At 48.0% G+C, this 71,824-nt stretch overlaps 1 protein-coding gene across 2 annotated transcripts; it reads left to right on the top strand.

Moving 5' to 3' along the window:
• Positions 1-15,955: 15,955 nt before the first annotated feature.
• On the top strand, positions 15,956-42,643 carry GPR20 (G protein-coupled receptor 20). Of its 2 annotated transcripts, none has more exons than XM_075024408.1 (2): positions 15,956-16,020; positions 41,305-42,643. In XM_075024408.1, exon 2 carries the CDS (start codon positions 41,326-41,328, stop codon positions 42,385-42,387), a length of 1,062 nt encoding a protein of 353 aa, XP_074880509.1. In that variant the 5' UTR covers positions 15,956-16,020; positions 41,305-41,325; the 3' UTR covers positions 42,388-42,643. The 2 variants fall into 2 exon arrangements, with proteins under 2 accessions (XP_074880509.1, XP_074880508.1); XM_075024407.1 differs by lacking the exon at positions 15,956-16,020 and adding an exon at positions 29,066-29,358.
• Positions 42,644-71,824: the final 29,181 nt, after the last annotated feature.

Here is a 71,824-nt window from a genome sequence, read left to right as displayed (position 1 = left end):
GTGATGAAGCAAAATACACTGAGGGTTGCTAAATATGTAAAACTAACATGCAACTCAGAAGACCTTTAATGCTCAAGTATTGGAGGCAGGGAGAGTACTTGGAGGAAAAATTTCACGCATGTTTACTCTGTACTTATACAGTGTATGTACGTACAGACAATAAAGCTTCAATTCCCCTGTAAGCACAGAGGAGACATCCAGGCACCCTGAGTTGGGTAGCACACAGCAATTTGATAATGCCCCTGCTCCTGTCATTTTAATCAGATGAAAACAAAGGCTGTGCAAAATTGCCCAGTCACTGGTCAGGGACAGTTCATTCCTTCTGTCGATTCCCAGTTCTGACAAGTCCTTCTCCAGTAACGAAAGGATGAGCGAAGGGAAAATCCCCATCCACTGGCATCACCGTTTCCCTGGAGGTGCTGTCAGGAAACAGCAGATTGACCGGAGGTGACTGTGTATGTCCCAGGATGCAACGACCAGCCTTGCTTTGCCACAGGTTAAGTTCCCCAAGGTGTGCATGTGATAAGGTGCCTCCTTGGTGTTTCATCACAAAACAAACATCCAGCATCCCTGGATGTCCCTGGTGCTGCTCTGAGCCAGGATAATGGACTAGAGACTGCAGAGGTCCATTCTGACCTGAATTATCCCATCACCCTATAAGCCAGTGTTTATTTGCAGCTGTGGTTGAATTCCTCCGTTGCTTCCTTTGCAGTGGATCAGTCCAGACCTGCAGGGTTAAACCCACAGCAATGCAACACTGTTTTGGTGTGACCAAACCACAACCACACCCCGTAAGCTTGTGTTTAATAAGTTCACACAAGCACAGAATCATAGAATAGTTTGGGTTGGAAGGGACCTTTAAGGTCATCTAGTCCAACCCCCGTGCAATGAGCAGGGACATCTTCAACTAGATCAGGTTGCTCAGAGCCCCGTCCAACCTGACCTTGAATGTTGCCAGGGATGGGGCATCTACCAGCTCTCTGGGCAACCTGTGCCAGTGTTTCACCACCCTCATCATAAAAAATTTCTTCCTTGTATCTAGTCTAAATCTACCCTCTTTTAGTTTAAAACAATTACCAATTGTCCCATCACAACAGACCCAAAAGTTTGTGCCCATCTTTCTTATAAGCCCCCTTTAAGTACTGAAAGGCGGCAATAAGGTCTCCCCAGAGCCTTCTCTTCTCCAGGCTAAACAACCCCAACTCTCTCAGCCTTTCTTCATAGGAGAGGTGCTCCATCCCTCTGATCATTTTTGTGAACCTCTTCTGGACCCGCTCCAACAGGTCCATGTCTTTCCTGTGCTGAGCACTCCAGAGCTGGATGCAGTACTCCAGGTGGGATCTCACCAGAGCAGAGTAGAGGGGGAGAATCCCCTCCCTCAACCTGCTGGCCACGCTTCTTTTGATGCAGCCCCAGGATACTGTTGGCTTTCTGGGCTGTGAGCACACATTGCTGGCTCACGTCCAGCTTTTCATCCACCAGTATCCCCAAGCCCCTCTCCACAGGGCTGCTCTCAATCCCTTCATCCCCCAGCCTGTATTGATACTGGAGGTTGCCCTGACCCAGGTGCAGGACCTTGCATTTGGTCTCGTTGAACATCATGAGGTTCACACGGGCCCGCCTCTCAAGCTTGTCCAGGTCCCTCTGGATGGCATCCCACCCCTCATGCGTGTCAACCACACCACTCAGCTTGGTGTCATCTGCAAACTTGCTGAGGGTGCACTCGATCCCACTGTCTATGTCTGATGAAGATGCTAGACAGTACTGGTCCCAATACAGACCCCTGAAGGATACCACTTGTTACCAGTCTCCATCCAGACATTGAGCCATTGACCACTACTCTCTGGATACAGCCATCCAACCAATTCCTCACCTACCGAATAGTCCATTCATCAAATCTATATCTCTCCAATTTAGAGAGAATGATGTTGTGGGGGACTGTGTCAAAGGCCTTACAGAAGTCCAGATAGATGACGTCCATAGCTCTTCCCTTGTCCACTGATGTAGTCACTCCATTGTAGAAGGCCACTAGGTTGGTCAGGCAGGACTTCCCTTGGTGAAGCCATGCTGGCTGTCTCAAATCACCTCCCTGTCCTCCATGTGCCTTAGCATAGCTTCTAGGAGGATCTGTTCCATGATCTTCCCAGGCACAGATGTGAGGCTGACAGGTTGGTAGTTCCCAGGGTCCTCCTTTCTACCCTTTTTAAGAATAGAGCAATGTTTCCCTTTTTCCAGTCACCAAGGACTTCACCTGACTGCCGTGACTCTTCAAATATCACGGAGAGTGGCTTGGCAACTACATCAGCCAGCTTCTTCAGGACTCTGGGATGCATCTCATCTGGTCCCATAGACTTATGCATATTCAAGTTCCTCAGGCGGTCACAAACCTGATCTTCTCTGACAGTGGGAGGGACTTTGCCCCCCTGGTCCCTGCCTTGCGGTCCATCCAAGTTAACTGTATAGATCACATTCAGGGATGCTCCTGTGTAATTTACTGGTGCAGGCATAGCCTGTGCATCCTCTCAGCCACAGCCATGGTGGGACAGGTGAAGCCAAAACAGCACCAAGGCTGAGCTCCAGTGACATCGAGGTGTTGGACAAGGTGAGTTCAGCTGTGACTTACGAAAGTTCCTTATCGCCTATAGCTGTTTGGACGTGGGTGGAGAAGATAACATCTTCCACCTGATCCAACCCTGTTGCTGATGCTCGCTAGCATCAAGGATCACTCAGCACTGATTAAACACTCAGTCTCCCCCTGAGCGTGTCTTTCTTCTGCTCCATGCCCTCAAGTTCAGTCCTGCCTCAGGGGAATTGCAGCACAACTTGGCTTTAACCAAAATAAACTGTTCTGGCACAAGTTGCTGTTTTTCAAGATATAGCTTTAAAATAATAAGGAGCAATTTTCCCCTTTCCTTGCTTTTACAGGCAGCATGGGCTTCATTGTGAAAGCTTCAAAGATTGTCACCTACAACACCAAAATGACCCCAGAGTACTCTATTTATTTTCTCATGAGAGGCAATTCTGTAACCGATGGAGATTTGTAAGTTGAAAACAGACAAGATTTTCCATGGCTTGTAAACTTGTGGAAAAATCAGAGGGACAAAGACAGCTCGGGGCTTCGAAGCTGTAAATCAACACTCAGCCCATCTGATTTTAAGTGCTTTAGACCTTATATCAATATTGTTCTTGCATCAGGGGGGTAGAAAGAGGGACTCATCTACCCCAACAGCAGGAGAAATCTTTTGGAAACAACAACAAAACCACAGGCCTGGGTAATCCCTGTTAATAAAAACAAAGCTGCAGCTCAGATTGTATGTACAAGCTGGAATCAGGCAAATTTATTCCCGTGGTGCTGTGAGACCAAAGAGATATCAAAGTGGTCACAGAAGTATTTTGGAAGGTCCCCAAGTGCATCCTTTTGTCATCTTCTCTTTTCTTTTTTAATTTGAAGGAATCGAGCCCCAAGTACTATAATCCATCTTGGATCTCCCACTCTGTTCCTCCTGTTATTTTAACTTTAGGCATAGCAGTCCTTTGAAAAAGTGCCCCGTTCCCACTGCCTGGGAGCTATGGGAAAAAGCTATCTTGGTCCTATCAGGAATGTGCCTCGCCTCTGCCCTGCGGTTGTGCTGCCTTCGGAGAAACTGGTGTCACAAAGCACCGCGGAAGGACAGGCCACGGCGTTCCCTTGGAAGAGCTGGAGAAATGGGGAGACAAGTGGATCAGGCTGTTCTGTCCCTTTGCTTCTCAGAGTTGGAGGAAAGTTGGAGAGACCTGGTGGGGGGGGCGTGGGGGGGCAGCCCTGCTTCTTAGGGATGGGAATGTTTTAGAGAGGTGGAAAGTTTAGGACAACATGCAGCAGGGCTTTGGAAAACCCATGCCCTGTGAGCAGCTGGAGGCCAAGTGAGATGCTGGAGATCATCTCACACAGTGCTAGGAGCCTGCACGTTTGCAACTGAATCAAGATCTTTCTGGCTGGTCTCTGCTAACTAGTTCTCCGTAGGGTATAATGGGAGCTCAGACACCTAGGACACGTGGATACATGGACATGGAGACTCCTACATGTCTGGGTCTCCATCCAGACCTGAATGCCACCCTGGAGCTGGTGAGATTAATTCCCACCCACACGGCCAAAGGGTTTCATGGTTATGGGGACCATGGAAATTACACAGCAAGGGTTGAGTGGGGAAGAGCAGGTTTTGTAGCTTGGGTTTGCTGCAGGACCGACCTCACACAGTTCCTGGAAAGTTGGTCTTTAAAGCTGAAGGTTCAATCCCTTTGAAGGTGGAAGAGCTTAAGCAAGAAAAGAGAAGTCCAATGAGCAAGTACTGACCCATGATGTGAGCATCTAGTGCTTGCCTTCCAGTCAGGAGGGGTGTTAAGCTGGAGGATATACATGCTGAAAAGATACAGCTGGCATTCCCCAAATAGACCCCCTACCCATGGAAAACTAGAGCATCCTGCCCCAGATTCCCTGACAGAGCTACAAGGAGTGACCAGGAGGGACATGTTGAGACATCAGGACACCCAGTCTCAGAGGACGAGTCTGTGCATTAGTTCAGTCTTTGCAAACAGGGCCGAAACCTGCTTGCCATGCCAAAACCACTGTCTCCCTTTATTCATGCTACTGCCTTCCGTCCCACAGCCTCTGCAGGCTCCAACCATTGCCCATACAAAAGTATCTCATGCCAGGGTGTCTGAGAGGTCCATCTGGGGATGGAAGATTTGGTCCCCCAGGAGCTAGAGGTCCATCCCCTTCTGAACCAATCCATCAGGCAATATTCCCAAGGGTATCTCAAATACCACTAAATGCCCCTGTTTAGGCAACTGGTGCCTGGCCATGCCTGACCAGCTTCTCATACACCCAAACCCAGCATCTCCATCTGATTTGCAGGTTCAGCTTGCAACATCTGGTTGTTCAGAGTCCAGAAATGGGCAGGTCTTTCTTCCCTTGGTGTCCATAGCAGAATTCTTACTGACCTCAGAGGAGAGGGCCAGAAGTCACAGCCCTCAGTGGTGGAGAATGCACAGACAAGTGATGAGGAGGGAAATCACAGAGAACAGCTTATCCAAAGCTCTCCCAAGACACTGTCATGGCCCCCTTCACCTCATCCTTGTCCTCAAGCACATAGACCCTCATCCATGAGTGAAACTGTCAGGGACATTAGACTTGGCACCTGATATGCCTCCCCCAGATACCTTCAGCTGTGCAAAACATGGTTGGCTCCAGTCTGGAAACACGAGCCACTCTGAGAAGAGCTCTTCCCCCATTAGCTGTGATTGAATAGAGCTGGTTAATCAATCCTTTCACAAGGGTGCTAGGCCAGCTGCCAAGCCTGCCTGTGGGGAAACCATCCAAACCTGACTCATCCTCAAGCGATTCAGATTGTTCTCTTTAGTACTTTGGAAAAGGTTATCAGTTGTCTTCCTTCAGGGCAGAGCAGGATGGATGGATGGGGGGAGAAGGCAACACGCACACTTGGCCTCCTTCAGAGAAGAGGACTTTATCTGTGGAAGGCAGATAGAGATGTGTGATTTGGGACCGGCTAGTCACTTGCTCTCCACAGAAACTCATTTTCCACGCGTGAAATGAATGGCTTTGCATTTCTCTTTAGTATCTGACTGCCTCAGGAGATGACTTCAGGCTACCCAAGCACCCCGACTCTACTGCACAGGGACCCTGTTAAAAAGCAAAGCAAGTGGTGAGTCAAGCATTTGGTATGCACTCTGCAGTAAATGCATTGGCCAGAGCACAAAACCCAGTCAAAGAAACAGTGTGCCCAGTGCAAGTGCAGCCTAGAGCTGGGAATGTCACACTCTCCACAGACACCCCCAAGATCATGCTAGTTTCTAGGCTCTGGAGAAATCTGGGTGAGAACTCCTTATCTCTGCTGAACCACCAAAGCCAGGAGAGGAGACAATAAGCATCAAGCCACAGGTAGTCACTGCTCCCTTCCATCCTCTCTTGGAGCAAGCAGGATCCTCATCTGCACACTCTCAGATGGGTAGGATGTCCCTCACCGGTCATGCAGCCATGTCAGTGTATCTTCTGCTAATGTTAGGACTGGTAAATAACTATAGGGACCCTGTAGGAGGGAGAGGGGAAGAGCAGCAGGGGTAGCTGGAAAGGACTAGGGAGAGCTGGTTCTGCAGCAAACGCACCCAGCACCACCAGGTTCCACATTTGGTTATCCCTCTAGACTGTCTCCTCTTCAACTGAGCACACATTTGCCCTTGCAGGCACCCCGGGGAAGGTTGTACCTCAATCCCTCCTTTCTTTTGTCCCTGTTCAAAAGGCGATCCAGTAGCTGCTCAGGTTCTGTGCATCCAGCATTTGGTCTTTCCAGCCTGGTTTCAGGTGAAGGTTCTCCAGAGATTTTCCTTCCTCTGAATAACTTCAGCCTTGCTCTGCCACGTGCACATCCTCCTGCCCAGGACTGGCAGAAGATGCCTCACAATTACCATGTATCCTGTCCACTGCAGGCTGGCTAACTCTTCAGAAGAACAGAAATTGCACATCAAAAACAAACTGGCTGTAGTCTCTGCCCTTCAGGAGGGAAGGTGAGTTTAGATAGAGCCCACATCGATGTGGTTCTACCTAGCAAGCTATTACATGACAGTCCATCCACATCCCCAGACACATGTCCACCTCTTGGGTGGAAGATGCATCTCTTCAGGTGGTCATGTCTTGAGGAGCTGCCAGGAAGGCAGCTGCTTGAAGAGGACCTGCTGGTTCGCGTGCCAGATGCATTTACTAAACTATCATAGGCAGGGTTCGCAGGTGTAGTTATAGCACTTTTAAGACCAAGAATATCTTGGAAGATTTAGGAGTCCTTTTGACTGAGTAATGAACTGAAACTAAGAACAAAGCAGATCAGAACATCACTTGCAAATACAGGCTCTTCCCGAATAATGGGGTGTCAGAATAATCCTAATTAGATCAAACACATAAACAGCAGGTCATAGCAAATATAATCTAAAAGGGAGGTCATGCTTATGTCATCATGTCCCACACAAAGTGCTCAGAAGTAACCTTGGAAGACCTCAAAACCGGAGGCCATTTCCGATAACAGCACAGAGCGGCCGCACAACCCAAATTTGTTCATCAACACTTGATATGGCTTTGCCTCAGAGCTGTGCTGGCAGCCAAAGATAATGAACATCACTTTCCCGTTAATCTGTGGCCCACACAGCAATTGGGTGCATGGAAGCAAAATGTTTCTGAGATCTAAAACAGGATATCTTCTTTCCCCTGTTTTTACATCCACTGTCCTTTGCCAAAAGCTCGTAAAGCCATCAATAGGAACAAATCAATAACAGGCCTATAATCACTTCCAGGAATGAAATGTGTGCCGGTTTCTAGTAAACTCCTAAAGGAAAGACCTTGGCCTCATTGCTCAAGTACACAGAAAGGCTTCGTAGAGTGCAAATTAACAAGCTATAAAATATACCAATGAACTAGCTAGTCCTTAAACATTTTACTGCTTCCTTTTGTGTTAGTACGTCTTCTTGATGGGCTTGAGGCTGAAGGCAGTTTGATGGATACCACCAGTTATGTAAGTAGATGGAGGGAGCTTGACACTTTCTCTTTAGCGCAGATCCACCAAGATGACACAACACAGCCCCTCCAACAGGCTGGTGCAACAGTGCAGATGGTGATGTTAGAGGCCAAGTGCACATCAGAAAAGAAGCATTTTCTGAGCTCAGAAGAGTAATGAGTCATCAGAGTGTGTCCTTACCGACAACTGACTGAGTGTAGCACTGCGGTCATCTCCAACCAACGCTAAGTCCATGCTGTTTCAGTAAGGACTAGTCCTGCTTCACCCACCATGACCTTCCTAGCACACATGAGCTCCCACGCTCCTTTCGTGCAGAAAGGCTTGTCAGGGAACTGGTCCAGCATGGGATTAAGCAATGTTTCATTTTTCCAAGACCCTTTCACATCACTTCTCTGAGTCAGTTCCCAGGAAACGACTCCAGCATTTGCCTGGTGCAGATAGGGCAGGAGAAATGCGCGGCTGCATGGGAGGGGAGGGTGCAATGGATGCAGAGCTCTGACAAAAGCTGTGGAAACCAACAGTGCCTCATCCTCAGGCATGACTCCTGCTCACCCATAGATGACAGAGGCAATTTCAGAGAGGGCAGATGTTTGTCACCACCCTCTGCAAGGTGTTCCCACACAGCAGCCTCTGGTGGCAACCTGCCCCATCCATTTCACTGCAAGGTCCTGCAGCTCAGCTCAAAAGCCAGCAAAAGTGGGTTCTGCCAGGTTTTCTCTGGAGGATGTGGCCTCCAGCCTGGAGAACAGTCACCTGAGAGCGGTAACTTTGGCACTACTACCAGAACCTTTTGACCTTCTCTGTTCATATCTTTGCTTGCTCCATGCCAGAGCAGACACGAAAAAGATTTACATTAGCATCCTCTTTTAGGCTCCTTTGCCTCATCGGAGGAAATGATGCGTGATTCAGAATCAGGCTCAAAAGTTAATTTGTCTCTAGGAACGTATCACTTGCACATACCACATAGCATGTTAATGGCTTGGCATATTCATACAAGACCTTGAGAGACCATTTTTAAATTGTAGTTCAGGGACAGCTCAGAAAGCTTCCTTTCCAAGGCAGGTTGCTGCCACCCCCTGATCTGGGTGTAAACAAGGTCACTCAGTAGATACACATATCCCTGCTCATGGGAGGAGGAGCACTTGGCCGTGAGTGACCTGATGCTTATGCAGAAGATGAATCAAAATCATTTGAGCTCCAGCTCAGGTTTTGGTTGGTTGTTTTTTTCACAAATTGTTTTGGGAAACTCTTTTACCCAAAATTACTATTCTGGAGAAGCCAAGGAAAAGCTACTACATCTCATGTCCTGTGACACATAAAAGTCCTGTGACAGCTCCTCTATTCATGTCACAGTGTATGACACACTCCCTACCATAATTCCTTTTTAATGTCCTGCCTAGAAGCCAAAGGACCCAAAGGCAAAACTCCCACCGATTTCATCAGGAGTAGAATTAGCTACAAAAGATTAACTTCTTTGATTAGATTATTAATGTTCAAATTGTTTACATTGTTACTCATCAACAAGGCGAGATGCCTAGCAGTCTACTACCAGCAGGCTGACTTTGGCCCAATAAAGTCCTGGCTATTCCTCCATTGGCTGTACTACTTTACATAAAACAAATGCGTTATTTTCTTTCCAAACAGCTCAGCTCATTCCAGCCACAAATCTTTGAGTTCACAATACCCTTAGAGCAAACTGGCCAAGAGACAGTGAGGACACACTTAATGAGATCAGGGCAGGCAGCGCTTGAGTCAGTGAAGCTGGAAATTAAAGGGAAGAGCTATTTTTCCCCCCCCGCTTTTCTGCTCTGGGATAGATAAATCCCTGTAATGTCGAAGTTCTTGTATTACCAGAGATGGTCAACACTGACTACATACCCACAGATGAAATGCGTTTTACCTGTCAAACTCACTTTAAGTAGCCACGGTGCAAGTACATAAATGGCCAGCTTTGCATCAAACTGGTGTTCCATGGTAAACAGCTTATGCTAACTCTTGTCAAGGTTGGGAAGAGCTCTGCACACCAGCCCGACTGATGCTACGCTGTAGGGCACCCGTCGCATTGCACTGCGAGGACGAGAGCAGGTGGTTCCCTCAAGAACCTGACCTCCTCCATCAAAGGTTAAACCATGGAAAATTCCCAAGCACCAGATGATCTGCCATTTGCAAATCAGGCAGTTAGTTATGTGTGTCCTCCTCTGACCAATTGAACTAGGATTTATATGAGTTGTCCTGTTGACTAATGGAAAGTTAAGTCTTAAGGGCTCTGAAGATTGGGCCACTGAGCCTTAAAATTGCTGTGCTTTGCCAGTTTGTCTGAGACACTTTGGGCAGTACAGGACATTGTTGTTGGGGTTTTATTTTTATTTTTAATCTTAATTTTAGCCAGAATGGAAGAGCAAGACGATGGAAGAAATGTAGTAAGGGTATTTGAAATGGGCATGGAATTTTACACAGGACAGAGCTCCCAGAAATAGCTCCAAAACAGACTGCTTTAAAAAATTTAAAATAACAGATTTTATTGGTGTTAGAAGGGTGATTTCTCAGGGCTCTGTTTACTGTGGCAAGCCTAGAAGGGAGGGAACATGTATTCCTACACAACAGAAAGCAGGAGACATGCCATTACACAACCAGACAGCACATGAGACCAGGCTGCTCCACCATATATGCTGTTTAGATAGTGGCATTGAAGTCCTGTATGTTCACATAGCAAAATGCTTTTGTAGATGTAAAGACTCCTAGAGATTTGCTCAGATCACAGGCTTATTGCTTTGAGGAGAGGAAGGGTAAAGATGCAGATCGGTTGCAATCTGCTTCTTCATTTGTCACTGAGAAAGGGAAAAAAATATCCAAGTAACTGCTGCCACATCTTCATTTTGTAAGTAAACTCACCGGATATGGTTTCGCGTTTCCCTGGGTCTGGTCTGATACCTAAATTTCTGCAAAATGGGAAAGAAGGGAAAGGAAAAGCTTAGCAAAATGAGCCTAGCCTGAGTTCCCACCATCCTCACACTGAAGCCCCTTTCACAGAGGTGTGTGAGCACCAAAGCAAGGAAAACGCAGCCTCTGAAAGCAACCTTCAGCTCAGGCGAAAGTGCACTGGGAGAAATAATAACCCCTGGTAGGGCCCCAAATGAACTATTATGTCTTTATGAGCCATTGTTTCCCTTATTGATGGACCAGCACTCATTCACAAAAAGCTGCTTTTGCAAGGCAAGAGGAAAAAAACACATTTGAAAACACAGAACTAAGGCCCCGCGTGGTTAGGGCACCATGGGGCCGTTGTCAGAACCCAGCTGTTATTTACCCTGGGCAGCTGCATGGACAGTGGTGAAAGATCTTCATAGACAAATCCACTCGCTGCCTCTTTCGGTCCCTTACGCCTGTAAACTTTGCTGTGGAGTTTTCCCTATAGGGCTCATGTTTGGGGCAGCATTTCAGCTAAAGGACCTCTAGCAGTTTCTCTTGCCTTCCCTCCTGCCAACAGACACCCCACCAATCGCACAGATAAGGCATTACTTAAGGGCATAAACGAAGGTGAAAGAGTCTGAAATCTGACCGGTTTCATCCCTCAGTTGATCAGTTGGCCAAATGACAAGACCACTGGCCACCCGGCTTGGGAGAGGGTGCTGGAGCTCAATTTGGTTGTGCACTTGGCGGCACTTTGAGCCATCGGAGTTGTCCTTCGGCACTCAGTTAAGGCATGTGGCAGCCCATGCAATTAAAGAATAGCAAGCAGAGGCCAAGTTAGCACCCCTAAAATGGCATCCGCGTGTGGACAACAGACTCGAGGCCCTCCTGGCTTGTGACTGAGTCTCTGCCTAGACTACCCAACTGTATTGACTAGATATCCAGCAACTGGAGCAGGAATCTGGACACCCAGAGGACAGGAAAACACCAACACTTTGGATTCTTCGCAACAGACTGAATCCAGCTGTCTGTGCTATGACAGGGTCAGATATCTAGTGATGTCTGAGATGCTTTAGTAAATCCTACACTCCTCGCAGGGCTGGGAGACAAGACACAGGTCCTACTTGGAGACCTGTGAGCTCAGTGGCTATGCTTCAGCATCTCAAGTGGGACTAGACACCTTCATACAGACAGCTTGAGTCCAGCCCCAAGCTTTTCTTCTCTGTTTCCTCCTCTAAGCCAAGCCATGCAGATCTGTACCATGAAATGCACTTACATGCAGAGGTCATGGTGCCAGGCAGAGCTAGCTGCAGGTGTGCAGTCAGGGGAACCAGACATGAGGACATGACCACATGGTCCTGTGTACCACAACTGGTTCTGATGCCGTTGCATCCCACAGCCCAGCCTGGCTCTGCAGAAGAACACAGCAGGCTGGCTGGGAAAGAGATGTCTTTTGCAAATGCTACTGTAGAAAAGGTCTCCCACCATTCTCACAAGGAGTCTGAGAGTGTTGTGTCCTCCTGTGCTGGGAAAAAGGGATTTTTCTGACAGCATGAAGTGCTGAACCCTTGTTGAACTCCACCTCTGCATGTTTGCTTTTGGAGAGTCCTCTGCTGTTTCTGGAGTGGTGCAGATTTGCCTGCCTGCGGAGATGGTTTGGAAGCAGCTGTTGGAGGAGAGAGGTCCCACTCTGCTCTTGCTCTCCCCAGGATACCTTGGATGTTCGTGTCTTCAAAGCACGGAGCCATGCTCCGGCAGCCTCCCAGCACCACTTTCACTCCCAGCACCTGGAACCGCAGGGAATATTTTCTTCCACCCTAGAAAGCTCCTCAGATATGTGCCAAGCTAAAATCTACACTGTCCCAGCTGGTCTGTGCTCCTCTACAGAGTGTGGGCTTGGAAAGCCAGTGCATCAGCTCACCTCAGTACCTAAAAAGGCTCCCCAGCAGCTTGAAGCCTTATGAGTCTGACACTGCCTGGGGTCCCTGGCCTGGGAGAAGGGGGAAGCTGGGGAAAGGAGCTTCTCACTTGGAGACATGAGCAGCTGAATACACACCAGGACACCCTAAAGGCAAGGAGCAGCCAAGTCTACCCTGCAGGGACTGGAGAGCTGCCGCTCATCCTTGAAGAAGAAAACATCCCGCAGGCTGCAGCCACCCAGCAGAGGATCTATGGGACCCCATTGTCATGGAGGGTTTGAGAGCCTACAGCCTCCCTAGCTCCCACCTCAAGTCTAGATGTCTAAAACTGTGGTCCTAAACCTCTTGTCCACCAGCTACACTGGAGCCTGAAGTCCGTGGTGTATCTAGGGGGTTTTTGCCAGTTTTTCACTGGGAGCCTGAAGATGCCTGCTCGAGCCTAGAAATACGTGTATTTTGAGATCTGGTCTGCTCATCAGACCCATGTCACCATTAAGCCTTGCTGAGATGAGTGGCAGTTCAGCCCAGGAGGCACCTCAGCACAACCAGCCCTACATAAGAGCAACCAAAGGCTAAAGACCTATTTATTCAGATTCTTTTATCCAATAGCTCGGAAACTTACTCAAAATAGCGAGAGAATTCTTCTTCTCACTGCAAATCTCTCAGTTAAAGTCCCTCCTGCACACTGGGGGGTTCAAATCCACATCACCTGATTCCCAGTTACCAAGTTAAAATATCCAGGGATGAGGGCCAAGTATTCACCTCCGTAGAAGATCTTCCAGTTTCCACTAGGACTTCATGTACAGACTGGGCACATTGTTGTGCAGCTGCATAGCCAGGGTCATGGAAGAGATGCCATGACTGTCCCTGCTCTAATGAACATCAAGATGTTTCCAAAAAATCAGACCCTGAATATACTTCTCCGGAGTTAACAGAGCAAGGACTGCAATGCAGGTCACCAGCAAGAGCCTCCTATCTATGAGGCGTGACAGACAAGAGACCCCAAATCTCTGCCATCCTTGGGTGTTATCACCATCCACCCATCAAGGACTGTCTAGGCTCTTCATTCAAATTGAAAGCTCTGAATAAGTGGCTTTTAAGTCCCTTCAGCCAGGTGTAGTCTGTGTAGTGGTTAGTAGACCTCATTCCCCAGACATTTCTAAGAGCCCTAGCCAGGATATGCCACAATTCCCTTTCAATCCAACACCCTCATGATCATAAGATGTCCCTGAACAATGCTTCACACCCTCCAAAAGCTGTGAAATACCATAAAAATTCCTGCCAGGTAAAGGAAGAGTTAATATTCCTGCTACCTGGGAGGTTATCACTAAAATTGTACTCCTGCCCAGGAATGATGGCTTATGGGCACAGCTCCACTGTGACGGTTTCTTCAGAACTAGTTGGTCTGCCTTCTTCTCTTCAGGAGGTCCATTTGTAGTAAAAATCTATAAATAGTCCAATGCATTGGGAGAAGTGAAAAAGGGCCACTGCTGGGTCATTTAATGTATAGACAAATACATGTTCACTTCATCTGCCATGTAAACCTTAACTGTTCAAGTTTATCATTCACTGCCAAAAATGCTATTACAGCAGCTTGAGATTTCAAAGACAGTTTTATTCCTGTTTCTGACTGACCTTTGGATGTATTTCTCAACTCGGAAAAAGAAAAAAAAATTTATGTGCTCTGAAATGGAGCTTAGAAGGTTTAACGCATTTCTAAGTATAGACATGGTGATTTACAAGGACCTCTTTTTCTGGTTTTTATAAGACTCTGTCTTTCCTCAACCATGAACAATGTATTGGTTCTGACAAGGACACCAGGAATCTTTGAAACTTCAGCATTATTTATGATGGAGAGTGTGAGATCCAATGGCCAAGAAACTGGACTTATTACTTAGCTCTGCCATGGACATGCTGAACAACCTAAGAGCTTTCCCTTCCTGTGTCTCTTCTCTGTAGTGATGGTACACTGGGGTCAAAAACTGTTTTCTCACTACTGGTTTTCAAATAAACTGATACAGGTGGTACCGGATGATGCTTCCTTGTCAATAATCCCTGCTCCCTGCAAGGTTTTATTACTACAGGTTCCAAGGGTCAACCAACCCAATTACATCAATGTCACCAGGTGGCTGGGGCTGTTTATGAGTGCTGGTGCCTGGATTCATACAGACTAATCTCAATACTTGCTCCTAAGAGCTGACAATGAATGGTTTGCATCAAGGTATCATACACATGGTCTAATAACAGATGACAGACCAGTTGTGTGAAGAGGTGGACAAATGCATCACAGAAAGGTGATCCACGACCCAGAAAGAGCACATGTTTAATCGCAGTTGTGCAACAGCACTGGGACAAGCTCCATATTTGCCCTTACGAGGCTCTAAGATCCGAGTGCTCAAGCGTTTGCATCACACTACCTAAGTGAATGAGTACTCATGCACCTAATACAAAACTATCAGTATTTAGGGCATGAAAGCCTTACGTTGGAATTCCTGGAAGTTGTTTGGCCATGCAAAGAAATCTGGCTTTGCTCCCAGCCAGAAAGAAGCCCTAAACATAGGTGTGATTAAACTGCTGTGAATAATTCAGCATTAACGATCGCACTTGCAAGTTCCACTTTCTGACAGTGTTCTCCAAATCCCTCACAAGCATCAGCCCTTTACACGTCCCAGAAATGTGCCCATGCACATGTCCGCTGCTCAGTGAGTGCACAGGACTGGGGGATGGATGTGCACACCATGCAGCAAAAATCCCAGGATAAAGTCCGAGCCTTACCCTGACAGAGCAGGATCTCACAGGAGACAAGTACTTTCCAATTTTACAAGGGTCTAGGGAGAGGCGAGTTATTCATGAATCCGAATGCTGGATGCTGTAAGCCTGTAAAAGGCTGATCTATATGCATAGAAAGGCATATTCAGGTACACACTTATCTACAAGTGCATGGCTCGTGGAGCCCGTGTCTTTAAGGCCAACCTTTGAGATGGTAAAAGCAACTCAAATTGGCATCTCCCTGTTCCCTTGGAGGCAGACTCTGGCTCTGGCCTGGGCACAGAGGCGGCACAACTGGGCAGCTGTGTCCATGTGGCATCGTGTAGGGGCAATAGACCTCCCTTGGTCCCTCAACATGCCCTCTCCCGTTGAGCCAGCACCCAGGTACAAACAGCCGCCAGAGGTGGGGGAAGGCAGGGCTCGTGCTCCCCTTCAGGGTGCTGGAGCAAGTGGGAAAGCAGCTCTCTGTGCCGATGTGAGGGTCAGGCCTCCAGCGTACCCATATCCAGGTGATGATCTACACCCAGGGTCAATGCGGGCTCCATAAGCACCCTTTTTTTCAGCATTAGCCACTAAAACCTCCCACCGCTGGCTGCCCACGTCACAAAAACTCATCTCCAGCACATCCTCACTGCTCTCCCTTTCCGACCCCTCCCCTCCAACCTGAAGACATCCTTTTACCAAAACGAGCTGCGGAGGCTCGAAAAGGCACTGACGTCAATGTAAAAGTAAACCAAAGAGGTCTGGTTCCTGTATCATCACTGCGCCGGGCTGAGCGCTGGGGAGCGAGCGCACGGTCGCTCAGTCGAGGAATCTGGGAGCAAGCTCAGGGATCAGCAGCTGAGCTTTCTCATTCGGGCTGTGTGAGTACCGGCTGCGGCATGCTTCGGGCTGGGAGCGAGGGGGGAGAGGGAGGGAGATTCACCAGCTGCAGGTCAGGAAGGCAGCGTGCTCCGGTCCCAGCTGAGCTAAGAGTTTGGAGACACGCGGATGGGGATGGGAGTCCTCGCAAGCCAGGTCGAGAGCGAAGCACGTGGGTTTGGATGCGGTTCGGCTCCACGTGGGTGGGAAGAGCGCTGGAGAGGAAAGTCTCCTACACCAGGTGCTGCAGGGGTAGAGGAGGGTCAGGGAGTTTAGGGCTGGTGCAAACGCCTCGTCGAGGGAAATGTGGGGGTTTCTGGATGCTGAACTGATCCATTCGCCTGCCAAAGTGCGTTTGTGCTGGTCCATTATCTCAGTGACGTGCATGTGAGGACACACAAATGTCTATACATAAAAAGCAGGCTCTGGGAAGAGCCATCTGAGGGATTCTGCATGAAAACTTGAGTATTTCTGGTATAACTCCATATACTGACTACCTCTGTCAAGTCAAGCTACATATACATATATGCAACCTGCAAGTGTCCCTGTATATAGATGCAGAGCTAGACACAAGGCTTTTAGACTTAGACCATGAAAAAGTGGTCTGAGAGGGCTCAAAATTAACTTTATAATACAGATTTAGGAAGCAGAAAACTTTCCCCAGGGAAACAGTATGGAAATGTCCTTACTTTGGGTGCTGTGTGGATGGGGGAAGAGGCTGGGCCAGAGCTGGGGTGGCTGAGAGGGATGAATGGCCCCACTAGGTCCACTGGCAAGTCGCTGCCAATTGAGATGTGTCTGGCCGCAGTACATCATCTAGAGAGCATTTCCTGTCATTTACACAAACTATACTCAGTGGCAGTGTGATGAATTGGCAATGCGGCTCTTAGGACTCATTTCAGCTGTGTTTTGGTAACATGAGGCACCTTCTCTTCAAACATTTCTCACATGCCAGGGCCAATTTGTCTTCTTCAGCAAAAAGCCAGTCCTTTTCCTGAAATGGCAGCTCCTTCAGCAAAGCTAAAACTCCCCCATTCAGAAATAAAAGAGAGCAGGCATACAAGTTTAATCCCTATTACGTGTGCGTGACAATCCCAATTGAAAACCGCCGGGGCAAATGCCTCTGTCACCCATGATTAGATGCAATGCTGCATCTCAGCTCACTCTGTAAATCCCTTCCTGGGCAGGGAAAAGCTGGGCAGCCACAGAAAAAAGGAGGCAGAAATGCCCATCACCTCCATGTTATAGCATCTACCAGCACAAGTGAGGGCAGAAGCCTGCCTTTGGTGGAAGCCTCTTTACTGAGAAACTTTTCTATCTCATTTGTGCATAGAAATCTTTGCCAACCCACAATTAGAAAGAAAATCTCCTTCTTCCCCCCTCCTTTCTTAAAAGGACACATGGCAACTTAACAACGCAACTGAGCAGCTACTTTATTAATCAATCGATTTCAGCACATTTTGTTTCACTCTGCTCGAGCCTCCTTCTCCATATCCCCAGTGCATTGAGATAAAACACAGACAGGGATCCATTTCTTCCCTCCCCACAGACTGTAAAGGTGCCAAAAGCACCCTACAAGTCTTCCTTCCCCTGTTTTGAAGAAGGAGGCAAAGGCCAAGGAAGGAATTGTACATGAAACATCTCTCACAGCACGTTCTCCCGGAGGCAGAGCAAGCAGAATGGGGGAGGCTGCTGAACAGAGCAATAAATCCCACCATGCGCACGTACAACACCACCGCAGCTCTGCTCCCCCTTACGTGTATCGTGCCCTGGGGATGATGTGGTTCCCGTAGGGATGTGGACCGTCCTGCCCCTATTTCCCCTTTTCTGGGGGGAAGACCAAACCCTGCACTCCAAGTTGTCAGAAGGGCTGTGGGATTTTGGCTGTCCGTATTTTAATGGGCTGGAGACACGTAAACAGGGGTGTTTAGCAGGCAGGTGCTCAGCACATTCGGGGAAACCTCACCCTTTAAGGAGATGTGAGTCCTGACATCTAAAAACGGAGACATCCAAATTCCTGAGCCCTTTTTAAAGTGGGAGCCAAAAATCCCGCGTGGGAGTAACACTCTTAACAAAAACACAAAGTGCACATTGTTTGGACTTTCCTTTACACCATGGACTGTTATAGCAGGTTTCTATAAATGCCAAGTTGCTAGGTTTAGGGGGAGGTGAGACAATATATTACCTAAATGTGCACGTTAGCAAACCTCCTGTGAGATCTAAGGTTAAGTCTACAGCCTGCTCTGAGGAATATCTGCTGCTTCTTATGAAGCCCATCTGTAAATATTGTAAAGACCCTGCCATCCCTTCTTGCTCTCTCTTTCACCTCTCCTCCAGTTTTTATACTTGCATTTTAATTTGTAGCTTTTAGCTGTAGATTTCGCTCCCACACAAAACAATTGATTATGGATAGCTGAGCAAATCCTATTGACAACTTAGCAGAGAAACAAGTACCATCCAGAAAGTCCTAGAGAGGCATGGCAGAGTCCAGCTAAGCATGACAAAGTCCAGAGACAGAAGTAGTCGTGCTGAGGTGAAGGGTGAATTGGGGGAATAGAAAAGTGAGGCCCAGGGCCAGAGAAAAGTGGATCAGTAAAGCTGTGGGGGTCAGATGGGACTGCGACACCCAAAGAAATGATGTCACCCATCAGGATGACACTAACCAGGGATGCTGCTGTTCAATCTCAGTGTGATATTTACCGGGATCGATACGCCATTAGTGTGTAGACACAGAGGAACTGAATTCTTTATTACCTCTTATGCATAAGCCATAAAAGATGTGCATCTCATCTATCACGGCCTGAAAAGCACCACTACAGCCATTATCACACAACAGAAAGGATGACTGCTTCCACATTGGTGCAAAAAGATTTACTGTCAAATGTCCCCTCCTCTTCAGGGGTCTGGCCACCTTCTCTACAAATACCTGCCAAAAAGATGGGGCTCTGGGAAATGTCCCTAAGGCTAACAAATGTGGGGTATGGCTCCTGGTGTGGTGGTCCAGTAGACAGCTTCCCATCTTTGCATGCACTGAGGTTGTCAGCCCTTTCTATGGGACACATGGAGAGATGGATTTGGGTCTCTTTGGGGAGCTGCCCCATAGTGAAGCTATCACAAGTAGGCTTTGGCCTCATGTATGAGGTTGAGGATGCTGTGGAGGTTTGCCAAAATTCTGTTTCATCCAGAGCTCCAAACAGCTGCAAAGACCAACGTAGCTCGTTCACCACAGGTAGGCATTAGCAAGGTGAAATAGCACTGAGCTCTGAGCACGGGGACCCACACAGAGACCACGGTAGGCATTCGTAACCCACGAGGGTCCTCTCAGAGTGACAAACCCAGGATGTGGTGAAGTGGGTACCTGGGAACAGCAGCGGAGGACATGGAAGCAAGCTCAGCAGGGCAACCAGCTTCTTGTATGACATAAAGGGGTTTTCTAGCATTCATGCGTGGAGGACAGGAGATTGCTGGTGGATGGCTTGCGTGGCAGAGTGGTGGGCACAGATCTCCACTGCACAAAGCCACTATTGTGCAACCAGCCTCTGCACTCAGTGGGGTGTATGAGCACCATCTTGCTGGTCTTCCCACTTTCCAGGAGCCGGCTAACAGGCAGTGTGAACTGAACACATCGAGCATGCCTTCCCCCATAATCAGCACAGCCTGATTTGTCATTACCCATCTCAGCAGGGAGGCCAATGCATTAGCAGGCTTATTAGCAGGACATTTGGCCAGGTGAAATTTCATCATCATCCTGAGGATCCTTTTCTGGCAGGACGGAGAGAGAAAGGTGGGTTGTCATGCCAGGTTTCACCTGCTTGGCACTCACAGATTTGCAGTTCCCCAGCAGCCAGACTGACTCCTTTTGCCTTGGTTGAATATGCCAAGCAATACATCTCTGAGAAAAATCCAGGCTGCCAAGCCACGTTATGCTGTCTGCAGCTACCAATTATGCGGATAAATTGATTGTCATTAGAGTGATGAAGGAGCTCAACAAATAAACTTTCAGGAACAAGGCAGCCCATTTTTCACACACCAGCCTCAAGGCTTCCTGCTGCTTTGATCAAACACACAGGAAATTTTCTCCGGGCTGCGGTGGTGTTAGAGACACAGACTTGTGACGGCTGGAGCAAGCCAGTGAGGGACAGAGGTTTATAATACACCTATAACTCCATGTTTGTACACTGTTGTGCAAGGCAGGTTAAGCAGATTCTTTCTGAAGGGGTCCAGGGCTGAGCTGCGCAGCAGGGTTGCACAGGGCAGGGTTGCACAAGGTACAGCCCAGGGAAATATGCTGCCCCCAAGTTATCCCTTCTCCCACCACCCACAAAGGGGTTTGGCAATGTTGGGAGTAGTGAATATGCATTTCCCACCTGTGTCTCAGCAGCGCAGCTTCAGGTCAGCAGCACAGAGATGGTTGTCACACCCCACTGTCACATGAAGCCACCATAAAGTTCAGTCCGACTGGCAGCCACCTCGGAGGATACCCAGGACTGAAATAGCAAGGGGCAGACATCAGGAATCAGAGTCACTGGTGGGAGAGGGAAAGGAAGGGGAATCGTGATGCCGCTGGCCCCTGCCTAGATTAGATCTGTCCCATACCAGGGCTGTTCATCTCCCCCTCACAACAGTATTAAGTTCACCCAGAGAATCAGAGCTACTAAGACACTAGCAATAATAAATCCCAATGGTATGATTTCTCGTGAGCAGCTTACCTAGGCAAGTGCATGATTATTTTAAACACACTGATTTATTAATACACTCAGGATGGCTCAAGCCACTAGTTCTTGCCCAAGGGAGTTCAAGCAGTGGAGCTCAGCATCTTGACTCACAGTATTGGGACTGATATATGACTAGCTGTGATCAGATGGCATATCTAAAAATACAGAGCCTGCGGTTTATTTTTCTTGGAAAATGGAAAGACACCCAAAGAAGCAGAGCCCAGTTTAGCAACCACAGCAGGCTGGATTTTTGCTTTAAAGAAGCCAGCAGAATTTGCCCAAAAGAAGGTGCCACTTAGGTTGTGTTACAGCCATGGGATTAACCTGCGGCTCTGGCACCATGGGGGGATACTCCAGCTGCCCCGGCTGCTGCTGTGGCTTTAACCCTGTATTACAGAGGGCAGGGATGTGCAATGTCTTCTAGGGCAGATGTGCGATCAGCATCCCTGCGCTAGAAGACACAAGCAATAGGATTCCTCTTACCCAAAGGAAGTCTCTGCATGGGGCCACCACTAACTGGGCTGGTCATTTAGTACACATTTGTATTAATGAACTAAGCCCTGCGAGATGAACCAGACTTGCACCATTCCCAGGGAAGCTGCTTGATAACTGGTGGTGACAATCTGTTCCTGTCTATAACCTCTTCCCAATCAGAGAAAATATTCCTCAGGATTTTTGAATTGGCACATTTCCACCTGACTCAGGTTCACAGCAGGTCCCCTTTGCCCCATGTGAGAGAAGAAAGGGCTTGCAATCCTATAGTAAAACTCACCAACACCACAAACAGTGCCTGCTGGCTTCTGCTGCTCACCCATTTGTCTTCAAGAGAAAACTGATTATTCTGGCACTGCAATTTCCAGTAAGAAACCCCTTTAAATCACGTGTATGATTCCCTCCTTCCCTTCCTGGAAACTTTCCGGGGCAAGTCTGCACCTTGTGCTTAGAGGAGTTGTTTCAACAATAGGGAAACTGAGGCACCTCCCCAGAAAGTGGCTTTTTGTCCCTGATGAGGCCCCTCACGCAGAGCTCATCGTGGGAGCAGGGACTGCCTGCAGGGACAGGAGCTGTAATTCCAAACAGCTGAAAACACAAAGGAAAGCACCCCCTCCAAAATAACAGGCAAAAAAGTCAGCAAATGTACCAGCCTCTTCCAGAGGCAGCAATTTTAGGAATCGCTTTTAACCAGGCAGCAGGGTGGCTGTGTCATTTTTTTCTCCCCAAATGGGGCCCTTTCTTTTCTTCCTGTTCCTATAGGGTTTTTCATCACTGTGGCATTTCCTACTATAATCCATCAGATTTATGCTGCCCTGTTCCAGATCAGAGCATCGCTGAGCTCTGTGCACGTCTAACAAAAGACAGCCCTGCCCTGAGCCATTCGCAATCTCTACAAACCAGGCGAACAAAAGCAACGGGAGAGAAGGATTAGCATGTTTGCAGAGAGAGAGCAGGAAGGGGATGTCTTTCTCTAAAGCCATTTGAGGAGCGTGGGTCGAAAGACCAGATTTTCTGAGTTGCAGGCATCCTTCCTCCTGGGCTAGGCTGCTTGTATGGCAAAGGACACCGGCCATTGAACAGATGGCCCTGGAAGCACCCCGCTGCCCCTTACCAGGTTTGTGCTTGTTGCTAAATCACAGCAGGTGAAGATACCAGACTGCTCCCCTAAGGTCCTCACCACTTCTTTGCCATGTGTTTGTGAATCCCCCTTCTGTCTTACGCAGCCTCGCAGGGCACAGCGCATCTTGCGTTCAAGGTTTTCTGGCTCAGCCCTGTCACGCTGTGCTTCCAACCTCCCCAAATGCAAGAGCAGAGCACTGAGAGCTTCCTGGGGGCTCTCTCGACCATCCTTGAGCCACATCCCAGTACAGTCACGCCAAGCGTCCTGCCAATTCCTGCTTTGCAGCCCTTGAGCCAGAGCTGGGCAAGACCTGCTCCACCCAGCTCTGACCTCCCTGGGGCACATGTGCCCAAGAAATGCCAAAGCCCTGGCTGCCTGCGTAGCTTTCCCCTCCAAGCACCAGTGTCCCTACGTGCCCAGTGACAAACAAATCCGGCAGGAAATATTTTTCTGGGAATGGGGAGAGCTCTGCGGTGAGGTTGTGACGCTGGACGTTGTGTTCTTGGCAATTAGCTCCTAAAATTTGAAAAAATATCAGGAAAAGAACAAGAGGTGGCTGCTGGCCAGAGCTGGTTTGGGGGGCCAGAAAGGTCAGAGCAGGACCCTGCAAGGGATCCCAATACGAGTTGGATCACAAGGGGCAGCTGACACACAACATGCCTTGTTGGGTGGCCAAAGAGTCTCTGTGGCTCATTTTGTTGGTACCTTGACTGAGGAACCTTGTCAGAAACCTCACTGTTGTGAGAGCTGTGGTGAACTAGGCAGACTGGGATGGAGGGAGGGATCCTGACTCACCCCCACAGAGTACATTTATACCAGGACAGGGCACACCCCTTGTCATGCAAGAACTGTAGAAAGGCAGGATCAATGTACTCCAAACCAGTCACCAGGGAGAGACCTCAGGGTCACTCAGAGGAGCAGCTTGCTCTTCGTGCACTGCAGACGTCTTCATTTTTCTTTCAGCTCAGCAGGTCCGTCAGCAAAAATGCCATGGCCTGTGGAGAAAAAATGGAGGGGGAGGCAATGGTCAGAAAAGTCAGTTCCCAAATATGCGGCAGGCAGGCGGGCAGGCAGGAAACTGGCTCCTACACACTTTCTCCCCCATGCCTGACTCACCCAACAGGATCCATGACCATCATTTGCGAACCACTTGTCTTTCCCTGTTCCTCATCAAACAGACAAATCACGGCTGGATCCCATCAGCAGAGGCCCCCGTACGGCAACTGTCTGATCTCCCTCCTTGCATAAACATGCCGATTGGGAGCCTGTTCAGAGGCAGGGCCACATGCTAATGGTGGCCTCTGCCCTTTGCAGTTTTCTGAGGACGGTGAGCGACAGCCCAGCGGGCGCTGGGAAGCACCTGTGATCTCCAGCAGTTGGCAGGGAACACCAACTTCTCTCTGCTGAGCTTCTTATGTCAGGTAGGTGCAGCTGCCTCTGGACCCTGCTGAGATGCCATTACAGAGGCAGCTGGACCATCTTTTAGGGCTCACCACAGCCTCTGTTGCTCATGCTGAGAGTCAGGCAATCAGCCCTGGGTGTGTTGAACATGACCAGGGGCAGTGGTCCAAGCCCTCCTTCTCCAGACAGAGGCACCTCATGTTTCTTTGCCTCTTTGGTGTTTCTGCCCCAGCATCGCAGGAGAGGGACACAGATTCTGTCTAGGGCTCAGTGCAGAGCGCTCTGATCTTTCCCTACAGCCCCTCCAGCTACCACCTTAGGCATAGCCATCATGAGCGCTTCAGGGTTCAGATCCCAAAGGAGTCTCTGATCTCCCAGACATCGCAGCATGGCACGCCTGGATCACCACGAGAACAGCAGAGAATGACCTCTCGATGGCCCAGCAGCTAAAGCCCCTTCCTATGCTGGTGACGGAGCAGGACTGAGTGAGGGACAAGGAGCAACCCCCAGCCCTGATCCCCTGTGAAATCCCTTTTCCCTGCAGACCCTGTTGCGGCCACCAAAGCCTCTCTCTCTGCCACGGGGTTGCTGCACCCACCTGAATTCAGGCATCCCTGCAGGAGCCAATTTTGACTCAGCTTGAGTAAATGGAGTTCTGCAGGGTCAAATCCAGCCCTTGAGCTCCTTCCTGTCCACAAGGTCTCCTACCCTTATGTCTTAGTGGCAAGGACATTGCCACCCACAGCATGAGCAGGACCCAAGCTAGATGTAGGATAAGGAGTCAGGGGTTTTCCCTGCCCCTTCTCAGCTCCACCAAATCAGAATAGCTACCAGTTGTTCCCACCAAATATCAGCTTCTCTCCCCTCTCCTCGCTGTTGGCAGGGGGCTGTAAAAGCTAGGGCAGGTGATTTCATCCATCAGGCAGCACCTGCCAGATCCCTGCTCTGCTCCATTACGGTCTGCGGCAGGGCTGGGACAGAAGCCAGTGTTTTGTTCCTCGTCCTTTGACAACATTCCCACACTGCTGTCCAAGGCTTTCCTTCCAGGGGAAGGCAACGTACGTCCCACACATTAATGAAAAGGAAGTGTGATGGGATTGAAGTACAAGCCCCTCTGCAAGGAGGAAAATTCTTACACGTTTGGGGAGAGTTTTAGTGTCCACAGATTTCCCCCTAAACCAAATGCCATGTGGTGCTTTCCTGGCACTTACCCTCTGTAAAAGGTGACTCCTGGAAGGGTGTCCAGCACAGCAACTTCTCCACCCTTGGTCCATCTGTGAGAACCAACCCAGTTCTCTGGGTCAATCCTGCATCTGATCCACAGCATCCCACGATAGCCCTGGAGACTCTAGAGAATCAAGAATTTAGGACTCATGGGCAGTGCACATCATAGGGACATACATGAGTGTTTTCCAGCACTTGTTAAGGCCTGGGGATTTTCCAGGGCAGATTTTTCTAGAAGGAAGAGTAGCTGGGGAGGGCAAAATGCATGTAGACTCTCCTTCATGCCATTAACTTTATCTGCCATGGCAAAGGGTTTACTCACATGGCAGGGAGCAGAGCCCATCTGCAGTTGCCTCTTCATCAACCCTGCAGCTACATCAGCTGGGCAACCCCCCCCGCAAGCACTCTTCTGACGACAGGCTCGTGTTTGTGTGTGTTGTGACTGTGGGCATTACTTGCTCCATTTCTCCTTCTGGTTCTCCTGCTTCCTGGTGCAGGAGCAAGACAGTGGAAAAATGTCTCAGGAACATGTGTGTTGGAGGGAAAATGGGAGAATGTTCAATGAAGGTGTTCTATGGGCATGTGAGTTCACTTTCTCTGAAGCTGCTGATAAAAAGAGGTTTCCCAGACAGCTCAGTGAAGATCCCACCCTTCTCTGTCCTCCATGTAGTGAGGATCCTACTCTTTGGTGTCCTCCACACAGTCATGGTAAAGGCTCCTCAATTTTCTGAGCTCTGATTCCATCAGGTCTGGGTCCAAGACCTTCTTGGGTAGAAGCTCTCCTTCGCCACTGAAGATAATTCATTTGTGAGGAGCTGTTCAGTATAACAGAGCCTAAATTCAATTTCCTAAAAAAAAAAGCAGTCATGTTCAGACACCGGACTCTGGTTTAGGTCCTTACAGAGTTCACGAAGAGAGACAGCTTGAAAGCTGATCCAGCCATGTGCCTTGAGCCCATCTCAGCAGTGCAATAGTTTGTTGTGCTGTGCCCAATCTCAATTTCTTCCCCTGCAGCAGGGGATAAAAGGACACTCAATTCCCCTTTTTAGAGCCACAGAAATGATCAGAAAGATGGAACACCTCTCCTATGAGGAAAGCCTGAAAGAGTTGAGGTTGTTTAGCCTGGAGAAGAGAAGGCTCTGGGGAGACCTTATTGCAGCCTTTCAGTACTTAAAGGGGGCTTATAAGAAAGATGGGAACAGACTTTTTAATAGGGCTTGTAGCAATAGGACAAGGCATAATGGTTTTAAACTAAAAGAGGGTAGATTCAGACTAGCTATAAGTAAGACATTTTTTTATGATGAGGGTGGTGAAACACTGGAACAGGTTGCCCAGAGAGCTGGTAGATGCCCCATTCCTGGAAACATTCAAGGTCAGGCTGGACGGGGCTCTGAGCAACCTGATCTAGTTGAAGGTGTCCCTGCTCATGGCAGGGGGGTTTGGACTAGATGACCTTCAAAGGTCTCTTCCAACCCAAACTATTCTATGGTTCTGTGATTTTTGAATAGGACTGGAAAAATATAACCTTCTCCTGACAAAAACTGAGAAGACATCCATCTCCTCAGAGTGGTGTGTGGTATCACAATTCTGACAACCTCCTTTAGAGCTGTCTGGCATCCTGCTTTGCTGCTCTGTGCCACAGAAGATTTTTAAACGGAGCCCTGTCCCATACCTATTTTATACAGCTCAGTTAAGGGATTGCTAGGAATTATTATGGGACGCTAGCACCCGTCCCTTCCATAACTATTATTCCTTCTCCTACATGCTAATTTCGGCTGAGTCAACACCTTCTTCCACCTACAATCTCAAGATATTCACTGCAAGATTTAATACTGTTGCCTATTCAGCGAACAAGCTTGAAAATTTTCCACTAACGCTTCACTTTTTTTCCTTCCTTTCCCCCTCCCTCTGGGAGGGTGATAAATGACTGAAAATCAAGAGATGATAGAAGCTCTTCATTCATCAGCTACGGTTGCAACTCCTCCTGAAGTCGAGTGTGGGAACCACGTCTGGGACAAAGCATGGCCCTGAGCCCAGATGTGCCTTCTCCACCTTAACAGCAGCATCTGCTTCCCAATATGGCATGCTCTGCACTATCTCAGGCACAACTTGAAACTTTGCAGCTGTTGCCACTCCAAGTCTAGCTCTAAATCCAGCAAGGAGGGAGAGGCCGGGATAGTGGGGGAGTGCAGGGCACACATTTTCCTGTGCTTGGGGATGGGAACAAACTTCTCATGCATCACACAAAAGTACAAAACCAAGCCAGTCCTTGCACGGGAAGGACCAGGCGGTCCCTGAGCAGGTGAACAGAGTGTAGGTACCAATATCTCATCCTGGAGAAAAGTCTCCTCTTTCTTTCAGTCTTGCATTTGTAAGTCCATAGAGCTATTCTCTAAGTACAAAAGTTTTGTTGACAGGCTGGGAGAAACTCAAGCATTTGCACCATAGACAGTAAGAATGATAGGGTCCGAGTTCATGTACCCTGGCCAACATTGGACTGTAGGGTGGTTTCTTCTCTTTTGTTCTTCCCCCTCTTCCAACTCCCAAGATGTAAGGAAGTAAAGGCAAGATCATTAGCCAGACAGGACTCATGAAGGCCTTCCAATCACACTTGTTTCCAAGTCATAAGGAAGTGAAAAGCAGATGAGAGCCCAGGCACGTGCCTGAGCTGGAGGTCACATGTGAAAGGCTGGATGCCTGGGTCGGGGGCACATAAAGTCAAGGAGGATGTTCCTGAAATTAGGGGAACAAACTGCCCCTCAATGTGAGAAAACTCAAAACAGAAAATCAATAAAATAACCAGACAAAAAAGATCAGCTCAGTCTTCCTGGGAAAGGTCCAAGAGTGAAAAACTAATTCCAGAAAATGAGGTCAACCTTCTCTAATAACCATAGCTACTGTTTGTGCTCCAGTGAGACATGCATGTGTGGAGTTTACCTCTCCTCTATTTATGGATTTGGCCTCTTGACCTGGAATTCAATGCCTCTCAGTTGATCCTGTCGTGTTGTGACGGGCAATATTCTGCATGGTTTTTGCATTGGCACCAGTGTTGTCTTTTTCTAAAGGGTGAGGGAAAAGAGCAGTCCAGGGCTGACACTAAAATCCAGCATCCATCCTCCCTGTCCTTCTAAACAACTAAATTTGATGCAACTCCTTACTTTATTTTTTTCTGTCCTTCTTCCCAGAAGGGACCTCTAAAACTACTGTAAACCCTCCTGGAGAGAACATCTGTGCAAGCCCCACAAAAGATGGGGGGTTTGGTACCCAATTTAGAGCAGGAGGTACCCCATCATGAGGTGGGACTTCAGAGGATTTCAGAGATTTGGGTCCTTACAGCATTGGCCAGCAGAGACGTCTTGAAAGCTGATCTGTCCATGTGCTTTGAACCCATCTCAAGAATTGGATAGATCATTATGCTTTGTCCAATCTCAGTCTCTTATGCAGCCAAGGGTGAATGGTTACTTAAATCCCCACTTTGCGAGGTTCCTTATACCCACAATGACTCTACCACTGGTAGGGAAGGGCTGTGTGAGGATGGAGGAACATGTTGGGGGGGTCCTAAGTGGAATCTCAGACCCTCTACTTCTACCTTCAGCTTATCTATGCTCAGCCATTTCAGCCCAGTCCTTGGATACATTTTATTAAGCCCTCTCCCAAATGTCTGCAGGCAGAGCATCACCGAAGTGTGCAGTATCACCCTTTGTCTCCCCGTGCCAGGTTTCTTCTCAGGGTCTGGACAGCTGGATTGGTTCAAAGCATGTCACAGGCTTAGTGCCATTTGGTCCAGCACCTTCCTGCAACTGCCAGGGATGCTTCTGTCTAATCCCAGTTCATATCAGGAAAATGAAAAGAGAGGTATTTTCCTCTCGTGTCACACGGTGGTGGCTCAGTGGCATTGCGGTGGCCTTAAGCTGGTGAATTCTCAGCAAGGAGATTTTGTTCCCACAGAGACACAGGAAAATTGACCCGGGGAGGGGACAAGAGGGGGGGAGCAACATCAGTTTTAGTTTACTAGAGATGTTCAGGCATTAGCACCGTGAGGAAGGCTGGAGCCCTCTTTAGCGTTTCCAGCACTTCATAAATTTCAGAGAAATTTAGGGCAAGGAGCCAGATGTTTGGGGAGAAATTCTGAACACTAAAGACAAGTGGAAATTTTTTTTTTTGGTAGTGTGTATTTTTTCCCATTAGTTGCAAGGCTATATTTAGAAGAGGGGGGGCGGGGGGAGAGAGAGAGAGAGATTAGGCATTTCTTCATATTCTGTAGTCACTCCAGTTGTTCTGCTTGTAAGAACAGATGTCTCTTTCCTGGGGTGATAGCACTCAGGTCCACAAGGAAATTTTCTTACCGGCAGCTCCGCTAACGTAGAAGGGAGATCGGGCCAGAGGTAAGTCAGTGCATCGTGGAGGAATATACTACAGGGACCATTGCAGTGAATGCTTTGGGATATTGGTCAGAGAGAAAGGGGGGAGGGGGGGGGCATGGGATTGGAGACTTGACAGCGGGGGGCCAGGAGGGAATTGCTGGAGACCAGACCCCAAGTCTGGAGTGGAAAGCATGGCTATTGTGGCAGGGAGGGTGGCAGAGAGGGTCATGCATGGAACACGTGGATGAGCAGCTTGCAAAGCCCCTGGCTCTGCCCGTATGGCAGGTATAGAAGTTCGTCAGGAGGTGTCCGACCTGGAAAGCCAGGCTGTGTCGGCAGCTGTGAATGACTGCGAAGGGATTGTCCCACTGTGAGCTTCTCTGTTTTGGGGGTTTGGAGCATTGCCATGATATTTGGTTGTTTCCCAAGGAGATGAGGAGTGTTGAAAAGCGTGTGAAGGTACTGGCTTTCCCCCATTGAAAAGTACTATGTCAGCTCTTGCGAGGAGTGGGGTGATGTCTTCTTCGTATCTGTGTATTCCCAGGCATAATGAAATCTGGGGGAAATGCATTCAGGCAGGTTTTGGAAGCCAGGAGAGGAGACAGTGCACTGCCTGGCATGGGGTCAGCTGCGACTGGGGATGTTTTACCTCTGTTTGGCCATGCAGCAGGGTGCAAGCTCAGCTCTAGGAAAGATGCTGTTTTCTTTCTCTGAATCCACTTGCTGGGTCAGTCTAAGGAGAAACAGATCCCTTCCAATGTCCTTAACCAGGCTGCTTCAGAAATGCCTCCTGCTTTCATAGCAACACACTCACTAACAGCTCAAAGTTTTTCCAGATTAACCTGGAAAGTCCAAAACTTGCAAATCCTTGAAAGCACTGTGAGCGCAGTGCATAGCAAAGGAAACCACAGAAAACAGTCTCCCAAAGGGTTAAGATCTGGTTATCCATCCTGGGATGCCTCAAAAAATGTCTGCTCCCTGACCAGGTCTCCCGTCTCGCTGCCTTCCCTGGGCCAAGCCCAGGCATGGCTCCATGCCTCAGTTTCTCCCTGCAGCCAAGAGAGCAGCACAACTTGAAGTGAGTGCCGGGCTGCAGAGCTGCATCCATAATGGGTTGGTTTGCTGCTTATGGTGCACCTGACCCCCCTCCCCACTATACCACCCCTTCATACCTTCTTGCATTTGTGTCACCTCCATTCCCTGTGCTCCCTGGGGTATGAGCATTGTTTCTTCTGTCCTGCATCCCTCGGCCGTGCAGGACTGCAGGTATTCCTCAACAGCAAACCTCTGTTGCTGCTCTTACCTCACTGTCCTTCTCAGGGTTTTTGCCAAGGGACAGAGCAAGCAGGCAGCTGAAGGCAGAAAGAGGGAAAAGTGCTCAAAGATTGCAGTTAAAAGTTTCCTTTTCAAAAGCAAGCAGCAATGCACAGGCCGGATGTCACTCAGTTTAATCTTCTGCAATGTTTCTTGCACTTGCCTGTGAAGTTCCTGTATGTGCCTATATGGTAATTTTGACTGCAGGGTTCTCCTTGTACACAGCCATGATAGCTGTTATTCCAAACTGACATTTCTAGCACTTTGTCCCAGGCACCCTTGAAATGCTAGATTGATTACTGTAATCCCAATAAAATCAAACGCATTTCTCTTGTACTGTTACAACTTCCCAAGAAGAGAGACACAAATCCATCTCTTCTGGCTGGACCTATAAAACTGCAAATCCACATGTTTCTTTCCAGATCTAGCTTTAAAAAAAATATTTAAACTTTCTTGGAAAAAAAATTTCCCAAAAAAATATGTTCTTTCCCATCACATTATACTGGTCCACAAAGGACAGAGAGAGATACACGCAGGAAGTCATGCTCTGATTTCTCTTTAAGTATCAGAGCTAGAAATACACAGCACCTACTGCAGAGATGTCACTCCATGCTCCCTTGTGACAGATGGCACTTGGTACTAGCCCTGACAGGCTATGACATATTGGTCTTTTAAATGCTAACAGTATGATTTATAGAGCATTCACCAAGACACTTAATATTTCTGTCACTCCAAGGCCAAGATCTGGTAATGCAGAAAGGAGGGGAATGAAAAATGCAACGGTATCAATAAAGCATTGTAGATGTCTAAACGTTTCAGGAGGGACTTTTCTACAGAGTGTGGTATAAACAAGCAAGTGGAGGTGTAAACCCTTTATTAGCACTTTAAGGTGACCGGTACTAGCAAGCCTCATTAGACACGTGCTGAAGGACCTCTGGGTGCATATTTGCAGGTCTGGAGAGGCAATGTATGTATAATCCCACTTATTTGCTTGCTTGTACATGTACATCTGTGTTCCTTCTTCCAAAGGCTGAGGCATTACTGTTGCAAATGGGCATAGAGAAGGTATAAGTTCATAAGAAATCTGCCAACACATGAATTTCCTGCTCGGTGTATTTTTGGGAGCTTTATTCCATATTCACCATGCATGCTCAGGACAGGGCTGGGGGAGGACCATGCAGATCTTCCCAAGTTTTAAATAGATTGTCTCTGGGGTGTCCAGGACTGGTGATCCGTCACCCGGTATTAAGCAGCAGGTTCAAGCCTAGATGCAGAGAGTGGGCATCTGGGCCAAACCGAGTGGCCTTCCTGCCATCTGGGTCACTTTGCTCCATGAAGAAGAGGAATATAGTTTGGAGAGCTGTGCTCTCCCTCTTCAAACTGGCAGTGATCCCTCATGGCCTAGGATGACCTGTTGGACTAAATCATTGCTTGGACACCCACAGGCTATTGCTTGTCCCAAACTGAACCAGATGCCAAACTGAACCAGGCATCTGGGTCCCTTACTCCCAGAGGACCTGATTTCGGCCTTAGGCTTGCTGGGCGGCATGGGGTCCGCCCATGTGCACACACAGGATTGAAAACACAGCATGGTGGGTGGAGGTCAGACCACAACTCACAGCAATACCCATTGCCCATCCACAACAGGGCCTTAGACATGAAGGACCACGTGTAGGCTAACTGGGCATATCAGGCTAGAGGCAAATGGCTCAATAGCACATCAGCAACACCAGCCCAACAAGCAACATTGCATTAGCTTCCACACATCCTTAGTCTGTGATTGCTTACGTGACTAGAAGAACAACCCCTGGCTATGCCTGGGACTGGACATACAAGTTTTTCCTCTGGCCATATGGGAAATCTGATTCTTATGGGCAACTTTAGAGATGCAAAAGTCAGTAGCAGGGGGTTAATCCCTCTTGCTGTTGTACAAAGTAGGTTCACACCTTTCTCCTTTCAGACAAAGGCCGCAATTCAGCACATGACCATTCAAACCACTGGACAAAGTAGGAGTTGCTGGCCATCACGGTCTTCATTACACATAGGCAAGCATACCATGGCTAACTAGTGCAGACACCAGGCAATCAGCTATCATCTGTCCCCAGACAGGCTGGTTCTGAGAGAACCAGTTATCCTCAGGGTACTCTGCCCCCTGAGCTGGAAGACAAGGACGGAGAGCAGAATATGCCCCCCATAATCCAGGAGGAAATAGCTAGTGACCAACTACACCATCTGGACACTCACAAGTCTATGGGACCAGATGGGATCCATCCAAGAGTACTGAGGGAGCTCGCAGAGGAGCTTGCCAAGCCACTCGCCATCATTTATCAGCAATCCAGGTCAACAGGGTTGGTCCCAGACGACTGGAGGCTTGCCAATGGGACGCCCATTTGCAAGAAGGGTCGGAGGGAGGATCCGGGGAACTACAGGCCTATCAGCCTGACCTCGGTACCGGGGAAGATTATGGAGCAGTTCATCTTGAGTGTGCTCACATGGCATGTGCAGGGCAACCAGGGGATCAGGCCCAGTCAGCATGGATTTACAAAAGGCAGGTCCTGCTTGACCAACCTGATCTCCTTCTATGACCAGGTGACCCACCTAGTGGATGAGGGGAAGGCTGTGGATTTTGTCTATCTGGACTTCAGCAAGGCCTTTGACACTGTCTCTCATGTCATACTCCTTGAGAAGCTGATGACTCATGGCTTAGACAAGTGTACTCTTCACTGGGTAAAAAACTGGCTGGATGGATGAGCCCAGAGGGTTGTCATGAATGGAGTTAAATCCAGTTAGCAGCGGGTCACAAGTGGTGTTCCCCAGGGCTCAGTATTGGGGCCAGTTCTGTTTAATATCTTTATCAAGGATCTGGACGAGGGGATCGAGTGCACCCTCAGTGAGTTTGCGGCTGACACCAAGTTGGGCAGGAGTGTTGATCTGCTTGAGGGTAGGCAGGCTCTACAGAGGGATCTGGACAGGCTGGATTGATGGGCCGAGGCCAATTGTATGAGGTTCAACAAGGCCGAGTGCCGGGTCCTGCACTTGGGTCACAACAACCCCATGCAGCGCTACAGGCTTGGGGAAGAGCGGCTGGAAAGCTGCCTGACAGAAAAGGACCTGGGGGTGCTGGTCAACAGCCGGCTGAATATGAGCCAGCAGTGTGCCCAGGTGGCCGAGAAGGCCACTAGCATCCTGGCCTGTATCAGAAATAGTGTGGCCAGCAGGAGCAGGGAGGTGATTTTTCCCCTGTACTCAGCACTGGTGAGGCCGCCCCTCAAGTCCTGTGTTGAGTTTTGGGCCCCTCACTACAGGAAAGACACGGAGGTGCTGGAGCGTGTCCAGAGAAGGGCAACAAAGCTGGTGAGGGGTCTGGAGCACAAGTCTTATGAGGAGCGGCTGAGGGAACTGGGGTTGTTTAGCCTGGAGAAGAGGAGGCTGAGGGGAGACCTTATCGCTCTCTACAACTACCTGAAGGGGGGTTGTAGTGAGGTGGGTGCTGGTCTCTTCTGTCAGGTGGCTGGAGATAGGATGAGAGGAAATAGCCTCAAGTTGCAGCAGGGGAGGTTTAGATTGGATATTAGGAAAAATTTATTTACTGAGATGGTTGTCAGACATCGGAACAGGCTGCCCAGGGCAGTGGCTGAGTCACCATCCCTGAAGGTATTCAAAAAGCACGTAGACAAAGCACTTCGGGACATGGTTTAGTGGGCATGGTTGATGGTTGGACTCAATGATCTTAAAAGTCTTTTCCAACCTAAATGATTCTATGATTCTATGATTCTGCCATGAGGAAGATATGATTTGGTGAAAATTTGAAATTATTTCACTTCAAGAAAACAATGAGAGGCAGTCAATGCTCTCTCTTTGCAAAGAACCATCCGGCCCTGTTTGCAGTGTTTCAATGCCAAAGCAATTGTGAATTTGCAGGGAATAAGTCCTAAATTAAAAGATGTGTGGTGGAGAGCGCTGCAAATTCCTTGCAGGTTCATATTAAAGGAAACAAGGATCACTCTCAGTGCCTATTTGTGTGTTCGTCAGCTCTGATTCCCTCTCTCCTTTTAATGTTTTTCAATCTGTTGACTAATTTCAAACAAAATTTGGCAGAAGGGAAAGATCACCTCAATTTTCAGGAAATTAGGCAGCAAAGAGAAGAGAAAGTCAAACAAGTGTCGGAGCCAAGGGAAGAACTGGAACGTGAGTGCTCATTAAGGCAGCCAAGTGTCCACATGGGAAAAAGTTATAATAAGCATCTCAATCAGGGCAAAGCATTCATCCAGCGAGCCACTGCAAGTCATGAAAACATAAGAAAGCAGGTGACATTTAATCTGACAGTCACAGAACTATGTGTTTTGTGTCTCCAAAGCACCTTTTATTTCCACAGCATTGGAGGGGAAGGAATAATCCAACTCTGGACTGAGTTTTACTATTTCCAACTGCAATTCCCCAGCAGCTGAGTGTTTCACACACTCTTTCCGGACACCCTCAGACCTGAGGCTTCTAGGAGACATCAATGCCCAGGAATCAAGTGAGAGCAGAGATGTGATGCCCACAAATACGGGATCTTCCCCGCCCTGGGAATAGCCCCATTTCTCCTTCAGGGTAGGATATTTTTCCCCTGGACATTAGCTCCCTTCTCACAGCCTGACGACTAGATGGGCACCAGGTTTTCCCTTTCAGCAGCTGGATTCATTCCCTTTCCCTGTCTTTCTCCCTCAGCTCCCACTGTCAGCAAACCCACCCTCCCCAGGCTGAGCATGAGGCACACAGAACAAGCTCTATCACGTATAGGGCAAGGTCCTCGACATGCACAAAAACACCATATTTGGCCAGTTTGAGCCAGAGTTGAGTGAGAGCTTGCCAGAAGGAGAATCATACAATTTAAACTGAAAGAGAGTGAGTTTAACCCTTCATTTATAAATACGATGATAAATCACCCAAGGAACTTTAAACACGGAAAGGCTGCAAAACTAAACACAAGCTGCTGCCATCCCAGACAGGAGGGAGGATAGAAGAGCCAGGTTGCCATATTAGATGTTCTGATTCAGGACAGGGAGATGAGAAAAGCTGAAGCTGTTTATACTAAATAGCAAGCGTTCATGCTTGTTAATGTCCTTTTCATCTTTCCGATCCCAGTGCATGGCTCTCTTGTTCTCTGTCTCTGGGTCTGCACGCAGAGATCCTATCTGCACACACCAATAAATAACCCTTTTGGAGAGCAGTTAGGACAAAGCTCAGTTGCCTGACCTGCCTTTTCTTTTGTGTCCCATTACTTGAATTGCTGAGCTAGATCCAGAAGTCCCCTGGGTCAAGGACGTGGAGGGTGAAGCTTAAGGCTGACACCAAGAAAAAAGTTGGGTGGAACAAAATACAGAATGGTCAAGGATATCCTCCCGGGCAGACGTAGCACTGAGCTGGACATGCTAAATGAACAAGTGTGATACCAAGCAGCGAGGGAAGAGGCTGCAGGACCTGGTTTCAGCACAGCTACCATCTGTTTCCTATTTGGCCCAAGAATGATGGAATTGGTCATGTCACACAACAACGAGAAAGTATTTCAGAGCAAGTCCCCCTCTCCCAGTGCTGAGCAGGGACCTTTATCAGAACAAGGGAAACCAGGTCAACTTCCAGTCTCTGTCCCTCCCCTTATCCCATTTCGACCCAGATGCCTGCTGTACTTTTAAGGAAATGCTACCCACAGTCTTACAGCCAGACAGACAAAATCCAGCCTGAGAGGTATAATATAACAGCATAGGCCAACTGGCGCGGTCAGACAGTACTCAGAAGGATGTGTGTTTACCCATCTTGGGCTTTGCAGACTGGCAACTCCAAGAAACAGGGATTGCATGGAAATCTGGGGGGCTGAGAGCTAAATTAGGCCTGAAGAAGGCTGAGCTCCAAACTCTTTGAAGATTTTAGGAAGGGGGTTAGCACAAGAGTTATTTACTCTGTAAGCAAAGGTAATTGTGGTTCTTGTAGCTCTGCATGAGCTCATGCCAGAGCTGCAAGCAATAAATAGTATGAAAAATAGCAAAATAAAGGTTTGCAGAGGCTGCAAAGATTCTCATGTATTTAGCCGTGACCCCCACTGGCTGCTATATGCCACCACTCCATGGTGATGGGTAGCTGAACTGACTCACTTTGACATCTGCATGACGATTTCTGATGGCAGAGAGAGAGAGACCTGGTTGCTGTAATTTTTTGACGGGGGATGGGGGGGAGAGAGAACTGGAAATCATTGGAAATCTTTGGAAATGTTTGCTTTTCCTCAGATGCGAGGTCACGCTGCCATTCTGTGCCTTGTTCAGCCTGCTGCAAAATGGGGAAACGTACCTTTGTAAAGTGCTTGGAGACTCACAATGGAAAAATACTTAGTAGCTGTTAACCAAGGGTTTGGTCCAGCTCCATCTCATTAAAAGCACTTTGAGGAATGCTGTTGCTTTGCCAGTCCAGCTCTCCGTCCCTTCTGCTTGTGAGCCATGGGATGAGAACAGTCCCACAAAGAAAGGAAAAGGCCATTCACCCAAACATCCATCAGTAACGATTTCATTAGAGGAAGACTTTTCCCACTGCTGCCCAAAAGGCAGCTTTTCCACAGCCTGTCAGTGAGGAAATCTTCAGAATTAATTAAATTTGTTGGGACTTCTTTCATGTAGTGGCTTGGATTTTGAGTTCAGACAGGGCAGCAATGGATTGGGAAAAGACTCTAATTCAGCTCTTCCTTTGCATATTCAACTTGGCAAACAAAATGTTACCTGTTGTTTTTTAGCAGTTTATAATATCTGGAGTTTATTTCGCTGCACGTGGGCCTCAGTGGAAGAGGTGACTATGTAAGCCAGCACACTGTATATGCTGATGATTTTAATTTCTGTGCATGGACAGTACTCATAGTGGATCCTTTTCTATTAGTCTGTAAAGTGCCCTACATACCTCAATAGCATTGTGAGGATGAGGAACACTTGAATGCATTTTGAGTTACTGATTTCACTGAGGCAGGAAAGGAAAAATGTAAGATAAATATCAGGTGTTTGTGATAAAGGATCTGAGACTGAAGAAAAATCTCCCAGAGGAGGCAAGCTACTAACAAGATGTAAAATCAGAACAAACAGCCAGTGCCTTAGAATTACAGTAAGACAAATGCATACGCAACTCAATACACTCCCAGGGATGGGATAGGTGATTTTGTCTTCTCCCCTTGCTCAACTATCTGTATGAACATAGATATACAAGCTCATGCTGCACTCAAGGGGCAACAAAGTCTTTATTCCTTGGTTTGCACTGGTGCAGTGTCTTCCACAGTGCTCCTCTTGACAGCATCTGCAAAGAGAAATCTGGAAGCAGATCCTAGCATCTGCTCGTTTCAGTTTGTTTTTGTAATTAAGGAGTGAAATAAACAAACAGAAGATCAGATGGTGAGAATATTAGAAAATCATTAGAAAATGGGCCAGTGTTCTGCATCCTCCCCATGCACCTTTCTCAGGTGCCAGACTTTGCAATTCCACTACCTTCAGCCAGATTTGGGTCCAGTTTTTCCTGTTATTCACTGACAGCGTGCTTGGCACAAAATGTAAAGAGACAAGACTCTCCCCCAGGAGTCTGCGAGCTCAATCAGACCCAGACAAAATAACGTGAACATGTGTGCTACTTTGGCTGCCACCAGAGTTCAGAGCAGGGTGAGGTAATCTGGACATTCCTGAAACACAAGATGTTCCAATGTCCGGTTGCTGCTGGAGACGGCCTAAGTGTAAAAGTGGACAGAAATTAGGATTGCTCCTCTTTGCCCAGCAGTTCTTCGGGACATTTCAGTTGTTCTGTCCCCCGGCTTCAGGATTTCAGTCCTGCAGCATAATCTGGCACTGGCTTTGATCTCAGGAGGCCATTATGGTTGAGAACCAGCCATTCCAATGGACAATTCAACTACTTGGGCTTGAGTGGCTACCTAAACAGAACAAATTGCCATTTGATTATAAATATCTTTCCAAGTTCAAGGATATTAAAAACCAGCTTTTTCTTTAACAGCACTTCCATAGACTATATGAGAGCCAAGAAGAAACTAGAGCAATCACCAGACTGCAGGCCAACAGACCTAAGCTCCATCATGATGGCAAAGTCACTTCTCCAAGAATTTCCAGAGGGAACTTCACACCTAGACTTCTAAATTCTTGGTCCTAATTTCTGCTTTTGTTCAACAAATGTCCTGCTTCATGCTCACCTGGCTTGAATGAACTATACAGAATAACCATGACTAGGCTGTAGAATGCCATGAGGACTCTTGATCTTGAATGTTGACAATTTACCAAACATACTTCATTCCCAGACCTCTCCAAAGTAAGAAGGGGCAGGAAGGAACCCACACTTTGATCACTTGGTCTTCCACAGAAGCCTGCCTGGCCATAGCCTATGATCCCATTCACCAGTACAGGCTGGGGACTGCTCTACTGAAAAGGGCATGGGTGTTACGGTGGACCTTAGACTGAAAAAGAACGAGCAAGCAGTGTGCCCTCACTGCAGACAAGGCAAAGTACATACTGTTCTACATCAGGAGGTTTGTGTCAGCAGATGGAGGGGAGTTATTACCTCTATCAATTCATCATTGGTGAGGTGTCCAGTTTGGGACCATGTTGTTCAGGGGAACATTGAAAGGCAGGAGAGGGTCTAGCAGAGGCTTTACCAGGATGGGAGGAATGCACCAGTACAGCCTGAGGCTAACCAGCTGGAAAGTGTCTTTGCAGAGGACTTCGGGGTCCTGGTGGACACCAAGTTGCACATGAGCCAGCAATGCACCGTTCTGAGAAGGAAGGCAAACAGCCTCCTGGGCCACATTAGGAGGTGCATTGCCAACAGGCCAAAGGAGCCTTCCTCCTCCTTCTCCTCTGCTCAGCACTGGTGAGACACATCAGGAGTGCCGCGACCAGCAAATGCACAGAGACTTGGGAATCTCTTCTAAATCTCAGTTCCCCAGCTCTTTATCCCAGAGAGCTGGAAGCCTGACTACTTTTGTCAGGAGATGTGTTGGAGTTCAAGAGCTTGAGAGTTACAGCTAGCAGGGATTTGTAGTTCATTAGCCCAATAAGCAAGGTTTTCATGGCTGGGCAGGAAAAGGCTTTGGCACTTGTCATGCAGGCCCAGAGCTGCTGTGATGCTCTCTGGACCCAGTTAGGACTGTCCCTGCAAAACATTCACTTTCGGCCAGCAGGAACTCTCCTGAGGATCCACTTTTCACTGGAAGGCTTCTGACCTAGGTAGCTTCCTCCTCCACTTTGTACATGGCCATGAATGTCTCAAAGCATCTCACAGCAAATGGGACACCTTCTGTCTATTCCAAGCTCCACAAGCAGCAAAAAGGATTAGTGCAGGCAGAAAGAGGATGGGGTATGCTTGGGGGAGCTGGATATCCAGATTCCTTTAGCCTTCCTCATTGAGACACAGCCTAGGCATACTGCTGTTCCTGTGAGTGCTGGAAGATGTGTTTGCAGCTCCTCGTCTCCTAGCTCTTCCGCACTTGGCTCTTCAGTAGGAGGGATTTCAAACCCTCATAACTCAAGTCTTTCAGCATCATTCTCTGCTGATTCAAGCTGATTTTTTTAACCTCAAAGTCCTGCTCAGCCACTTTGAGATATTCCAGACATTTTTCAACCATTTATTTTTATTGAAACCAGCCAAGTCTCTGTATATATTGGGCTTTTTTTTTATCTTTTTAATATACAAATCAGTTTAAAATAGTGTATAAGTCAGGAATGATTTGCAAATTAAACTGTCAAACTCTGGCAGGAGTAGCGGCTGACGCCCTTGGTTTGAAATCTCCCGGCTGCTGTTGCTGTGAGCGCAGATCTCTGGAAGATGCCACACAACCTCCTTGTGCTTTCCTGGAAAATTCAGCCATCCTTTGATTTCACAAAAGTCTTACAGTTCCTAAAAATGCTGCTGCATGTATCTTTCTAATGGGATCACCTAGCCCAGGGAAGGAATGTGATATTTTAGGAGTCAGATGCTGGGGCTATGGTTGTGCCAATAGATTAGGCAAATGTCTTCTGCCAGCGCTATCCTGCTCCCATGGCAGGGCAGGAAGAGCCTCCAGTTGGGAAGAAGCTGCTCCAGTGGAGGAAGGACTCAAAAGAATAAGTACCATGTTCAGGAAACAAGACTTTGTAGGAGCCTCATATTGGCCTGACCCTCCCTGTCACAGCAGAAAATGGCCTGTGCCCTCGATGAGCACCAAGGCACCCTGCTTGGGCTCAGCAACCCCATCTATTTCTCTGGGCCATTTGCCAAACGGCTGGCTCAAACATTACCATGTGTAGGTCCCCCAACTTCCCCTTCTCCTTTGCTCCCCTTGGCATAGTTCACATCTCTGTTCTTGCTCAGGCCTTAAAACCACTTTTGCACAGGGCAGAGGAAGAGTAACTTGAAGTGGGGATTGTGTGTCTTCTCCAAAACACACATCTGGAACCACTGGAAGACACTAATTATAAACCCAGGTATTTTCCTAGCGATTATTGGTAATCCCATATTGGCAGATGAGATGCTTAAGAGAGTACAGCAATATATATAAGTACGGAGGATGTACAAATACATTGGTTAAAATGTTCTTAGGTGACAAAATTTTGAGCCCTAAGGAATGCTGACATATCCATCAATATACCTCTGTTTCTTTTCTTCCAGATCGCTGGGAAGCCAGTGACCATGCCGACCTCCTCCACCCAGCTGCCAGCCCTTGACTCTATCAACTCCACCCAGCAAGCCAACTCCAGCACCTACTTGTTCTCCAAGTTCATCCACCCTGACAACGAACTGTACACAGAATTTTACAGCCTGTGGATTGCCCTGATGGTAGTCAATGCCATCATTTTCCTGGTGGGTGTTGTGCTAAACAGCTTGGCGCTGTACGTCTTCTGCTTCCGTACCAAGACAAAAACCACCTCTGTTATTTACACCATCAACCTGATTGTTACTGATCTCTTGGTGGGCTTTTCCTTGCCTGTCCGGATCATCATGTTCTACAGTGCAGGGGACTGCCTGAATTGTTCCTTGGTTCATATCTTTGGCTACTTTGTCAACATGTACTGCAGCATCCTCTTCTTGACATGCATCTGCGTTGACCGTTATCTGGCAATCGTACAGGCAGAGGCCTCACGTAAATGGAGGAACCCCACCTGTGCCAAGGGGATCTGCGTCTTCATTTGGATCTTTGCCACTGTGGTGACTTTCTCCATTCTGACCATGGCAATACAGTTTGCTGCATGCTGTCTCTCAAAAATTCTGGTCCTGATGGTCTGTGAGTACTTCTTCCCCCTCATCATAATCATCTTCTTCACCACCAGGATTATGTGTGCTCTGTCCAAGCCTAGCCTCATGCACCAGAGTCGGGAGAGGAGAATGAGGGCTGTGCAACTCCTCATCACCGTCCTCATCATCTTCATGATCTGCTTCACTCCTTTTCACGTGCGACAGGTAGCAATCTCCGTCAACCCAGACATGCCCCATTATGTCAGCCTCCTCGTCTACCATGTGACAGTGACTCTGAGTAGCCTCAACAGCTGCATGGACCCCATTGTCTACTGCTTTGTCACCAATAACTTCCAGTCAACCATGAAAAACATCTTCAGGAAAACCGAGCCAGAGCAAACCAATGTGGACATCCTGGGTATGAACAAGAACTCCAAGGGCTCCAATGCAATCACTGCCTTCTCAAACACAATAGGAAGCCCTGTGAGCTTGCCATCACCAAGCAGTGTCCAGATATAACCCACATCTGATGGCACACACTGCAGTAAGCCAGTGTAATGATGCTGGAATATTGCTAGGATGCACAGTACTATTGTCTTTGACCTCTTTGGTTTTTAGGCTGATGTTCAGAATGACAGTGGTGGAATTTATTCCTCAAGAACATTGTGGTCCGTTTGGAAAATGGAACTTGCAGTGCTGTTAGTACCAATCCAAAAGAGAGTCTATTAATTACTGCTCCCAACAGGAAAGTTTTCTTTGTATTTTAATACAGACATTTTACTAGCAACAAATTCTTTACTGTGGTTTTCTTTTTGTGCTTGACATCATAATGCGACACTCATAGGATGACTTAGAAAGCAGGAAATCTCTGTTTTCTATGAAAGCCTTTGGGCCTTGGGCATGCACTTAAGAGTAAAGGATAAGAAGGATATTTCCAGAGCTATCCACTACAAAGATTTTAGATGCCAATGGAGTGGGAAAGAAAGTATTCTAACCCACCTGTCACTAGTAACTACTCATTTGTTTCTGAAAAAGTCTGAACCTTCTCAGGGAAGAGAAGATGAAGTCAAGCAGAAAAGTCTCCTCTCACTATTTCAGCTATAAGAAAAAAATACATGTGGGTGTATATGTTTTCATACACATTGTCTGGGCTTAGGGAGAGGTTAAGGATATGTTCTACCTTCATATAGATCACTAAATCTTCTAAAATGCAGATAAGCATACAAAAAAGCTGTGAAAATGAACATGCTTTCCAGCAAATTCTGCTGTTCCGCTCTCTCTCACTGAAGAACAGTCAAGATGAAAAGCAGAACCAGACTATGATGCTATACTACTCTTGTTTGATTTTTTTTCCTGGCATGTTGTAAAGTCAGGGCTTGTTGTCCTAATTCCCACTATCAGTCCATCCACTCAGTCACTTAAATGCTGCTGCTTCCAAGGACAGAAAAAGAATCTGTCATCTCAGGCATCTAGGTTGAAATTCACCCCAGTAAAAAGTCACTAGGATGATTTAAGAGCCATGCTTAAAAGGTGCATGAGGCTAAGGATGCCACAAAATTCTATCCACAATGGTGGGTAAATGTCTTAGATTACATTGTAGCAATGTGAATACAAAAAAATTATCCCAGGAAAACAGCAAAACCTGCAGCATGAACAGCAATAACTGTTGTTATTGCTCCATGTCTCCTCACTCACATGCCTATTGCCCCTCCAGCTGGAAGGCTACTATGAATTCATCAAGTCTAGTGAACAGCTTTTCCTGGCAGCCACTGGTGTTACCATTCAGAACAGCAGGCTTTATGGTTGGTCCAAGCTAGGGCATCCTAGAACACTCTGCTTCCCCAGCATCTGACCATGGGACAGCCACCTCCATTTCACAGGGACACAACATAACCAATGCTTCAGACTGCCTCTTGCAACTGAGTTTACAAGAGTTTGCCTCTTACGACACATATGTGTTTCTCCTAACCTGTTTCCCTGACCAATCCAATAAAAATAAAAATTGAACAGTCAACATCGCTGCAATACAGGGATCTATCCAAAGATGAGTATAGTTGTCCCTCGGAGCACTGGGTGTCCCAGTTCCTTTTCCAGGCAGTGGACTCCAAGGACAGTGATTCAGCTCATGGAAGCTGAGACTTCCCAGCTGAATGACCCTGACCTCCACGTTGCCTAGATCTCCAGTGATATAACAGGACCCCAGACACCACCTGCACATGGAGACACTTTAATGCATGCATCTTCATCTGGCACCAAAGTCCCCCAAGGGAAGGACTCAGTTGCCAGTAGACCAATGCCTAGTGCCATCGTAGGCATGATGGGGTGTCACCACACCTCTAGCTCCTACTGCACAAGGCTGTGGTTCTCCTGCAAGTCCCGATGGCCCTACCCTCAGGTATCCCACAGTGTTCACTGCTACTTGGGCAGCTGAGTCCTGTGCCTGAAATAAAATTATGTATCTGGAATCTACAAATGGGCAGTGCTCAGTTGGCTAGTGCAGGGACCTGCAGGGCTCACCCAGAACATCAGCATGATACTGTCAGCTGCAGTTTATCCATTAATTCAGGCTCTTGATTGTCCTGGGGCACAGCAATTGCCATTGCTAGGTGTGTGACCTCTTTGAGGCTTTCCCAAGCAATACAGCTGACTCAGTGCCCTTCTGCTGGGAGCTCTATTCCTTTGAAGAGTATTTTCCTTTCAAAAGGTTGTGATGAGGGCTACCAACACTGTGGCACTGTCCCGTGGGATATAAGACTGTTGTCCTGGTCATTGTTTCCCATTCTAGACATGCCATGAACATGGTGAGCCTTCCCAGGGCCCAATTGTAATGTGTTTTCCTTCTGCCTCATTTATTCCTTTATTCATCTGTATATCACTGACATAGGCACCTAACAGCCGATGCCACCTTCTTGGCAACTCTCTGTTAAATGATGCATCAGCACACACAGATTAGGCTCTGACTTCTCGGCCAGGCTGGCTACTTCACATTTCTGCCACCGTTTTCCACCAGCCCCTCATTTGGAGAGAGTATTTTATGCCTCAAAGATCTGCATTTCCCTGCAAACCCCAAAAACTCATGCCCACGAACCCACAACACACTCTCAGACTTTTCCATGCCATCTAAGCTGTTTGTAATGAAAATGTGAGTCACATATACAGGGCTGTTAACAGTACTGTCTTTTGCCAAACTACTTCAGAGAAACAGGAGGAAAAGTGGAGGCTCAGTGCATAGCTTATTTTAGTTTCTTTGTTCCAGGAAGCTACATCTTCACACCTCCCTTTCTTTTACTATCAACAGTATTTTTGCCATATACAGAAATGTCTTAACAACTTTCTCAGTGTAGTTGCTCATTTGAGGTCAGTATAAAATCTCTAAGATTATTTGCTTAGATTATTAAGTTCCCAAACAGGTTCTCAGTTGAAGCTCTGTCTTTCTGCTGTAAACTGAACTTGTAGTAGTCTGAATTCGCTTTACTGTCAGTGTATTATTCTGTCCCCTTAAAAGCCACCTCAGACTAGATAATTCTCTTTATTTGGTAATGCCTATTGCCTTATCCAGAGTTTTCAGTGGTCCTTCTTCATTTTATATCAGCTCCAAAGCAGGGTCTGGTCCCTTATCAAGGACACAGTCTCCAAAAATTGGAAAGAGGCTAAATCATTCACAAACTAGCCTATTCTTTCAGTGACTTTTTGTGCTCTCTGTTTAATCCATATTGTTTACACATCTTGCTTTTCCTCAGGGTGCAGCACTTGCTAAACTTCTGTCCTATTTAAAGTCACCCATTTCTGCTCAGGGCACAAAGTTGAAAATCAGAGCTGAAAACTCTCTATCATCAGAAGTACTCTCCCAAATGGCACAGTTTTGGTGGGCACTTTCCACCTGCCAGTTCTCATTGCTGCTGAAGCCTCCCTCGGTTCCCTGTGTTTCTGGATATTGGGGCAAGGTCTCTTACTCCTTGATCTGCACCATCCCTCTGCTCAGGGTATCTTCTTGGGTTGCCTTTTAGTGATCACCAACAGGGATTGCAATAGTCCTGTTCCTATCCCAGCCTGCCCTTTCTCTGATGAGAACAGCCACACACAACACAGCAGGGAAGCCTCCAAGGACAATGTGAGTAACTCCATGCATCATTAAATACATGCAGAGACTGCTAAGGTAAAGTATATACAAGTCAGCTTTTGCAGGGCAGTCTTTTATGCAGAGTATTTAGATTTAGATGCCAAATTCCCAATAATTTCAAATGAAATCAAGTATTTAACAGCCTTTGATGATCTGGATCATACCCCAGAGGCTGAAATAGTAATAGGGAGGGATGGGCATTGCATATACTACTACCACCACCAAGTCTGCGGTAGACAGACTACAGCGTTCCCTAAAGAGCTTAATACCAATAAAGAGCTCTGCAAAAAGCACCAACCTTTCAGGGGAATTACAGCAGTCATTCCTTTTTGATGTGTTGTGGTTCTCTCGTGCATCCAAAATCCTATAAAGCGAATTAGAAACATTCCCTTCTACCAGCTGCCCAGAAGCTAGCAAGAAAAGAGCATGAAAAATCTCACATGTATTTCTTGGGGTCTCAGCCATTCCTATGACAAGAGATCTCTGCTAACCATCAGCTCACCTGCCTGAGTCACAACACACAGATGTCTGTAGTCTTTTGGCATGCCAGAGGATGGGCATCCAGGAATAAAGTTTAGCCTCTTTCTCTCCCTCCTGCGTGTCTCACCTGAGTTGCATCCAGCACAGCCCACATTTCAAAGTACTTTTCCTGTCACAGTCTAGAAACATGTAGCAAGGCAGAGGTGCAGAACAGCCAGCCCTCAGACATACAGCAAACACATCTGGGCCCAGCAAAGCTGCAAATCTCCAATTCTGCACCAGAAAATGAGGCCCTGACTCCACACATGGAGTTATCTGCCAGACGAGTTTCCTCCTGGGCTCTGAGAAAGCTCTGCCCTCCCTCCACAACCGTCTTGATAACTGCAAAGACGAAACAGCACAGCTACGTGCAAAGGCAATTTCTTCCTTCCTTGTCCCTCTGGATTTTGCTGTCCCTCAGATGTGTGCACAAGAGTCTCATTAGTCAGCCTAATCAGCATTGATAAGTACTCTTAGCAGGTGTAGGCTCGACTTGCAGAAAGGCTGAGGAAAGTGGAATTGCCCATATTAGGGCTATCAGCACAGGTGACCTGCATTAGCATTGAAGAAACACTGGCCTGCCACCCTGCCTATTCTGTATGAGTCAGCTGCCTCCTGCCAGGTGTAAGGGCAGGAGTGGTTCTGGGCAAGGATTTGGGAGAAGGCTGCAGGTCTGATCTCCACAGTTGCTCTGGGGCAGGGGAAGATAAGAAAGACATTGCAGAGGAATCAGAGCCCCAGACAAAGTAGTAACGGAGGAAGGAAAGGAGAGGGAAACAATGGGTTAAACAACAAGTGGGGATCCATGGAGGGGAGGGCTGGTGAGACCAAGGATAAGGAAGCTAATACAGGGGAAAGCAGCCAGGGAACACAGGGACCTGATATCCAGCAAAGGATGACACAGGAAAACAAGTGAGGGCTTGGCTTGCCTTTCCCCTTCTGGGCATCATTAGTCCCAAAACAGGAGCTCTGGGGAGGATTCCAGTGCTTGGATCAGAGCTGGAAGACTCCCATTTTAGGAAGAAAAAGACTAAAAGCAGAGCACTTTATCCCCTTCTTATGGTGAGGCCCAGGAAAGGGACAAGAGTGATTTCCCCACAGTTGTCTCAGCTTTTGTGGTATTGGGGTAGAAGACAAGAAAGTCTCCTGCATGCTGGGAAAGAGGAAGAGGGCCTTTGGCCAACCACCCTTGGGAAGAGGGTGCAGGGGGTACAGGAGAGGATCTGGTGCAGTGTGTGTGCTCATGGGCTAGTAGCAGTATCCATAGTGTATGTTGGCTACGTGATGAGCAGGATTGTCATGGGAAGTGCTGGGCGATGCTTATGCTAGATGGTGCCACCTGAAATGTCGCATCACAGCACACGTCCCATGCTCTGCAGGGCATCGCAAGCAGATGCAGACTGGGAGATTGCAGCATGTCCCCAAGCACAAGAAATGATTGATTATTTCACTGCAGTATTTCAGTGCTTTGTGGTGGGTACTGTTCAGCTATTAAGACCTAATAGGGATGCAGGGGGGAATACCCACTGCAATACTCACCTACTTCCCATCTCTCTGATCCCTTCTTTCCCACATACAATTCCTTTTCTTCATGTCCCCAGTCTGCTCTATTCCTGTTCTTTTGCTGCAAGAACCTGTCCATGTATGTTCCCAGGTCTCCAGCCCTTACCTGAAGAGAAGTCCCAAGTCCCACCATCCTGGGGTTTTTGCCATCAGGGTGTGTAGCCACAAGTCAGCTGCTCTCTGAGACATGCAGGCTGATGTTTTCCTCTCCTGACTGCTGGCTGTCCATATAATCATCTACACAACAGTGTAGATACCAAGCTGAGAAGAGGACACTGGACCAGCAGAGTGCTTTACCCTGGGCAAAGAACTAGTTTTGCTTAGACCTGGCTCCATCCCTCCTGTATACCCAGAAGATGCTGCAAAAAACACCAAAACTTCCCTGGCAGGGATGTGAGATTCTCTAAGTGTTTTTATAAACTGCCAGTGCTGGCAGTATATCAAGGTCTTAGTTCATGAAACTATCCTTCAGGATGCTTGACTGTAGCGTCAGAGATCAGATTAATTTAGGTATGGGTTTGAGTTCTAACACAAGCAATTTTGCTTTTCCCTCATGGCTGTATGTGGAGCTGAAAGCCCAACTCAGAACTGACGTTCTCCTTTCCAGCTGCCCATGCAACAAGAACGAGCCTGGCAGATGAAATAAAGCTGAGTTTACATGTAGGAGAAAGTCCTTGTTCACTCATGGCAATCTCAGTGAAAGCTCACAGGGAGGAGCTTCTGCCATCCCAATGAGAAGGTAAGTAGCCCTCTCCCAGCTCCATTCCCCTTCTCGTATTTGCCTTAATAAACCCAAGCCTTCATACTGAGAAGGGAAGACTGCTGTCCATCACCCATCAACACCAGGCCACAGAAAAGCAAAGGTAAATATTTATCATAGATGTTCAGTTTAAGCTCCATTAATAGCAGGAAATTAAACAACTGGCAGCCCTTGCTGGTCTACTTTCTTCATTGACTTGACAATCTAAGGCCATCTTGGCAACAGCCACCAAAACAATGAAACATGCTTAGGACCACAAGGAGAGATGAAACAAAGGGATAACGTGAACGAGCATGCCCCCATCACTCTTGATGTTATGTTCTTCTGACACAGTTTGAGCTGGACAAAGAAATCTCTTTACCTGCCTCCTTCCAGCCCTATCACCCACTCAGTCCAGTTCTCTCAGGTAACGCATCTGACTTGCAGCTGCTGTAAAAGGGCTGAATGGGACATGAAGAGTTGATTTTCCTCAAGCGCTCTGCTCCTGACTACAAGATGTGATTGAGGAGGTGTGGTACAGTGTGTAGGCTTCTTGTAAGGCAGGAAAGGGGTCACTTCAGGAGAGCTTTCTGAAGACCTGACTTGAAGCTGCTTATTGAAAGATAAATGTGGGTAGAGGTCAGAATGGGTTGCAGTGCCATGCATCAGTAGGCAAATGTTTGCTTCTCATATGGGTCATGGAGGGAAGTATATTCGAGCACCAACTGACTCTCAGACCGCCATGTAGAGATGAATAATGCTCCATGAATGTGTAGATCTGCCAGAATAGGTTTTTTATTTTGTCAAAATATCAATCAAGAGCTCTGATCCAAACAGATCTCCTTCTCCAGTCACGTCACCTTTGCTCTTCTCAGTAGGAACAGCCAAAAAGCAAGCACTAGTCTGAGCTCCAGCCCCAGAAGAGGTATTCCGGGGAATGCCCTGAAGGCCTTGCCTCTTTCTCTTGCAGAATACCCCTTGGCTTCTCTTTTGTCCCTCAGTGGACCCTAACAGGACTTTCCTGACATGACTTTAAAGCAACCAAACAAAATTCCCTCTATGTGGTTCAAGCACCCAGGAGCAAAATAACAGCCAAGGTTTTACTCAGAGCAACTTTACTTCCATCATCTCCTCCAAAAGAGGCCTCTAAAACAGGCCTAGAAGTGCTCGTTTGTCTCTACAGATGGAGAAAAGTGAAGATTGCTGCAGGTCAGTTAAACAGATTCCCCCAAGAGACTTGCCCAGGGGAAGTCCATATTGGGGTAGGGCACAGCATGAAAACCTTGGGCCAGAGCCCAGCCATCGGCTCATCCGTCCTTTGATCTCACAGGCAGCACCTCTCCAGCCAGAGAAGGACCCCCATAAATTCATTCGTGAAGCTCATTAGACAGGAACCTAGACCAAAGCCCAGTATCCAACCCCTTGACATTTTGGATAGCTCAGAGACTGCCCAAAACCTGGCTTCCCAGGGCAGGCCTCCTCTTGATTGATATTATTTAGAGTTGGAAATGCCGTCCTGCCAGCATCGCTTGGAAAACACGGCGGTGCTCAAGACGCCGGTTCAGACGGACTTCTCTGCACAGCTGCCCATTTGGAGTGCAAGTGGTGGGAATCTGTTGATAGGTTCTTGACAGAAGTTATGGCTTGTTTATGTGGTAGCTTTACTTTGTGCCTCCTACCCAACCCGGAAACCCTTCCTCTTCTAACCTCTTGGCCTGCTATTATATACAGACTAGTCTACATGATAATTTTGGTAACCATGCTTCATCTTATGACAAACACTGCATAAAGCAAACAGATTTGTATTGTCATAATTAGAGCAAACTATTGGATGGTTTATCTGTACAATCCTAACAGTTCTGCCACTGCTAATGCTTTACCTGGCCTGCAGAGGTTTAGCAAGCCGCTGTAGGGTATATTAACCCATGCAATATCAAACCAGGCACAATGACCCTGCTGCCTCCCAAGGCTGGAAGGAATTGGGAGTTGGCAGGACTTCTTTCTAAGGTTACTGCATGCCTAACAGAGATGAGAAAGCCTCACCCCATCATTCCAGCATCAACCCATTTAAACTGGAGCCCTTTTTTCATAAAAGCCTGGAGTTTTCCTCTAATGTCTCTTTGAGGTTTAGAGAAGATAAAGCACTTTCTTTGTCTTTGCAGTATTGCATTCCAAGCCACAGATATTTGTTCTGTCTTTGTCTAACACATTACTACACGCTCCAATGCCAGATTTTTTTTCTCCCAGCAAAGGTATTTGTAAACAACTCTCCATTCTTGCACTTTGCAAAAATTAAATTGCTCTGTCTCTTCCTATGAGGCACATTTCCAGGGTCAGACTTTCTGGTGATTATTTGCTGAGCTTCTTCATATGCTTCAGCTGCCTTTTTCAGGTAGGGGCATTAGAGAAAGATGGGGATGGGGGACAGAGGGGTCTTAGTCCATTAATTGATTTAATGTAGGTTAAACCCCTTCTTTACACTAGGGCAGATGGGGTGTAATACAAATGGACTGAAGGACACAGCTGATGCTCAAGGGCCATGGGAGCATGCTGCTTCTCTACCCACCACCCAGAGCTTCAGGTCTGCCAGCAGCAATGTGTATCCTTAATATTTTTGGCATCCTTTCAGCCCCTACACTATCTGGCCAGACCTGCTTTGCAAAGCCCAGGTACTCTGCGTTTGGCAGCCATGTGTGTAGCTCTTCCAAGCCCACGAGGACTGGAGGAGGGAGTGGTGTTCTCTGCACATTGTGTCTACAGCTGCCATGTTTAATACCAGCAGCAGCAGCAGCTGCCAGTACAGGGGATGTGGATGTGCTATTTGCAACTTAACATTCACGATCAATAGAGCAGCTGTTTGTCCTGCAAGCTCCTGGGGGGAAAGAAAAATCAATTGCTTCTGCCAAGAGTATCATGGACGGTCATTTGTCAGCAATGATGAACAACAGAGCAGGAGAGTCTGAAGGGAAAGCCACACAGAACAGGGTAGGACACCTGCATAGAGTCATAGGCATGCAGAGCCACACAGATCAAGTATGGGTGGCAATGCAGACTGTGCGTTTGCAGTTATAACTGTGTGATGGAAAAACAAGGCAAGGAGCCTGGCAGAGACAGCTGCAGGCAGGGAAGTCCCCTCATCTGCGGCAGGCAGCAGGAGCCTGTGGGCTGTTTAATACACCAGCAAATTCCTGCTATGTGATGCAAATCTGAGATCAAATCCCAATCCAGCACACATTAGCAGCCAGGGAGGATTTCAGTGGAGGATTTGGGGTCTGTTCTGGGCTATTCCTGGAAGTCCTTCTCACTTGCAGCTCCAGCGGTGTGGTGTAGTTCATGACTTTGCAAGAAAAAGCACACTTGATCCCCTGCCCTGGGGTCTGCACAAACTAAGCACCCAGCTGAATACCCAAGGACACAAACACCCTAAGAAGCGGTGAAAATAAATGCACCATAAATCCAAAAGGGACAAGTCTGTGCAATGATGTGTTCATGCGTGTGTGCGTGTGACGAGAGAAATGCATGCTTCGTTGTGGCTGGGGAGAGGACTTGCAGACCTCTACCACAAGGGTACAAACCGTGAATAGGCAGGGAGATGAGAGAGAGGCCACAGGTACAGCAGGGAGGTGTGGGGTGAAAGCAAGAGGGAAACTGAGGCACAATATCTGCATGCAGTCTCAAGAGGAAGATGTCAGAAGCTTATCTACACCACATCCAAGGGTCACCTTAAGGAGTCTGTGGATTTTCCCCTTCCCATAAGCTGTGTTTGTGGTGGGAGAGCAGCCGGCAGCATGGGCACCACCAGACAACAGGAGCAGATCAAAAAACACGAGACAGCTTTTGTAAGGGTTAGCTTTTTAATACCAGCTCAAAGGGGAAGGAGATCCCTTCATTCTCTCACCAGTCCCCTCAAGGACAAAATTTCTTTCCCACACATGGCAAGGTGCAATTTTTTTTTTTTTCCCCCACCATCAGCAAAAATCTTTCACAGATTAAATATGTTTTAATGGCTCTCCAGGGGGGCCTCTTTGCCCAGCTAGCCGTGCATAAAATCACAGGAAACAGCCTGCCTGAGGTCTTTCCAGGAACTGGAGAAAAGATAAAGCTGCTGGGATGCAGGCATAAATATCCTGCTGGCTCTTTTTAGACTTGGGCCTCACCCTAGGAAGTGGGTCATCCCTTTTGCCTGCAGCAGGAACAGAGGATGCTCAGCACCAGGCAGGACTGGTGTTACACCTGTTCTGGGTGTTACACCAGAACAGGCCTCCCATTTTCCCCGGGCCCCTCCATCTTTCCAGGCTTTCACAGCCCTTCCCAGCTGGAACATATGTGACATTAATTATAATAAACATATACAGTTAATTTTTCCTGAGCCATTCATCAACCGTGATCCCTCTCTCCAAAGACCGACTCTGAGAGAAGAAGTGCAGGAGCAAGGAATTGCTGAAACAGTTGCTGTTTTCCGGCTCATCCCTGCAAGCCAAAGTGAGACCGTCACTTGCGCCATCAGGACATATCCCCTCTGTGCCCTAAGAGTAGCCCTGTTGGGCTATGCCTGGTCCCAGAGCAGTCAGCACTGAATGTGAAATAGGATTTTGACCCAGGTTTCACATTTTAAAAACCTATATATTTGTGGGGGGAAGGGCACAGGGCCATGGCAGGCACACAATGAGATGAAGGGCCCAAGCTGGGCAGGCAGGTCATGGCTAAGTGCTCAACTTTATTTTTGAACTTTATTCCCAGCCCTCCTAGTCTGTCCAATTCCTCACAGGCTTTGCTCTGCTTTTACTCTTGTGTTACAATCATTCTCCCCTCTCCTCTCATCCACCCTTATTCACACTTGTGCAGCCAGTGTCAGTGAACTAGAATCCAGCACGTCCTGTACAGAGGTGGGATCCTAAAGCTGGGCTACTCCAGCAACCCCAAGGCTGCTCTGCACTGACAAGTTCAATGTCGGCTGTACAGAGCAACAGGCTGGGAATCCCCAGCCTTGGCCTCCTTCCCACAGCAGCATCTGGCGTGCCAGCAGCCGCAGGGGGACCATCACAGGAGTTGTCCCCCAGCGTTCCCCTCCCAGGCTTTCTGGAACAGCTCAGAGCAGCCCCACGCCAATTTTGCTGTTTAAGTAACTTTCCCAAGGCCACCTAGGACTCACTGCTTGGTCCAGGTGGCTGGTCTCCTGGTGTTGCAGGAATTTTTCCACTTTCCCGCATCCCTTCCCGCGGGAACAGGATGCCCGGATGATGAGAGGCTGCATGGTACTCTTTGCTCACATGAGCAGTACTGGTTACATACACTGTTTAGGGAAATTTTATAAACACATACCACAGGTTTAAGTTTGGGGGCTTTTTATTTCAGTTAAACACTTGCGGATAACAAAATGCCAAACTTCTTGAAAACCAGCAGTAAATCAGCAGGTCAAGGAATTATAATTTTTTTCCTTGGAAACTTGTTTTTGGTTTTGTAAACTGGCACAGGGTGGGATGAGGGTGGTTTGCTGAATTTCCCCAAGAGACTTCACTGACCCGCCATTAACTCTGCACTGCACTGATGCAAAGCAGGGAGCATCTGCTTGCACCATCCTTTTCTACAGCTTTTTCGGATACTCTGCAGCAGAATGATTTCAGCAAATAGCAAAGTCCGTGGCAGTGGTTTAAGAGGTCTGACACTGCCTGCCAAGCAGTGACCAAACCAACCACTGCCCTCTGCTGAACGCAGCCCGAAATCCCCACGGAGCTCCCAAGGGTCCAGAAAACTATGGCTGAAATCCTATTTTGCTGGGCGGATGGGAAAACTCAAACTCCTCCCTATCTTAGATAATGAATCTTTCCTTCAGGTCAGCTGCCAAAGTCCTGTATTTTGTGGCTTCCATGTTGCGTCTCTGCAACACCATTGCATCTCTGAAGTACGTTTAAGTATGCATTGCTGCACAAGGCTGCTATTCTGTGCTAACCATTAAGCACGCTTTGTGTTTACATCTGGCTAGTCCACCAGCCACCTTGGTTAAGGATTTGGGCAAATGTGTAAGAAAGAGAGAACAGTTTCTGATGAGAATTATCACAGGAGTACATCTAAATAGGCAAAGACATGGGGAATGTATTACATTTGAAGGGGATCACCCACAGAAATTGATTTCTAAGGGACCTTGTGGAGTCTCCATCACAAGAAAACAAGCCTGGGTGCCCTCCTCAAAGGCACACCAACGTGCAGGCACGGGCAGGAGGTGAAGTCTCTAGCCCTTGTTTGGGTGAAGGCCAGATCTCCTTCAACTTCTGAACATTAATTGCTCTCTTGACCAAGGCAGTTTGGGCTCAGTTTCCCTCATAGGGAGAGCCCAAGGAGCCCTGAAGGTTACCTCATGCACATCTTGGTGTGCTGGACCCCACAGAAATCCCTGGTGGGGTCTCCTGGCCCTGAGTTCCAGCCCACTGCTAGCAACGGACAGCGTAGCTTGTGCATGACCCAGGACAGTGAGGATTTCTTGTCCCCCTCAGAGCTTGTTGCACATCCATCCCCAAATCTCCGAGGGTCAGGCACCAGTGCCCCCAGGGTAGCCCCTGCTTCAGACCCTCCGGCCCTGGAGCTTCACCCCCACAAGATGGCTGGCGATGGTCCCCAGTGCTGCTTTTAGCTGAAGACAAGCAAAAAACTGCCTCAGAGCTCACGACATAGCATCTTTAGGGCAGCACCTCGGGAGGGAATTGATGTTTGCCCTTGTCTGGGAGGAGGGTGGTGGCAGAGAGAGCTGCATGTCCTCCCCTGGGGCTCCTCAGTACCCCTGTCAGAGCCCCAAACACGGGCTGGGCTCTTCTCTCTCCTCATCCTCCTCAGCCCTCGCCCGAGCTGCGAGCTCAGAGCTGATTTCTGCCTCCACCGCCGGGCCTCACTGGGCCGAAGGGGTAAAGGCGGACGGCCGCCCCGTACCCGGCGGCCGCGAGAGAAGCTGAGAGGAGAAAGGAGAAGGGAGAAGGGGGAGAGGAGAAGGGGGAGAGGAGAAGGGAGAGGCGCCGCCGCCCGCCATGGCCGCCCCGCGCAGCAAGGGCCGCCGCCAGATGGCGCTCCGGGAAAAGCCGAGGGCCCCGCCGGCTCGGAGCGGTGGGGCCGGGGGCGGCGCGGGCTCGGCGTCCCCTCAGTGACAGGACCCCCGGCCCCTCGGCGGCGGGGCTCAGACCTCGTCCCCTCAGAGGCAGGACCCCCGCTCTGTCCCTCGGCGGCGGGGCTCAGACCTCGTCCCCTCAGAGGCAGGTTTCCCCCCCAGCTCCGTACCCTCCATGACAGGGGCCAGGGTGTTGCAGCTTTTCGGACAAAGCTCCAGCTGCCTGAGGACGGGAGCGGGGCCCGGACAAGGGATTGACCGCCGTGGGCAAGGGAAAGGTTTGCTGGGACCGTGGCTGTAGTAAAGGGCCCGGACTCGGCAATGGAGGGAGCCCAAAGATTGCTCCAGGAACCCCCTGCTTCCCTCAGTCTGTGAGATGAGGAAAGGGGAGAGACATGTCCTCTCTTTTGCCCACCCCAGCACATAACGTAGCTGAGGTTTGGCCCCATCCACTCAGCTGCTCTGGGCATTGAAGTGCCCAAAGGCTAACCAAACCCAGCGGCAGCCGGGCATGGGACAAGGTCGTGGCTGGAAATTGTCTTTGGATGTCGGGGCAGCTCCTCTAGCTAAGCACGTGGAAGGGATGTCAGCTTGCTACAGACCCTGCTTGTCTTTGGGTGGTGCTGGCATCTTTACAAGAAGGGTTCCCCTGTTCTTGCCTTGGCAAACTGTTGCATAAATGACCCTGGGATAGCCCTGGGATAACCTTTCCCACTACAAGTCCTTCCTCTGTACTTGCTGTAGCCCTGGTTCAGTCTAAATGGCCCTTTCATCCTGTAAATACATGATGGGGGGGTCACTGTCTGTGTCTTGACTTGTTTGCCAGGCTGTATTCAGTGTATCAACACCTAGCTAGAGCTGTTGTAATGGTCTTCAACTCATCCACCCCAGGGACAACTGGTCCAAGCCCAGGTCTCCAAATGAACCACGGTCAGTATCTGGCCTGGGTGCACTGCTGGATCCAGGACTTGGAAATGCTCTGGGTCAGCCGTATCACAGACAGCATCTATGGGAACGCTTCAGCTCCAGTACAAACCTGCACAGTTACACGCTTCACAAGACTCTAACAGTTTCCTGTCTGAAACTGTGTTTTATTTGTCATTTTCTCAGATTGCTTCTAAATCAGAGTGGGGGGGGAAGCTATGACTTATACCTTCCATTCTCAAACACAGAGTGCTCCTGGTTAGGCAATGCCCGCATAAGGAATTTCCTTTGGGTTACTAAGTCACTACAGAAGGAAAAGGTCCTGGTGGAAATAAGTCACTACGCAACAATCCTGTGAACTACCCACTTTGGAGTGCAGAGCTCCAGACCAGACCACCATGGTCACCTTATGCATCTTTCCCAGGCATTAGCTGCATGTCTGAAAGAACCCCCAAGAATCCCTGTTCAGAGTCTTGCTTGACCACTGCCCTCCATGTGCATCCCAAGCTGTTCGCAGTCAAGGAGAGACTTGAAATACAAAGGATTTAAAAGCCCCCAATGACAATGTGCCATTGCAAAAAGGCAGGAGACAGCAAGTGTGTTGCCAAGGTCATGGGTCCATGTGAAATGATGTCACCCACCCTCTGCATTACAGAGAAGGAAGGACCCAGCCCAGTTCCTCTCTGACATTAGGTCTGACTCTGGGATAAATTTGGCGGGTGTGGATGAGACGGTTACTCAAAACATTTCTTTCTTCTTCTAAAAGCACAAGTGGAGTGCTTGCCCCTGCCCCAAGCCTATTTTTACTTAGGCCAGTCCAGTGCTAACTGGGAAAGGAGAGAAAAAAGCCCCCAGAACAAATCAAACCCAAAGCCAAGTTCTGCATTAAGGAGGAACTGTTTCTTTCCTCCTGGCAGAAACCCTGAAACATGGGAATAATTCAACACAGTCAAAATGGCATGTAACAAACTGCAAACAGCAATGCTCATCTCCTTCCAATGACCTCCTGAGGATATCAACAAATCCCACACCCTCATCCAGGCACTTTTCACCTCTCCTGTGCAATGCCTTCCTCAACTTTACCTGTTGCACACTGAAACAATTTTGGTGCCTTTCTTTGGAAAGGCTTCCTAAAATGTCTCTGAGGCTCAGCAATATTACTCTCCTTCCCAAGCCAAAGATGCCCATGTCCAATTTATTCCCATTTGATCCTCCATGAGTACTATCTTTTAACATAAATACCTCTTTTGCCCCAACATACTTAACATAAATACTTCTTTTGCCTCCAAACTTCTTTTGCTTTGCTTACAAAGAGCATCTTTCAGACCTTGGCTGACTAAGTGATCCATATGCTTTTCTCACAAAATACATCCCCCCTTTCCCTGATCATCCAAAGGATAGTCTGAACTCCCTGAGACTGTGTGCAGCACACTGGGGACCGGCTTGTAACGCCCAATGCTTAATTCCTCCTTGGTTTTACTTAGGCACAGAAACTTTAATGGCTCAAAATGCAGCAAGGGAGCCAATATTTCTATTCTCTTCCTTCTATCCCTGATTGCACATACCTCTCTCCATGACACATAGCCTGCTGCAAGGCCATGAGGCATCCATACGCTGGGAACATTTTTTGACGTTCCTTTCCTAATCCATTTGAACCCTAACAATTTGACAGGTCAGGCAGACCTAACAGGTTTTGCTACCAGCTGGTGAAGCAGAACAGAATAGCTCATCCCCCTTTAAGTAGGACCCAAAGGACTAGGAGGCCATCGCAGCCTCCAGGCCTGTGAAATGCACGATTTGGTGGGCCGCTCAGGGAGACAATCAGCAGTAATCCTGGAGCCTTCCCTCTAATTCACACTCACGGGGACAGGGCACGTAACCTGCTTGTGACTCATCTCATTCTTGGGCAAACTGCCACAAAGGAAGAACATTCAAAATGGCCCACGATGACTCTCCACTCCTTCGCTTCAAATATAGAAGGAGCGGCAGCCGCAGAGCCTGTTTCAAAACACAGAGCCACGATGAAACAGTGACGCAGCATTTCGCACAAGCCCAAAACAGAGCAAGGCTCTGACATAGGCAGCCTCTTTTACAACCCAACCTACAGAGGCAGGGAGCTCACCTGGCTGGTGATTTGATCTGTTTCTGAGTGACAAGTCAATGCAGAAAAATGTAGCGATGCATCACAGTCAGAAACAGTTGTGCGCAGCAGCCAGGCACCTCCAGAAACTGCCCTCTTTCCCCTTTTCCCTTTTAGCAAAGCAGTGTTGTATCCCAAGGGTTGCTGCTATATCAGAGGCAGGGGAGTCCCCAGCCTTGCAGATGAAATGTAGACTCCATGGAGGAAGCACAGTGAGCAGCTACATCTGGCTAAATATCCAGATCTAGAAATGAAACTGCCTTGGCACTGTTGTCCACCAGGGCCCTGGGGCCCTTTGTACCCTCTACCCTAAAATATTACCCTACCCATACAGATCTTACAGGTTTCTCAGTTTACTGACACATTCTTGCTTAGACCACATTAAACCTCTGTGTTGACACTGCGAGAATTAATGTGACTTTATTTCTACATAGCTTCATTCACTTTGACCCGATTTAATGAGCACACTTTAAATTCACTCCTTTGGGTAGTCCAGTTTAACTTGCAAAGATGCCTCTGCAGAGATGAGCTCCCTCCCCTATAACTGCTTCATGCTACTGCTACTTCTTTGTTACATATCACAGGCTTCCCTGCCCTTTGGTTTAGTCTGGTTTTGGAAGTGAAAGCTCTGAAAACCCCAGCAGGAAAGATTAACCTGGCTAGTATTTGTAGGGTGCTATCTACATCCTAGCTGGAGATGATTTCAACATAAGCGTTGACTGTATCTATCTACTCTTCCCTGCATTTGCTAACATAGGATCTACCTAGTCCTCTTTCCAGTCATGCCCATCTGGTGAGCTGAGCCTAGCCCTTTAAATCTGAGTTGATACCAAAGCCATAGCATGGGAGACATGCAGAGCAGGGCAAACACAGCTACACTCATCCAGGGAGAGGAGCTGGCACAAGCTGGCAGGAGTAGAATGAAGGGGGCAAGGGTGTTAGGTAGACAGGGTGTCCCCCTGAGGCTATGGGTTTTTTGGCAAGTCTCAGGCCATGGTGGCTGACAAGAGAAGGAGAGTACTAACAGCTCAGACAGCAGTAGCGTAGGACATCCTAGCTCAGACTTCATTCAAAACTCTTAGCCCATCATTTGTACACACAGAACTGGGGTGGTAGCGGGTCCTCCTTCGCTCCCAGAGGAGGCAACACCCAAGTCAACCTCATCAGCAGAGGATGACCCCAGCCAAAGACAAGGAAGAGGAAAAGGCACTAGTGGCTTTTGTGAAGAGGCCCAGCTGCATCCTAAATAATCTTGCTTGCTGACGGTACAGGAGCCAGCAAAGCTTGGCTGCATTGCATGTAGATCACTACCGAAACAGAGAATGTGATGGATGTCTTCAGGAGAACTATCAAGGATGTGAAGGGAAGCTCACAGGAAGATGAAAGGACCTACTGAATTTTTTAAAGTGTAAATTATGCCTCTGCTTGTACATATAGATCAGATTTCCCATGGATTGAAAACTTTGCATTTTCAGGAACATCCAAGCTGATCTGTATCTCCATAAAAGCCTAGTCTTCATTAAAACAAGCAAGTGCTTCATCATTTGAAGGAAGCCTTTGTGCACTCAAGTCACTAACTTCTCCAAAATCCCCCCAGCTGGGGCAATTTGCTTGGAGAGTTCACCTTTCTGCTGCAGTACAGGCAGCCACTGTGTTTCAGCTGACATTCTGGTTCTGGGAGAAGGTTTGCGTCTGCCCAAAGTTATAACCCACAAGTGTTTCTTTATATTTTCTCCTTCTCATCCCACCAGGGCGGGAGGAGGAATGAGAGAGCAGCTTTGTGGTGCTTTGTTGCCAGCTGGGCTTAAACCATGACAAACCAATAAGTGAAATTAGCAGTGGCTTCATCTCAGTTAACCCCAAATTTCCTATGTCTACACACACGCGCCTTGAAGCAATTGAACTCAAGCTTTCCTTTGGCACTGGATCAAGCATGATGAATTTGCATTTGAGTTTTAGCTCACACTGCACATAAAGCGTATCCAGACAACAGGCATATATGAGCATTTATGATCAGCTTCCCTTCCTTCTTCCTATTTCCACAGCAAATTGCAGAGGAGTGCTTCTGACAGCCTTTTAAAGCGTAAATGGTCAAAATATATAGGTACAGTATTTATAGAGTACTAAGGTTATAGGAATAAAAACAAGAGTCTGCTACATTGCTGCAAAGCTCAGATTCAGTCTACATTAAATCATGCTGTTTGCAAGCTCCTCCATGCACAGCACAAGGCCTTATTTGTGCATAGAGATTGTATTCATATGTGACACATGGTCACTAGAGGTGACGAGCTACAATACTTGCAAACTGTGCCCTTCACCCTCACCATTCCCAGCATTTTGAGGCACAGAGGTCACTGGGGTTGCGTTCCTGGATCTAGCTTCAGCCACTGAGTCCCACTGCCTTCCCCACGGGGAGAAACAGGTAGATAGAAAAAATCAGTGGTGCTCTGGAGGACCTGGGAGTTTGGGTCTTTGCAACCAGGTGCAGGGCAGGATACAAAACTTATACAAACTTTGCTCCTGGGATTGTCCCATGTTGCACCGTGATGTTGAGGAGAGCTTGATGACCCATGTGTACTGCTATATCAGATCTCAAACACTGAAGTTTTCAAAGACCTTGAGTTTTACGCAGATCAACACAAGCCATTTTAAGGTAATTTTTGGTGCTCAAGAGTGAGTTGGGCTCTATGGGGAGCATAGCCATTGTATTAGCAGGTGCAAACCCCACTCTAAGTTGCATAGCTTGACCCAACAGCAGGTCCCTAGAGACAGCTAAGACTAGCCAAAGAACAGAATAACTCTTGCTCTATGCTGCAAAGAATGGAGGTCTGCTGAAGGCCACTAGATCACTGGAGTTTGCTCTGTAGAGCTTGCCCTCATTAAGCAAAAAGAGGTCTCCTCTAAGTGCCTGCTTCCACTACTGAAGACCATGAATTAAATCTTTGCCATTGTGGTCACTGTAGCTGTGAAGGAGCATCCTTTCTCAGGGTAAATTGAGAATGGAGTGAGAACCCATCCAGCAGGTCATCCATTCTTGTACTTATTACTGGACTATGATGAGGCCATTTACATTCCACGGGCCATGAACCATCCTGTTATCACGAGCCATAAAGCAGGTTGATCCAGCAACACAAACACTGGCCTGACGGTACTTCTGGCATTGGATGCATTGGGGAGGGCAGATCATGCAAAGAAATGAATTAATGGTTAATGTTCGGGGGGGAGGGGTGTAAATAGCAATGTCAACAACTCTTTATTCTTGCAAAATACAGCTATGGGTGTATCATGGCCACATCATTTCCACAGTGCTCTAAAACTGGCAGCAAAACTTTGCTGAGATGTGCAGATGTGCACATGTAAGAAAATACTCACAGAGCATTAAAGCAGCCAGACACGTGCCCTGTGCCTTCCCGTATCTCTAGGATGTTATTCTACACAGCACACTGTGCTCCACCCCGCAAAGCTCTGCAGAAGGACAGCCTTGCTATCACCAGTGATGTGTTACAAATCTTCAAAAAGTGACAAGGCTCCTTGGGATCTGGCTAGAGGAACTCAGACACAGGCCAAAAGTGGAAGGTTGTTTACATGGAGAACAAGTTCTGCTGAGAGATACTAGCCTTCATTCTCCTCTTTTGGGGATAACACCCACTGTGCAAATTTGAGTAGTCCATAAAAGTAATACAAACTGAACGATGGCTGGAGGAGGTGGCAGAAATCTGGCTCAGAGAAGAGCACAGGCTGAGCTGTAGCAGATGTCTGCTTAGACACCAGCCAGACAAAATCCTCTTTTGTCTCTCCCCTTACAAAGCAGCAGTCAGATCCACCTCAAGATCTTGTGAAATACTGTGGGGTCTTGGCAAAAGACAGTGAGATGCCTGGGACTTGCTTACCTGGTCCATGCATCTGGTAGCTGAACTGCATTTCTCAGGTCAAAAGGAGAGGCTAGGGGTTTTTTCAAGTGCACAAGGCCTGAAACCCCCAGTTCACTTCATCATTTCTGTTTCTTTAGCACTTTGGAAAAAGCCACCTCTGTGCTGATTCTCATTTCCATCTGAAAATCTTCACTCTCGGGTCCAGGTGCTGCGATGTGAATCAGATTCTGTCAAAGAATAACAATCTGTCCCGTTAAAATGACAATGGGTCCTTTGCTTTTAAAACAAGAGTCATTGGTATTGATACATTTGACAATAACAATATTACTGCCTGCTGGTCCCATTCCCTTCAATCTGCCCCCTTTCCCACTGTCCTTCTGGACACACAGACACTTGCAGATTATACAGCTGTTTTCCCATCTTCTGACAAATCCTCCTGCAGACAGTTAGTTACCCACATATATCATTGCAAGGTATGTTTTCTGCCTCTTTTTTTCCTTTTAAACCATTATGTCCTGGAACAATTTCTACATCCATCACTGCTGCTAAATTTCAGACCATCTTCCTCAGCTGTCTCTAGAGACCGGAGACTGCCACCAGCCCAGGCCTGTTCCCTTAGCCTGCTGAATGGCCCCACGGCTAGTAGCAGTCCCTGTTGTTTCAAAGATGATTTCACAGCAGAGACAAAACAGGAGGGTGGAAGAAAAGGACACACTCATAGAAACTGTCAGAGATTCCTTTCTCTAACACCTTCCCAGACCACAGCCCTTATAACCAGCGTAACAGTCAAGCAGAGGCATCTGGAAGACATCTGTATCTCCAAGCCCTTCAGAAGCCCTCTGCAACATCTCTGCCTGGCCGAGCTCTCCCATCGCACCTTGAGCCATGAGGGACTGCGTTGGTGTACTGGGTCTCTATCAAGCATAGAGCACATGTTGCTGAGCGCCAGATCTTTTTCCCTTGGCCTGTTTATAAGAAAGGATGTCAGTGTCAGGGAGTTCTCACTCACTTGGCCGGGCTACTCAGCACAAGGAAGACACCAGTATTGTGCCATTAGTCATATAGGCTGCTTGTTTTTCCCCTGCAAAACCAACATAATCATATCAGCTTTAATAATACTTGTAGGGTTTAAACCCCTGGTGCTACGCCTCATGGAAACTTTGAGCCAGACTCTGAGTTGGTATAAATGGGTATAGCACAACCAAAGTTGTTTAAGCTGCTGTAAATCAGGAAGGATCTGGATCCTTTGCCTCTGGTGCATCCTTGCATGTGTTGTGACTTAATAAGCAATAGCTAAGAATAACATTTAGTCTCCCAGCCTAAGTGCTGTGCAGAATATCAACGTATTTCACCAGGAGTCCAATAACATGACTTCCTCTGTCCTTCACAATCATAAATAGGTCTTCACCTCCAACATCCAGGGCAACACTGAAGTCACTTATCCCCTAAATTATACTGAAGTCAACAGAAGCGGCAAAGTCCTTGTTTTACCTGATGTTCCACTTGAGAAGGAGCAATGCGAGAGCCTCTGTCATGGCAACTGCTCGTCCCCAGCAGACGAGCTGTCTCCAGGCCTCTCCGATTACATCTTTGTCGTTATAATTCACATCCTGCCCTTATTAGCGATAAGGTCAATGGGAGCAAATACAATGGGAGCTGCTGAAAACTCTGTTGTTGCACATGCTCCCAACGACACTCACTGTGCTACAGAAACCAAAAATAACTTCCTGGTCTCCCAGAGTGGCATGGAAAATATTTCCCTGTATTTTCTAGGTTATGGATAACTTCCCTTCTTTAGGTTTGTGGTGGCTATTTGTCCAGGAGACCTGAACACAAATATCCCTTGGAGTCATGTGCCATTTTTCCCCTGTGCTCTGCAGAAGTGCTCTCACCCTGGAGATCTCCATGCCCTCCTTACAATGGCAGAAAATCACTCTCTCACTTCTCAGACTCCTACTTAGGCATACACAGCTTTAACTCAACATTTCTCCCTTTCTTTCTTTTTTCCAACATCTTCAGCCTTATCTTCTTACTATAGGGCTCCTAATACTTGTGTTAGAGTGTGAGCTCTCAGTACATGCCCACAGGAGAGAGCAGTAATATTGCTTGTGTCCTCTGTTGTTCATCTAAATGAAACATACACGACCCCCGAAAGTCCCAGAGGCTCTTTCCTACCTGTTTTTAGGGCAAGAGAAGAAAGTGCTCCAGGACCTCCATTTCTTCCCTAAGAGCAATCACCTCTGCAACTGCTAGACAGCATGACAGCAATGGACCAGGGAAATTACTTCTGCTCACACGATCTAGATTTTTTTGCTTCTTCCTACCACTTTTCCCATTCCTTCCCATGCTGTCTGTCACTGCCTTCGCCTGGCTTTGGCTCTGAATGGCAAATGCAGAGAAAGTGTTTCTGCACTGGTAGGGTCTGCTCTGCTTAAAAGCTCATGAATTATCTTTGATGGTCTGCTATTTGTTTTTGACATACAGTTGTAAACTCCAGAACTGCAGTGAGTGTCAGAGGAGATAGGAATGGGATATGAGAATCCAGTCGGGTTGAGAGTAAGCAAGAAGTGTATCCAGGGTCCTTTGTGAAGGTCAAGTCCTGCAGATAAGCCACCATATCTTATAAAAGCCATTAGCACAAATTGTCTTTCTAGTAAGAATCCCAGTCCCTTTCCCCTCATGTACTTGAAAATGCAACTCACACACACAAGGGGTGAACCTAGAGCCGCTATTACAGTGGCACCTGGAGACCTCAGAAGCCAGCAAGGCCCTGTTGTGCTGTCATATGGAGACACATGGTAAGTCCCTGACACCAAGTAGGATAAACAGGCAGGACAGAGAGGGAAGAGCAGGGACAGGCAAAGTGTTCCCCTGTTGGGCAGGGGAAGAAGGCATTGCAAGCCCCTGCACTATAAATTTATTATTGCACTGGCCACAGACAGGGATTCCTTTGCTGGTACTGATCAGTCTGGCTGACCCTAGACTCCCAAAAAAGCATATGAACTTCGGTGTTTTTAAGTATGCTAGTATGCTAAAGGCTTTGACTTTCCCTGATCCAGCTGCAAAAAACACCAGCTTTCTTGCCAGTTACAACTGTGGTAATGATTCATTGTCAGAGCAAACATCTGTGTCTCATCTAACATGTGGTGCAGCACAAAAAAGGGACCAAGTTATTCTGTAAAGAAACCAACAAGAACCTGCTGGTCAGGCCAAGAAGAGGAAGGCTTCGAGCTGGTTTGCACTGCTCTGCAGTCTCTAGAGTCCTATTTAAATGTACAAGGATATGCAAGACCTGGAACAGGGATCACATACCCTTTTCAAACCTCATATGCTGCATCCAGTTAAAGACACTGAGCACCACAACTTGTGAGCAGCCAGCTGCTTGGGAAGCAAGCCTGAATTCAGTAGGAAGGATTGAATCCTGCAGGGCAGGAGTAGGATCTCCTCTGAAATGTAAAATTCCCAACAGTCACTGTGCCATGCCTGCAAGGAGTCCAGCAAGCTTTGCACACCTAATTCTGCCAGCAAGAATGTCTTCTACTTTTAACCTACCAGTAGAAATAGCAGTGACACTTGTTGGATGTGTGCAGAGTGGCGTGTTTGCTCTCTCAGTTGGAGAAAGCAGGATGAGCAGGCAGAGCTACCATAGCCCACTGAGATCCTGCTCCATGTCCTTAGAGCTAAGTGATGCTGTGGGTCACACTGGGAAGGGCTGTCTTCGAAAAGCCACTGGTGGTAGTGGGGACTCCATCTACCCTCGGACACGATTTGAACAACTGCACTGTGGGGTGCCATTCAGAAGGACCCTGTACACAATCCAGCTCTCTCATGCTGACCATAAAGCCCCAGCCTCCAACATGGCTCCAGTCATGCCAGCTTTGGGGGTGAGCCTGGAAGCTGGACTCAGTTACAGCCCAGCTGACTGCAAAATGCCATGCTGGGGGACACGTGAGCCACTCTGGAGTCTGGGAGCCTGGATACCATGCTAAACGTGGTTATTTAGCCTTTGGGTACCTCTGGTCAGGGTCCTGGCTTTGCAGCAGGCAAGGAGGCGAGCTGGCTTCAGGTTACCAATGTCACCAGAGTCAATGACTGGCATCTGTTGGGAAAACTAAGCCCAGAAGTATCCTGCTGCATTGTCACCAGCATGTTACCTATGAGGTGATGTCTAGCCCAACCTCCTACTCAAAGCAAGGTCCGCTATGGGAGTCAGACCAAGTTCTTCAGGGCTTTACTCAGCCCGGTCTTGAAAACCTCAAAGGACAGAGACAGCACAACCTTGCCCTGTCCTGTCCATCCAGGGAAAGAGCTGATCTGGGGGTCCCACTGAGCAAACCCCCACCTCCTTCCCCCCATCAGCCCAGGTAATGAAGCCATGGGTACACCTACTCTGTTGAACATGGAGCCTACACATCCACTCGATCTGAGCCTGTAACACCTCCAGGACCGAGGAAGGCTGACATATGCCTGTGGATGTGGGGAAAAGCCCTAGAGACAAACCATGCACAACGTTAAAAGTCCATTGTTGAACTTGCTAAAATAGTCCAGAGTTGTACTTGCTGCCTCTGCTCATTGCCAGCCTGTCCCCCTGCCTTTCCCAGAGCTCTAATACCCTGCTTGGTTCCCTGCTTTTACTAGCAGAGGATCCACTTGCTCTTTGAGTCAGCCACAGCCACAACACTGCAGATGAAATAAGTAATTGCCATCCCAAAGGATGTCAACCCTTGGTGGCTTGGCCTCACTATCCAGGCCTTGAGGAAAGGATAATGCAGGAGCAGAAACTCCTGCTTCAAAAGGTGCCTCTGGCACACTGGCAGCAGAAGGATCTTGGCAGCAGTGAATTGCCTCAGCCTTCAAAGGGACCTGGGAGGCCGTCTCAGATACTGCTGCTGGGAAAAGACAGCCTGGACTAAAGGAGAAACCACTTTCTGGTTGCAGTGTTGGAGTCTGCGTGGGGCTGGACACTTCTGCTTTCACACACCAGTGTCACGTGGTGGCTTGTGTCCTTCACTTGCAGGTCAACATGGATACACACAGGCAAAACATAGCCAAGGGTCTCCCTCGGGCAGTCTGATGGACACTGAGGGGAAAAGGAACATATTTCCAGTGAACCGCGTGATGTTCGCTTCTCTAGCACTAGCAAGGCCCAGTTTATGCAGGGTGCTCCAAGTGAGAAAAGCAGAAAGCTCCCCAGACTGCTGGAGGTTGGGTTGGGTTTGGTATTGAGACTCTTAAGAACCTAAGGACTTCCAAAAACCCAGCAGAGCATTTCAGCCTCAAGTCCCAGCTGCTGCTGCTGAAAACCTCACTTTGGACTCTTCAGCCTGGGATGTCCAAACACCTGGCCACGTGTATTAAAAGTGTATTCTTAAAGTGGGAAAATGACTCAAATATCTCAGATATCATTGCAAAATCCCTTGTTCAGTTTCAGATCCATTGAGGAGGGGAACAGTTCAGAAGAGTTATTCTTTCATCTAAAGGAAATTTGGGTGTTCGAATGCTCCCCTGACATCAAAACCAAGGTCAAAGAGCTTGAACAAAAATCAGAGACATGGAGAAATTTCCTTCCCTCCCTCCCAGCCAGCCACACAACTGCTGCCCAAAGTCTCAGGCAGTCTTCTTGGACCTTGCACCACTGTCTCTCCCAACACACACCCTCTCCCCTGCATCACTACAGACTTACACTCTTTGCTTCCTTAAGTCCAACCCCACCTGCTGTCTGGACCAGACCCGTAACAAGGCACATGGTCTATGGCCACTTCTCGCTCCCATGTGTTGCCCACCAATACTGAGATGCAGCTGACTTCACACCAAACTCCTCCTGTGGTCTTGTCCTCCATCCCAAGCTAGATCGCCTCCAAGCCTATGTCCTCCTACCTTCTCCTTCCTGCTCACCTCATACGAAGACCCCAATCCTTAACCTCTGCTCTCCACCTCCTTTACCCTGGTCTCCCTGTTTCCCTGTCCTTCTCAAGAGGACCCTTCCCTACATCCATTCCATAAACCTCACCAGCCTCCTTTTTCTCTGCCATGCCTTCTACATCCTCCATGACCCAAACCATGGGTGTTTTAGAGCCAGCCCTCCCCAGTGTAGGGAGCCATTTGGTTTACTTCTCTCTTATGGGATCAGATGTGACAGCAATGAACACAGCAGAAAAGCTGTCACTACAGGCAATATACGGAGACTGGACTTCAGATCTAATGACTGGGAACCATTTCAAGTGTTAATCATTCTTCTTTGTTGTTCTTTATCCAAGTTGAAGCTAAATCTTAATCTCCTTAATCCTACTATTTCCATGTGAAAGGTCTGTGGGCAATGTGGGAGATAAACTCATTTATTTCTCTTAGAAGTTATGTCAAGGAGCACTACGGGAAGATCCGCATAGGCAGAAATTTTTAGCTACAGTCCCCCAGGGTGCAAGAGCCGTGTTCTTTTTTCAAACCTGATTAATTCTGCATCAGTTGGGCACATTACAGACACCATTTTCCTGAAGTCTACAGTGTATTCCCTGGGCCACAGCTGCTGCTTCTGCCACTACTTGCTATTTGTGGAGTGATTGCATCTGACAAATAGCAATGGGAGAGATTTCAGGAATGACTCAGAGGCAAAGGCAATTTCACATCTAATTTTATATCCAAGGACAGCTTTTCACCAGTTACAGAAATATGAACGAATGAGGCTTATTCCCGCCACAGCACCCTCTTGGGATCTTGTTGAATGTCACATCTTAAGCCATGGGCAGTCCATCGCCCTTCAGCTTTTCTCTGCTTCAGGCACAAGGGGCGATGACTACCAAGTCCTCAGCATATTTCTTGGGTTTCTCCCAGGTGGGTGACAGTGTGCTGGGTTTGGATGTACCCTTTTTTCCCCTGGAGGAGCTGCCAGTAATGGGTCTCTCCATCCTGTCCTACCTTTGTGAATCAACAGGATTTACTCACTGGCTTTTGTCTCCCACCCTGGGTATCCTGAGACAGTGCACATAGATGTGCTGGCACCTTGATGATTTCCTCATCTAGGGGCCATTTACACCTGCCATTTTTGCAACACTTCTGCTGCTTGTCCCTTCTGGTGCTTCTACACCAATCTTCATCCAGTCTTCATTCTTGCCAGTCTCAACATTTCCATTATAACTCCCCAACATATGCGAAATGCCTTCTCCCACTGACAGCATAACAACATCTTCACAATGGGGAAAGATGTTGCCACACAGGAACCTGCACCCATAGACCGCAGCTGAACCAGCCTAGTCTGAACCTTGTCCCTTGTCCTTTCAGGCACACAAAGAGCAAATCTGGGACCAATATACACTTTTGTGCCTCCCACCAACCAACTAAAACATAGGAAAACACAGGGGAATGGCGCTGCCTTGGAGTAGTGCTATTCAGCTATCCGGACAGGCGAAGGTTTGCTGAGTGCTTGATGGTAGCTTAGAAAGACATGTCCATCTATACTCAGCAGCAAAGTACATCCGAGACAGTTCAAACACAGTCCCAAGCTCCTGTGGGAAATACTGCAGGATCAGCAAATTCAGGCTATTGCTCTTCAAATCCGTTCACTAGAAACAGCTGTAAAGTTTTAGCCACTATGGTGTAATCAGCCAAGAAACATACCCTGAGCCAGGGTTGTATGTTCACACCGACCTGTCCCTAGGGGAACATTTCTCTTTGCTGGTAGTGCCTTGGTGTGAATTTATCTCAGGGAGGGCTAAGACAACAGTAAGCCTCCCTTCCTCCCCTCCAGCACCATTCAGCAGAGCACAAGCTCTCTCTGCCCCATCCTGGGGAGGTCTGTAATATGCTGTCGCCTCCTGTCAGCCCTGCGGCCACACGCAGCCCTGGCATGATACTCTCTCTCCCACTCCTCAAAAGCCCAACTAGCCTGTATACCCTTTGGAAACAAGTTTCTGTGTTGCATCAGCAGAGACAGATGTTGGCCTCCTGTGTGTCACCTCCGAGGATACAGCACGTCCACCACTTTTGCAGCACATGGCACCGCTGGTGCGAACTGCCAAGGTCAGCATGAGCAGCAGGAGCAGGGTAAGAGCATCCTTAGGCTGCAGTGATGAATTAGCCACAGCGAGCACCCAGCCTGGCAATAACTAGTGCTCAAGCTCTATCAGGGTAATCAGAATTGAGACTGTTCCCCTTCACATCTAGTCCTTCCCGCAGCGCTACCCAAAGCCCATTCAGAAAATAAAGCAGTAAGCGGCAGATGTCAGTAGAGTAGCTTGTAAGCTGCAACGTTGCCGAGCGTCTGATACAATCCCAGAGCTGGCATAATCCCCAAACAATTGAAAAATGGATCTTGAGTGCTCAGTTTCCAAAGCACCCAGGATATTAATTACTGGTGACAGAACATCAAGCAGGGTGGTATATGGCCACAGTAGTGACTCCCCTGCACCTGCAGGACCCACCTGCTAATGGAGATCTAGAGAGCCCTTGTCCTCCACTGTGGGTAAAGCTTCCCCTGTTATCACATCCCTGCTAGCTCTCCACATAGAATCACAGAATTGTTTAGTTAGAAAAGACCCTTAAGATCATCGACTCCAACCATTAACCTAGCACTGCCGAGTCCACCACTAAACCATGTCCCTAAGCACCACGTCTACAGGTCTTTTAAATACCTCCGGGGATGGTCACTCAACCACTTCCCTGGGCAGCCTGTTCCAGTGCTTGACAACCCTTTCAGTGAAGAAATTTTTCTTAATATCCAATCTAAACCTCCCCTGGTGCAACTTGAGGCCATTTCCTCTCATCCTACCACTTCTTATTTGGGAGAAGAGACTGACACCCACCTCACTACAACCTCCTTTCAGGTAGTTGTCGAGAGCGATAAGGTCTCCCCTCAGCCTCCTTTTCTCCAGGCTAAACAACCGCAGTTCCCTCAGCTGCTCCTCATAAGACTTCTTCTCTAGACCCTTCACCAGCTTCGTTGCGCTTCTTTGGACATGCTCCAGCACCTCAATGCATTTTTTGTAGTGAGGGG

This window comes from Buteo buteo, chromosome 3 (assembly GCF_964188355.1).
Source record: "Buteo buteo chromosome 3, bButBut1.hap1.1, whole genome shotgun sequence".
Taxonomy (NCBI): Eukaryota; Metazoa; Chordata; class Aves; order Accipitriformes; family Accipitridae; genus Buteo; species Buteo buteo.
Note: the sequence above shows the minus strand (reverse complement) of the source record. Positions and strands in the feature narration are given on the sequence as shown.

Excerpts from the sequence above, each read along its gene's own strand:
- GPR20 (XM_075024408.1), top strand. The coding sequence starts at position 41,326 with ATGCCGACCTCCTCCACCCAGCTGCCAGCCCTTGACTCTATCAACTCC.